Here is a 72,089-nt window from a genome sequence, read left to right on the forward strand (position 1 = left end):
ACTTAATCTCCCCATGCCTCAGTCTTCTCATTTTAAAAATAGGAATAATGATAGTTCTTGTGACGACTGAATGAAGTGATGCATGCAAAGTGTCCTACATGTACTAAACTCTCAGTAAGTACAGTGAACTCTTGAACAACAGGGGGTGATGGGCACCAACCCCCAGCACATTCAGCCCTCTGTATCCTGGATTCCTCTGTATCTGTGGATTCAACCAACCATGCATCGTGTACTATGGTAGGATTGATTATTGAAAAAATTCATGTGTAAGTTGACCTGTGCACTTCAAACTGGGGTGGTTGAGAGTCAAATGTATTGCAATTATAATGATAACTAAACCATTTACATGAGACAAAATTTGGATTTATTTTCACCATCTTCTAATCGTATTCGATGTTTATTGTCCATACACTATGTGTCAGACAGACACAATCATCCCCATATCCTCACTGTCAAATATGGTCTTCAAGGAATGCTAATATAACATAGGAAACACAAGTAATTCTCATAATGGAAACATCATACCAAAAATATACTCACAATTACTTTTTCTTTTTTCATTTTTCTTAATTTCCTGAGAGTGAGAAGTGGCACTGTGAGTTCTGAGAAGGCAAAAATACCCAATCCTCTTTAAAATTACAGCAACTTACAAGTGAAAGAGTGTACTATTAATAATTAAGCTGAGAAATCAGAAGTAAATCAGGAATCCCAGACAAATCTGAACATATAGAACCCTACACAGAATTTATGAGCACAGACTTCGGTATCAGAAAGACTTGAGTTAATTGTGAGTCATTCATTGTGGGGGGTGGGGAGAGGTCTTTGAGCCAGAGAGCTCTGTCTCCTTTTACACTGTTTAGTGGTCTGTTTAATCCTTTTTTTTTGTTTTTGCACCTTTTCAAAAAGATCTCTTCCATGCAGTCTATCCTGTTATGTTGTTCATATCATGTATTTTGGGTTTCCCTGGTGGTTCAGTGGTAAGGAACCTGCCTGCCAATGCAGGAGACAGGGGTTCGATCCCTGGGTTGGGAAGATCCCCTGGAGGAGGGAATGACAACCCACTTTAGTATTCTTGCCTGGAAAATTTCATGGGCAAAAGGGCCTGGCAGACTACAGTCCATGGGGTCTCAAGAGTTGGAGATGACTTAGCAACTAAGCAACAACAACAACAAAGCATGTATTTAAGAACACAGGCTTTGGAGTCCAAATAAATATGGAGTCTAATCTTGCTCTAGCACTTATTGCTTGTATGACCTTGAACAATTTATTCAATCCCTCTGAATTTTAGCTTCCCCATCTGTAAAATGGGTATAATGATTGTATCTGTATATATAGTTTTAAAGATTGTAGAGAGTAAGCATGGAAGACCGTCCAAGTGGGAATGTGTGAGACAATTCTGATTAGAGTACAGAGTGTATCCTGGTGTGTGAGTGAGGAAGAGGATTCGCTAGGTTAGGTGGGTCCAGGTTGTGAAAGGCTTTCAAAGTCAGGCAGAAGTGTTTGACCTCAGTATATTAGTAACATTAGTGCTAATCTCTTTTTGAGGCTTTGCTCAGTTTTCACTTCCTCAGTGGGGACTTCCCTGACAATCTCAGTGGTGAACAAAGAAGACAAAAATCCTTGCCCTCATTGAGTTTTCAGTCTGGGGTGAGGGGATAAAGAAAATGATCAAAAAACTAGATAATATTGAAGATTGCCATAAGTGTCATGAAGAAAATGAACAGGATGCTAATGGGGATTAATGGTAGCACGTGGAGGCGGGGCGGACTGTGAGCTACTTTATATAGAATGATCAGGAAAGTCCTTTCTGAGGAGGTGAGACTTCAGCTGAGATCTAAAGGCTGAAAAAGAGCCACATGAAGAGAAGGGGAGGAGCATTCCTGGGAGAGTAAATAGCATATGCAAAAACCCAGAGGCAGGAAGGAAAACTTGAGAAGAGGTCATCTTGACAGGAGAGTAGGGAGCTATGAAGACAATAAAAGAGGGTGATGTGATAGAAAGTGACAGGGGTGTGGGGAGAAGGGGCAGGTCCTTTAAATAAGGGGTCAAGGAAGGCCTCTCTGAGAATGTGAATTAAGACCTAATTGGAGACAAGGAATCAGCCATGCAAAGATCGGGGGAAAGACATTTCCAGACTGAAAGAATGGCCACTGCAAGGACTCCTAGGTACAGCATGCCTGGTCTGTTGAAGAGAAAGCAAAGAGGCCACTGTGGCTGGAGTAGAGTCATTCGGGGGGTAGGGAGTGGGAAGAGATGAAGTTGGAGACATAGGAAGGAACCAGATCATACAGAGCCTTGCAAGCCATGGTGAAGCCATTGGATTTTACTCTAAGTGAGATGGAAAGCATTATAGGGGTGTGGAGGGGGAGGTCTTTGTACCAGAGAGTTTTCCATGCAGTAATGCCTTTTTACACTGTTCATTGGCTTCAAGGGTAAACTAACTTACTCTGAGCTATTGTTGGTTGAGCACATCCTGTCTTGCAAACTGAACAGGAATCCCCTAGAGTTGAGTACCAGGTATTTGGAAATGAAGTATGCAGCACGGTGACAGAACCTCAGTGTGTGTGTATAGGGGGAGAGGGTTGTGTCTTGATGATCCTGGTGAAGTGATGAAGCCCCAAGCTAGAAATATAAGTACAGAAGACAAGATGCATTTTTAGCTTAATCCATATTTTAGATGTTTTAGGAGTAATGCTAGGACAAATTGGCGGAAGTACTTATTAAGTTATTGTGTGTTTGGCTTGTGAGGACTAGAGTAAATTATGTTGGGACAGAATCTTGGGAGCACCTTTATTTAACAGTTTAGAAAAGTAGTACCTTCTTTGTTGGACTTTCTGGGCCTAACCTTCATTTTTAGGCACAGCTACTTTCAGATTCTGATTGGGTAAGACTTTCCTGGCTTCCTATTGATAGTGATGTCTCAGAAACAAGTATCTCCTTTTGCTAAAGTGAATTTTTTTTTTGGCTGCACTAGGTCTTTGTTGCTTGGCATGGGCTTTCTCTAGTTGTAGCGAGCAGGGGCTACTCTTCGTGGTGGTGCACGGGCTTCTCACCACAGTGGCTTCTCTTGTTGTGGAGCACAGGCTCTAGGTGCATGGGCTTCAGTAGTTGGAGCACACAGGCTCAGTAGTTGTGGCTTGTGGGCTTAGTTGCTCCAAAGCATGTGGAATCTTCCTGGACCAGGGATTGAACCCATGTCCACTGCATTGGCAGGCGGATTCTAATCCACTGTCCATCAGGGAAGTCCCTGAAGTGAGCTTTTAAGCAGTACATGCTCTTTTCCAGAAAGGCCTCAAAATGTAATAGTAATAATAACAGTAATAGTTAACACTTTAAAGTGCTTCTTATTGTGCTTTATCTTAGTTATTTCATTTAAGCCTCACAACAATCTTGTGGAAGAGGAAATCATACTATTAATATTATTATTTTATGAAAAGAAAACAGATTCAATGAGGTTAAGTTATTTGCTTAAAACCACACAGCTAGCAAGTGATATAGCTGGGATTTGAACCCAGGTCTACTTGACCCCAGAGCACAGGGATAGCCTTAAAACACAGGATAACCTTGCAGAGTAGATGCTCAATAATGACAATTGACTTGAACTCAGTTTCTGAAGCCTGGGATAATATGTGATTAACTCCTATTCCAGCCAGACAGGGCTACTCCGAATTTCTACACCATTTTGTGGGGGGCAGAGACTGGTTTCATGGGGTCCATGAATATGTTTGGGGTAAATGGAAGGGAACTGCCATAAATTTTCTAAGTCTTATGAATGATATAAGAAGGGAAATGTGAGATCTGTCCACCACCTACCCCCTCTACTTCATTCAGTAATACATTTAGTTTATGAAAATCTGTGGTATTTTCTTAAAAGTGAGGGAGTCAAGGGGGAGTGCCATAATTTATACTTTGCCAGTCTCTTCAGTGCCTTAATATAGCTCCCCAGTCAGGCAGTGAGGGAGAATTGGATACTCTCTCTGGGAATTGGGACACATGCCAATGGTTTCAGAGAGCTCAGCAGCTTTGCCTGTATACTTAGGTCTGGACTGGCCACTCTAGCATGTGGATCAGATCAGAAACTAGTAAATGCCATTTTGTTTTGACACTGAATTGAAATGTGGGGAAATAAGGTGTCTGTTTTATGAGATTAAAAAGAAAAGAATTCATTGGCAGAGTCTGAGTTTGGTGTACCATTAACAGAGGAATATGTAATTGATCCAGGCTGGGTTTAAAGACATATACAATGGTTTAAAACAAGAATTGTCACAAATCTGACACTAGTTTAGTTGTGTAGAGTTGGAAAGGGACAGAAAATGTATAAGAGCCTAATACTAAGCACTTCATGTTCATATATAGAGAGAGGTGTTTTACATGTAGATAAAAATTCATACTGTAGAATAGTCAAAAAGTCTATTTTTGTCTACAATAATAATGCAGTCAATGATTATTGAGCCTGAGTTATTTGCCAGGCTTTGTGCTGTGCACTTTACCTGCATTGGCTCTTTTAATTCTCACAATGGCTCTATGAAGTATTATTATGTATTTTATATTGTTGTGGAAACTGAAGCTCAGTGTGGTTATGTAACTTGCCCAAGATCACACAGCTAGTAAGTGGCAGAGTCAGAATTCTGAAGAAAATTCCTGGCCTGCAGAAGGCTTTTAATAAGGCTAGAGCCACAACTCTGAGGATGAAGACCTGAACAGTTTATAAAATGAAGTACTGTAGAGGAATATATCCCAAGGGCTCTGTCATATGTGTGTGTGTGTGTGTGTGTATTAAATTCTTTAACAGAGAAAGTGGGTAAATTTCATTGTGCTCCTTAAATGATGATTGCCTAATTGCTTTTAACACTTACAGTCATTTAGTAGTTAAGTGATGTTTGTTAGGAAGTTCTCTTGGCAGTCCCTTTTTGAGAAAGATGATCAAAAGCACATCAAGAATGCCAGTTAATGCCATCATTATTTACTTAGTATAAATTTACAATAACAGGAAAATATGTTCATGGAAATAAAATATCATCTAAAGAATTTAAAGAATTGAAAATGATTCCCATCTTTGTTGTTTGGCCTTACCTTCCTTTAAAAAACAAACAAACCTGTTTATCACTTTGTCATAGGAAACAATGACTGTGTTGATAAAAAAAGAAAGGTAAGCTTAGGTAGGAATAACAAATAACTATCATCTTGGATGAAAAGCCTTTGTAAAAAGTTTTTTTTAATCCTTGAAATGTTCTTTTGAAGAGAGGCATGTGATTTAAGGGTTAATTGAGAAATCAAACACTCAGGAGCTCTATCTATGTCTCCCCACTGCCAAAATAACATGAAAATTGATAGTTAAGCTACTCCAAAATTAGGTCAACTTAGTTGCTTTCACTTTCTCTTTTACGACACTTTGTTCCCACTGAATCAGTTGCTCCTCAGTTGTACCCTGTCATTTCCTTTGTCTTTTTTAATGTTTTGGTTTTTTGCCCATGAGACACGTGGATCTTAGCTCCCTGACCAGGGATTGAACTGGCACCCCCTGCATTGGGAGGTGAAGTCTTAGCCACTGGACCACCAGGGAAGTCCGTATACCTCCTTTCCTAACTTGCTGTCTTTGTTCATGCTGGTCCCTCTTCCTAGAATTCCTTTTTCCTCTATCCTCACATATCCAAATCCCCAGTCATTCTTCCAGACTAGCCCAGGTCCTACATCCTCTATGAAGCTTTCTCTGATCTCTTCACAGAAACACTCTCCTGTCTCTCTTTCCCCACCTCTATTACCTTAACAGTCTCATAGCATTTTGTTTTTATATTTCTTGAGGCTCACTTCACTTTCCACCTTGAAATTTAGTTTTTAATATATTTGTCTTATATATATATTTTTTAAACTAATATTTGATTTCCTTCAAGCTAAGCAGACTACATTTTCACTCAACCTTTCGTGGTCCTCAAAAACCAAACACAGTTGAATATAAAAGTCACTCAGAAACATGCATTCAGATTTGAGTGCCTACCATGTGCCAGACACTAGGTTTGCAGAGCGAATGAAGCATTTACTTCCCTCTAAGTATTCATGAGAGATGAGCATGTTAATAAAGAGTTTTAATATGATCTGGCAAATAATAAGATAGATTCATGAATAGGGAAGTATAGGAGCCCAGAGTTGGAACTTGACTAGGGAGCAGGCCTAGTTCAGAAGATATGTGGTTCAGAAGATATGTGGTATTGGTCAGAAAGTGAGATGTCCAAATTTAAGATTTCAAGGTGAAGGCGTTCTGGAAGATGGCAATATTCATCTGACCATGAGAGCTGAGTAAGCCAATGAATGTGAGTCTAGAATGTGATATGGCTTTTCCATCTGGCCAATGGTGCCAGGAATTGGGGTAGAGAGGATATGAGGGAGCCAGATGCCTGAGTCTTCAGTGACAGAAGGGTGTGTCCAGGAGAAGGGCAAATAGACCAGGGAAAAGTAGAAGATGGTACCCCCAGATGGAATAAACATTATAGGCAGATGACCTCTTCATGAAGCTGCAAGAATGGCCTTTTAAGGCAATGGGGAGGCAGGAGGGAATCAGCACCCTCTCCACTAGAGAATTTGCATGTTTAGAGATCAAGCAGCTTTAATGGGTGACAATTGCATATGAGGCTCATAGTCTTTGTAGAGAGCCAAGTCTTTGTTAGGGCAGGAAGTAGAACACCTTCTGTGAAAACACTGAGGATATACAGGTGCTTACCTATAAGTTGAATAAATATAGATAAAGCTGATAAAAAAGCTACTGGCGGAGGGGAACCTCAATGATATAACCTAGTTCACCTTTATGTTATAGTTGAAAACTCTGAGCCTCAAGGAAAGGAAGTAACTTTTCTGCTTGTATGCTTAGTTGCTTAGTCATGTGCGACTCTTTGCAGCCCCATGGACTGTAGCCCACCAGGCTCTTCTGTCCATGGGGATTCTCCAGACAAGAATACTGGACTGGGTTGCCATGCCCTCCTCCAGGGGATCTTCCCAACCCAGGGATCAAACCCAGGTCTCCTGAATTGCAGGAGGATTCTTTACCATCTGAGCCACCAGGGATGCCCATTTTTCTCCTTGGGCTTCAATAACTAAAGTTCTTTTCTTTTTCAAGCAGTTATTTTGATACATTGATCAGTGTCTTCCTAGATATTTATGTCTGATTCCTTCTCCCAGCCCTAACCCAACAGTGTGGTTTTGACCATTTGGACCTTGAAGTTTCCACTCACACCACCCTGCTAAAACAGCTCTCCCTAAGGTCACCAATGACCATCAGGTCACTAAATTGAACAAAAATTTTCAATCCTTATCATATTCAACCTCTAAGCAGCATTTGATACTGACAATCAATCCTTCATTCTTTTTTGAATTTTTATTTTATTTATTTATTTTTGGCTGACTGGGTCTTTGTTGCTGTGTGCTGGCTTTTCTCTAGTTGCAGTGAGCAGGGGCTACTCTCTAGCTGTGGGCTGCAGGCTTCTCATTGCAGTGGCTTCTCTTGTTGCGAGGCATGGGCTCTAGGGGCCTCGGGCTTCAGTAGCTGCGGCTGACAGGCTCTAGAGCACAGGCTCAATAGTTGTGGCACATGGGCTTAGTTGCTATGTGGAATCTTCCTGAATCAGGGATTGAACCCATGTGTCCTACATTGGCAGGCAGAGTCTTCACCACTGAGCCACCAGGGAAACCCAATCCTTCCTTCTTGAAGTATATTATATTGTTGCCTTCTATAAATGACAGCCTTTTGGTATTAATTGGTCCCTTTTTAAAATTTTTAAAAAATTTTTAATTTAATTTAATTTAATTAATTTATTATTTATTTTGGGTCTCAAGCTTTTTATTTTATTTTTATTTATTTTTATTAGTTGGAGGCTAATTACTTTACAATATTGTAAATCCATGGCCGATTCATGTCAATGTATGGCAAAAACCACTACAATAATTGGTCCCTTTTGCTCTCCTTTGCAAGTTTATTCTCCTCTACTTGGTTATTAAGCACTGAAGTTCAAAAGCATACTATTCTAGATTCTCTTACCATCTCACTCCATAATCTGTGTTGTGTTAGTCACTCAGTTGTGTCCGACTCTTTGTGACCCCATGGACTGTAGCCTGCCAGGTTCCTCTGTCCACGGAATTCTCCAGGCAAGAATGCTAGAGTGGATTGCCATTTCCTTCTCCAGCGGATCTTCCTGACCCAGGAATTGAACCCAGGTCTCCCACATGGCAGGTGGATTCTTTACTGACTGAGCCGCAGTGATTTAATCCATTTCTGTGCCTTAAAATACTATCTTCATGTTGTGAATAGCAAGATTTATATTCTCAACCCAGATTTCTTCTCTGAGTTCTAGACCCCCTGTGTGCAACTCAACATCTCTACTTGGTTATCACAAGAGTATCTCAAATTCAAGTTGCTTGTGACTGAATTCATGATTGTTCCACCCATACTTGCTCTGCCTCCAGTGTTTTGTATAATAGTGAGTGCCAAAGTAATTGACTCCATTGGGCAAGCAAAAAATCTGAATCATCTTCAACATTTCCCTTTCTCTCAACCTTCACATCAAATCCATCAGTATGTCCTATTGATTTTCACCTCCAAAATATCTCTCAAATTAATCCGCTTATCTTCATCTCCATTAATAACATATTTAGTCAAACCATTCTTGACTAAAAGGTTGAGATGGCTTTATGGCATCACTGATGCAAAGGACATGAACTTGGGCAAACTTCGGGAGATGATGAGGGACAGAGAGGCCTGGCATGCTGGTGTCCATGGGATTGCAAAGAGTCAGACATGACTGGATAACAGACATGAGTGGATTAACATACTGAATAAAAACAACAGGCCACTGAGGTAGATATTTTTTGGTAACAGTTTTTTTGAGATCTAATTCATATACCATAAAATCTACCCATTTAAAATACACAATTCAATAGTTTTTTGTATATTTAAACAATGTGCAACCATTACCACTATTTAATTTTAGAACATTTTCATCAACTTTATAAGAACCCCATAACCTTTTGTACTCACTCCCCATTCCTTCGTACCCACCCCATGGTCAGCCCTAGGTAACCACTAATCTATTTTCTTTCTCTATAGATTTGCCTATTCTGGACATTTCATTTAAATGAGTTCATACAATGTGTAGTCTCTCATGACTGGTTTCTTTCACTTAGCATAATATTTCAAGTTTCATTCATGTTGTATCAGTACTTCCTTCCTTCAATGGCTGAATAATATTCCCTTGTATGAATATATCACATTTTGTTTATCAGTTGATGGATATTTGACTTGTTTTCACTTCTTGGCTATTATAAATAGTGCTGCTATGAACGTTTGTGCACTAATTTTTGTGTGAGCCCATGTTTTCATTTTATCTTCAATATATACCTAAGGAATGGGATTGCTGGGTCATATGGTAATTTAATGTTCAACTTTTTTGAGAAACTGCCAGGCTCTTCTAAACCAACTGCATGACTTTATATTCCTAAGAGCAGTATATGTATGGTTTCAGTTTTTCCACATCCTTGCCAACACTTCTTGTTATCTGACATTTTTTAAAAATTAAAGTACAGTTGAGGTACCAATTATATGTTATAGATGTACTATATAGTGATCTACAATTTTAAAGGTTATACACCATTTATAGTTATCATAAAATATTGAGTATATTCCATGTGTTGTATAATATGTCTTTGTAGCTTATTCTAAACACACAAGGGGATTCCCATAAGGATAACAGCTGATCTTTCAATAGAAACTCTTCAGGCCAGAAGGAATGGCAGGACATACTTAAAGTAATGAAAGAGAATAGCCTGATAGGTTGTACCTCTTAATTTCCTATCTCTCTGTTACCCTTCCCCCTTTTCCTCTCCCTACTGGTAGCTGCTGGTTTGTTCTCTATACCTGAGTCTGCTTTCCTTTTTTGTTATATTCACTAGTTTGTTGTACTTTTTAGATTCTACATATAAGGGATATCATATAGTATTTGTCTTTTTCTGTCTGATTTATTTCACTTAGCATAATACCCTCCAGGTCCATCCATGCTGCTGCAAATGACAAAATTACACTCTTTTTTATGGCTGAGTAGTATACCACATCTTCTTTATCCATTCATCTGTTGATGGGTGCTTAGGTTATTCCATATCTTGGAAAAAATTATTGTTGCTATGAACATTGGGGCACATATATCTTTTTGAATTAGTGTTTTCATTTTGGGGGGATACATACCCAGGAGTGGACTTTTTGATTCAAGCCATCCAAGTGGATGTGAAGTAGTACTCATTGATTTTGATTTGTATTTCCTGAATGACTAATTATATAGTCAAGTGCTTATTGGCCATTTGTATGTGTCTATATGGTTCCTCTTCCCATTTAGAAAACCAGGTCATTGATCCTTTTATGATTGAGTTATAAGAGCTCTTTACATATTCTGGATATACATCTTTTATCAGATGTGTGATTTGCAAATATTTTTGTCCCATTCTGGGGGTCATCTTTTCCCTTTATAGTGTCCATCAGAGCATAAATCCTTATAATTTTGATACTCTCCAATTTATCTATTTTTTCTTTGACTGCCTGCGCTTTTGGTGTCATAGCTAAGAAACTCTTGACTAGCCCATGGTCATGAAAGTTGATATCTATGTTTTCTTTGAAGCATTTTAGAGTTTTAGCTCTTAAAATTAAGGTCTATTTTGAGTTAATGTTGATATGTGATATTAAGTAGGAATCCAAACTTATGCTTTTGCATGCAGATGTCTGATTGTCCCAGACCCATTTTCCAAAAAGACTATTCTTTCCCCACTGAATTATCTTGGTACCATTGTCAAAAATCAATTGACCTTGAGTGAGAGAGTCACCGTATCCACTTTCTTGTATTTTCCTGAACCACTCCCATGCCATTTTCCATTCCATTTCCCACATGAAAGTTAGAGTGACCTTTCTGAAGGGTGTATCCAATCCTATCACCTCCTTCTCAACAATACACTTAAAGCCCTTCAGAGGGTTGGTTCTCATTATCTTTAGGATAAAGACCAAAATTCTTAAGATATGATTAAAGACCTTGAATGGCATTCTACTGAGATATACACATTAATTAAATAATCACACACCTAAATGTAAAGCTTCAACTGTGACAAGTACTACAACAAAATGTGTCATGCGAGTTTGTAGTGGTGAGATTTTGCTCAGTCACAGGACTCTTGCATGTACTATTTCTTTACCTGCAGGGAAGATGTCTGTTTTCTTCACTGTTATATCCTCAGTCAAAACTTTAAAAACTAGCTCAAGACTCTAGATTCTAGTTTGATTCTACTTGACGTGAGGAACAGGGGGAATAAACACCAGTTAGCTGGCTTAAAACTCAACTTTCAAAAAACTAAGATCATGGCATCTGGTCCCATCACTTTATGACAAATAGATGGGGAAAAAATGGAAATAGTGACAGACCATTTTCTTGGGCTCCAAAATCACTGTAGATGATGACTGCAGTCATGAAATTAAAAGACACTTGCTCATTGGACGAAAAGCTATGACAATCCTAGACAGCATATTAAAAAACAGAGACATCACTTTGCCAGCAAAGATTCATATAGGCAAAGTGATGGTTTTACCAGTAGTCATGTATGGATGTGAGAGTTGGATCATAAAGAAGGCTGAGCATCGAAGAATCGATACTTTGGAACTGTGGTTGTGGAGAAGACTTTTGAGAGTCCCTTGGACAGCAAGGAAATCAAACGAGTCAATCCTAAAAGAAATCAACCCTGAATATTCATTGGAAGGACTGATGCTAAAGCTGAAGCTCCAATACTTTGGCTACCTGATGCAAAGAGCCAACTCATTGGAAAAGACCCTGATGCTGGGAGAGATTGAGGACATGAGAAGGGGGTGACAGAGGATGAGATGGTTGGATGGCATCACTGACTCAATGGACATGAGTTTGAGCAACCTTCAGGAAACAGTGAAGAACAGGGAAGCCTGGCATGCTGCAGTCCATGGGGTCACAAAGAGTTGGACATGACTGAGCAACTGAATAATAACAACAACAAGCAATATTATGCAAATATAAATGGCTAAGAGTAAGACTGCCCATATCTAACCAGTTAGTGGTAAGCATCTTGGAAAAGAATTACTATTATTAAACCCAAAATCAAAATAAAACTTTATCAGGGGGCCAGTGGCGCAATGGATAACACGTCTGACTACGGGTCAGAAGAATGCAAAATAAAACTTTATCAAAGAAGAAATGATTTCATCAAAACTGCAGGTACTTCAAGTCAAACGTTAGAGACAAATGAACCAGACTTCCAATCAAACAAAGTAATTGGATTGGTTTGTGTTTAAGACTTGCATAAGAGGCATCCCTTTCTTCTAGGACTCAATGAACCTTGCACAGTTAAACATCTCTAGTACATACACTCCAGACTTTGCTGTTTTATAGTTTGACACATTTTATCATGTCAAAACTTAAAAGAGCACAATTGCCTAGATGGTAAGTTTCAGTTGGTTTTAGTAACTGCTGTTATCTACATGTTGAAGAATAAAAATCATAGAGACCAGATACATTTTGCCTGTTGTGTGATATAGACATATTTTTTCTAGTTAGATTAAGGAATGGTGTTTGGGAGGATATTTTTGTTTAGCTTTTGTAGAACTTCTTGGCTATAATCAATACTTGGTTAGGTCTTCTGCCTATAGTTACTAGACATTAGACAGAGAGCTAAAGGTGAACAGCTATGTGGAACATATAGAACACACAAGACAGATTTAGCAGAATGGAGTTTTACTATTTTTAAAACTCATAATGCTCTGCTTCTTGTTTAGTTGAACTTTTTTTTACATGTACATTTTCTAATGAAAAAGTGTTAGAAAATACTCTGATGAGGAAAAAAATTTGCATTATAATTTCTGAGCAGAAATCATTGATTTCAACGGTATTCACTTTAATTTTACCATTTTAGACAGAGCAAGGTAAAAAGAGTAGAAAAAATTCTTGACAACTCAATTATTGATCTTGTGAAACTGAAGAAGGAATTATGATGTTTAAAATGTTTTTTTTGTTTGTTTTTTACTGAAGTCAGCTTCATTATTCCCCATCCCTTCAGTGTGATGCTTTTGAAATAAATGAAAAAAGAAAAACCCACAATTTAAAAATTCCTAAATAACAAACAAACACAATATATAAAATATCTTTAAATTTCAGGTTAGTGTACATCTGGAAACTTAACATTAGGGCACAAATTCCCTCTATTTTGTACAGCAGTTATTTACTACCTTTTTTTTAAGCTGGAAAAGTCCTTAGAGACTTTTTATTAGCAGATCAGGAAATTTGGGTTTGGAGAGCTTAATAAACAAGTTAAAGGTCAAAAAGCTAGTTATAGGCAGACTCTGGATTTGAACCCACGTCTCTTCACTCTCACTTTTGCCTCTTTCAGTAAAGATTCTGTAACAAGAAAGAGTAATAGGTACATATATGTTCTCAAAATATGTAATATGTATTTTTTCTGATTATAAAAGTGATCATAGTAAAAATATTCAAGCAGCAGCCAAATTCAGAAAGTAGAGTGAATTCTGACCTTCTAATCCAAAGTCCAGGTATTTCATATAGATCTAAAGGAAGATAAATTACCTTACTATAGCTTAGAGTTTAAAGCAGGGAAAAGTCTAATTTTTTGAACTTTTGCTTCTTTCTCATACCATAGGAAGGCATTCATTCAAAGTCTGTCATTACTGCAGACCCAAATTTAGAAAGTTATGGCTGTGATATTGCTACTCTTGAAGGAAGACATCACACAGAGCAGTTTTGCAAAATGTTGTGAAATTGAGTGCTATGGAAACAGGACACCACCCGATTCCCCTTTGGAACACATGAGGTAATCATTTGAATTATACCTTTGCAAAGGCATGTTAGAATGCATTTTTAGATCGCTGTTTGAAACAGTGATTAACATGACCCTTTTTTAGGGAAGCTTGATCTGCTTGTCAGCTGCCTGGAAACACAACAGGCTCTAAGAAAGGGTTTATTATACAAGTAATACAACCCAAAAGGCAAGGTGTATGCAGAAAGGAAAAAGAGATTTTGTTCTGTCCTGGTGTGGTCTCAGATATTTATTAATCGAGATGGCATTTGCAGTGGCAAATCCCATTTCCCTTTTCACACCCCCTCTGGCTGGCATATGATGATAGCATTAGAGCTGATGCCACTTGGCTGATCATGCATTGCTGATCACCAGTCAAGGCAACAGGAAGAGATAAAAGAGAAGCCCAAGCAGTCCCCAGAGCACAAATGTGGGGGCAAAATTGCTCATTTGAAATGTTTAAAAATTTCATCCCATTTCTAAACAATACCAAAATGTATTAGTTTCCTTTATTCTTATATGTTGTTAGATGGCATGCAGTCCATTATTCATGAACCACTTGCAAGGCTGCTCCTCCCATCTCTCCATCCCCTCCCACCTCTCTCTTCCAGTCCCCATCCTAAGTACTGTGCTGTCTTATTTAGTAATCTTCCCTTTGTTCTACCCTATGCTTCTAGTTTACATATGTTAGGGTTCTATGAGATTGGTCATGTTAGTGTATCAGGTGCCAGAAAAAAGAGAAAAGAGCTAAAATCCTTATTTATAAATAATATTTGCATTCTGTGGGTTTCTCATAGTTTGACTAAACATTCATTGCTTCATGTTTAGAATTCATTTGACTTCATTTAGAATTCATTTAGGATTCACTGCTTGACATAATAAGGCGCTATATAAAAGAAACGATTAGACATTTTTCCTAATTACCAGTTTTACTCTTTAAAGAGACAGATAAAATATTTATAGGCAAGAGTGTGAGTTTATAGACAGTCAGGTTCTAGACCCACTTCCTAACTGATTGGAGTTTCTGTTAAAGGGTGGTAAAAGTACTAAGTCTCAAGAAAGTTCTGCAAAGATCTCTATAACTGCTATGAGGAATCAAGAAGTTCATGAGAAGAGAAAATCTCTAGTATATAGTACCATCTTGGATAGCCTGCTAGTTTTTATGCAACAATTACATTATGGCCTCTTTTCAATATTGAATTAAATCATAATAAGAAGTAAATCTAAATATAAAAACTGGGACTTAGAAAATACCACCTGCTTTTCTCTTCCTAAAAGCTAGGCATTGTTCTAGGCAATGCAGCAGCAAACAAACTGGACAAAAACCTCTGCTCTCAGGCAGCTTGCATTCCAGTGAAAGAATGTTAATTGAATGGACTAAATAGCGTAAATATAGGTATGTGACTGATATTTCTGATATAATGATGAGAAAACTGGAGGCTGCCTCCATACTAGAACAGTTTATGTATAATTCTCTAAAGACATTTGACTCATCACCCTCATGTAGATTGGACAGCTGATATAAATGATTTGGGATAAGTTTTTGATAAAGCTTGCACATCAGGTTACATAATTCAGATGAGAAAGATGTGGGAGGAATAATTCAGTTGCAAATAGTACGCATTGATACCAGCTTATTTCCTTCCTGTGAATTTTCTCCAATGGCTGACTGCTCTTGAGCAAATGGGATCTGGCTAAAGAATTGGGATTTTCTGGATATGTTAAAGATCAAGTTACACAGTCAAATAATTTGTTTCTAAATCTCTTCCCTTATTTACAGGCTTGAAGAAAAAAAAATTGTATCTTTTGCAGTAAAAGATAGATTACTAGAAAAAAGATAATTTTAATAATCAGGAGATGGAGGTTCTGACTAGAGCCAGTGGTACTTTTCACAAACTGAGTAACTTCATGCTGTTTGTCTTTTCTGTGCCACAATTTTTCCATCTGTAAAATGAGGAGTTTGGCTGATCACCCCTAATAGCACTTCCAACTGATACATTCCATGCTTCTATGACTTGATGAGTTAGAGTCATATAGATGATCCTTCCCAGACGACAGAGTTTAATTTCTTCCTTTAAATTATATTCTTTCTTGGAATCAATTGAAACACTTACTTTAAAGTTAAAAGATGTATAAGCAATCCGGAAGAGCTGTTTTATTGGATTCTCAAAGTTCCAAGTAAAATAGAAATAATCTTTAAAAATAACAATCAAGGGTTTTTTGTATAAAGATGGAGTTCACTTCTGATCACTGTTCCAATCTTATAAATTCTTACATATTTTAACATAGAAGACGTCTTTTGGATGTAATAGAAATAAGTCAGTGATCCAGGGTGCTCAGAATAGTCATATGCTTCCATATCAAATAATTTTGTGAATATTAATACTGAATAATAATCACATTCATAACACCCATCACCCACTGAGTGACATCAGTATCTCTGGCAATGTGCTAAGCTCCTCACATACCTCAAGTCTATATACCTCCTACTTTAAGTTGGTATAACACTAATATTTATTTATTTTTTCTGCGCTAGGTCTTTGTTGCTGCATGCAGGCTTTCTCTAGTTGCAGGAAGCGGGGGCTACTCTCTAGTTCTGGTGCACGGGCTTCTCACTGCAGTGACTTCTCTTGTTGCAGAGCATGGGCTCTAGGTGCTCAGGCCTTAGTGCTTGTAGCATGTGAGCTCTAGAGCACAGGCTCAGTAGTTGTGGAGCATGAGCTTAGTTGCCCTGCAGCATGTGGAATCTTCCCAACCCAGGGGTTGAACCATGTCCCCTGCATTGGCAGGTGGATTCTTTACCACCGAGCCATCAGGGAAGTCCAACACTAAGATTTAGATATCATTGTACCATTATTTGCAAATGAGGAAACAGATATAAAAAAGCTAAGTAATTTGATAAAAGTAGTATACCTACTAGGTCTTCCCAGGTGGCTCAGATGGTAAAGTGTCTGCCTGCAATGCAGAAGACCTGGTTTCGATCCCTGGGTCGGGAAGATCCCCTGAAGAAGGAAATGGAAACCCACTCTAGTACCCTTGCCTGGAAAATCCAATGGACAGAGGAGCCCTGTAGGCTACAGTCCATGGGGTCGCAGAGGGTCGGACACAACTGAGTGACTTCAATTTTCAATATACCTACTAAGTGGCGGCGCCTGGATTCAAACCTAGGACTCTGTGATTATAAAAGTCTAATGCTTTGATGCATATGCTATACTACCTCATTTGATCCCCACAAGAATAATGTGACATAGGTAAGGCATGATAAGCCTTACTTTGTAGATGAGAAAATGACTTGCCTCAAATTACGAAACTGCTAAGGAGTGGAGCAAGGTCCACAACCTGATGTCAAGTATACAATCATATGTAAGCTTCCATTTTGTTCTTTTACATTAGGCCAACAAACATTTGTGAGAAAAATTAAAATATTGTGCCTAGTCATAGTATCAACTATGAGAGTGTTTTAGGTTTTGGAGCAGTGTTGAAAATAGATTTAGGTCATAAAATTAATTTACAGAGGATATTGTGTGTTACAATTATTCTATCAATCAAGACATTTTGAGGGCATCTCTGTGTCCGGCATTCTTCTGGCATCCATGGGAGTACAGAGAAAGGTATAACATGGTGTCTACTTGTCTACTTCGAGGAGTTCATAATTTAGGTAGTATCTTACTCTGCTTGGGCTGCTATAACAAAATACCATAGACTGGGTGGCTTTTGAATTGTGGTGTTGGAGAAGACTCTTGAGAATCCCTTGGACTGCAAGGAGATCCAATCAGTCAATCCTAAAGGAAATCAGTCCTGAATATTCATTGGAAGGACTGATGCTGTGGCTGAAACTCCAATACTTTGGCCACCTGATGTGAAGAGCTGACTTACTGGAAAAAACCCTGATGCTGGGCAAGATTGAAGGCAGGAGGAGAAGGGGACAACAGAAGATGAGATGGTTGGATGGCATCACTGACTCAATGGACATGAGTTTGAACAAGCTCTGGAAGTTGGTGATGGACAGGGAAGCCTGGCATGCTGCAGTCCATGGGGACGCAAAGAGTCAGACACGACTGAGCGACTGAACTGGGTGGCTTAAACAACAGAAATTTATTATTTCTCATGGTTCTCTAGGCTGGGAAGTCTAAGATCAAGGTGCTGGCAGATTTGGCATCTGATGAGGGCCTCTCACTGTGTGCTCAAATTGCCTTTATCTGGTGGGTGTTCCTGAAGCGAGAATTGTCTCTCTTCCTCTTCTTAAAAGGGTCTGACTCCCAGGACCTAATCTAAATCTAATTACCTACCAACCGACCCACTTCTAAATATCATCAAATTGGGAGCTAAGGCTTAAACATGAATTTCGGGGGGGTGGGCACAAACATGTAGCCCAAACCATTCTGTCCCTCCCTCCCAAATTCATGTCCTCCCTACATGTAAAATATGTTCATTTCATCTCAACAGTCCCCAGAATTTTAACTCATTCCAGCATAAACCCTAACATCAAAAGTCCAAAATCTCACCTAAATATCCTTCTGGTAAGATTCACCCAGAGACAAAATTCTTCTCCAGTTATGAACCTGTGAAAGAAGACAAGTTACATGCTGCTAAAACACAGTGATGGGACAGGCACAGATAGACATTCACATTCCAAAAGGAAGGAAAAAAGGGATGCTAGGTCCCAAGCAAGTCCCAAACCTTGTAAGGGAAATTCTATGAGACCTTAACATTTGTAAATTATTTCCTTTAGTCTAACGCTCTGCCCTCTAAGACCACTGGGGTGGCCATGTCACCCCCATGGCTCAACAGAACACTGCCCATACTGAAGGTCCCTGCAGGGACCTTGCTGCTGAGGTACTTGGGAAGGGTGACTATGGCCTGCCAGTCTGGAGAGGTGACCCCACCCTTTGAAACCTAGGAGGAACTGGCCTTGTTCCCCAGCCTCTGGTGGGAATGGCAGCCCTGGTGATATCTGGATCACCTTCAGGGTCATTCTTCCCTTTTCATAAAGGGAACAGGCTCCAGAAGGAGCTGGGGCTGTCTTGGATTATATCGTTCCTCCCCATCTCCACAGCTATGGCCTTAGCCCAGAACTGCGTCACCTCCCTCCCAGACTCACACCTGTGCTGTCAGCTAGAATGGTTTTCCCTCCAGGCCATCCTGTAGGCCACAGAAAGACTCTGCTCCCCAAAGACCAATCTCAGATACATGTTCAAGGACCTACAGTGGCTCCCTAGGCACTTCACAGTTTATCGTTCCTTGAAGTCCAACTCTCCCTTTCCTCTGTTAAAATGGTGTATAATTCCCAGTGTCCAGCCACTTCTTTGAGCCTCATTTCTTCTCTGTGAACACCCATACATGTAAAATATTAGTAAAAACTGTATGCCATTTCTCTTGTTAATTTGCCTTTTCTTAGTTTAATTCATAGACCCCCAAGGAGTTAGCTTAAGAGACTATAGGAAAACTCCTTCCACCTTGACATTGTCTTGTCTTAGTCTCCAATCTGGGACAGACAAATTAACTTCTGAGTTAACTAAGGTAATGCAACTTGGGGCTTAGAGGTAATTATAGATAAAACCCTAGAGTGCAGGTAAGAGGAAAGAATTCACATTAATAACCTATAGAATTTGGCACAGTCTACGTGAGTAAAAACTAGTTAAATTTGATACTAATATTGACTTTTTGGACATCTGTAGTATGTTTTAAGATGACTTGTGTATGTAAATTGGGAATTGAATTCAACACTAATAAAATCAGATTTTTTTCTTGAAATAATCATTTGAAATACTTAAGAGAAATGACCAGATTTATGGTTACAAATAACATTTTCTCCTCCTTTTCTCTCTTTCCTGCTTTTGCACTTCCTTCATTTTTCTTGCCTGCTGAATCCTCATTCTTTCTTCCTTATGTTGACTGTTTGGCCACTTCTTCAAATTTTACTGAGCATCTCCTATTTAGTTTCTACTTTGTCCTTTAGGGGCTTCCCAGGTGGCTCAGTGGTAAAGAATACACCTGCCAGTGCAGGAGATGCTGGTTCGATCCCTGGGTCGGGAAGATGCTCTGGAGGAGGGCATGGCAACCTACTCCAGTATTCTTGCCTGGGAAATCCCATGGCCAGAGGAGCCTGAAGTGCTATGGTCCATGTGGTTGCAAAGAGTCGAACAAGACTGAGCGACTGAGCACTGAACTTGTCCTTTAGAAATAAATATCTTAATTCTCCCATTATATTCTTAGGGAAATAATTACTAGGAAATTAAATCAACATATATGGATATTTGGTTTGGGCAAGCTCACAAAAGGTGTTGCTGTCATTTTGATTTTCTATTGTATCACAAACATTTATAGAAAATACTGTTCAGATTCTGGAATACCCATATCTATCTTCCTGAATTATACATATCTGCGGGTGTATTAAAATACCTCAAGCACTAGAATGAATTTAAATGGCAGGACCTAATTGACAGGGATGATTTACTGAAATTTCTTTAAACTGCCGTTTTTTTTCAGGGGAAAAAGCTTGACTTTACTCTGAACTTTACCCTTGTCTCTTTGAAAAAAAGTTTAGTGAGAAAGACTTGGTGTCAGTTAACAAAAAATGACTGAAGATTTGCATACTTTTACCAATGGAATAAATGAACAAAGTTTGCAATTGAAAAGGCAGTTTACACCTTTTGTTGTTTTGGCCTGTAGAAATCCTATTATACTTCAAGCACCGCTCTAAGGAATGTGCAAACAAGTATTAATTAGATCAATGACATGTCTTTGTAGTTTCTTTTATCAGGATATTTAAAACTGAATATTCGAGCTTTCATTCATATATCACACACTCATCTCACCAGTATATTTATACCCTAGTATGTTTAATTGCTCAAGCTTGTTTTCCAGGTGAAAGTCCTAAATGCATTGAAACCTAGGCTACAGAGTCAGCAGTGTCCTCCAAGGTGTTTGCGATTTAAGGGGCCACTGACTTTAAGCCCTTTAGTATTTGAAATCATTGTATGTTATCTACCACAAATGGTGACTGCATTCAAAGGAATTCATGGAAAGATACTCCACAAAAGCAGTTGATTTTAGTCAGCAGAGTGAAGATGCACAAAAGAGCTTCATAAAATGGGATCACACCTTGTAAAAATGTAACAGTTGGGTTTCCAAAAACATCCACAATCTAAATGGGGGTTTTTCATAGGCGTTGGCAACATATACCTACTTTCTGTCTAACTTGTGTTAGTCTTTTTGATCCAGAGGAAATGTCCTGCATATGTATTGACAGTCCATCCCTGATCATTTTAAACTGTATTTTTACAGGCAAAGCTGAGACAATCAATCTGGTTACACGCTTGATCCCAATTCATACAGATAAGGCATTTTAGGCAAAACTACAGAATATTTTAGTAAGAACTATATGACAAATTATATACTTCAGGGAAATAAATCTCTACCTATCCATCTACCATTCTAATTTTTCCTACTTCATAGGCTTCTTGACAACAAATACAAGTTTTTTCTAGTATGAAACTGTATGCATTATGCATGAAATAGACCAAAGTTGGGTATTTCTCATGTTTTAGTAGTGCTTTTGGATTTCAAATTAACACTTTCCTTTCTGAAGTAGAAAGGAAAATTGTAAGAACTTTTCTAATGGTGATTTCTATTTTTCTCTTCTGTAAAAATCTAGAGTAATAAACCCTACCAATAACTGTAAGCATATTTTCTTGTGCAAAATGAAATGGAAAACTGTGATGTAAAAAAGTAAAGCAACAGAGAACGTATTACATCTTTGAAAGAATTTATAGATCTCACTGGTTAATATCGCATGCTTAAATGTTACATTGAAAAGCTTTCTCAAGAGTAAATACCAAAATAAAATATTGTGCTGTTTGATGAATAAGCTGAACTGAAAAAAAAAGGAAAGATAAAGCATACAAATATATATGTTCAAGTATTGCCTATAGGGTTATTTTCATTAGAATGATTATACACATTCAATCTGAAATAATTAAATTATATTGCAACACAATTACATTGAACCGCTTTATAGTTGTTTTTTTTTTTAACTCTGGGAAAGAAACTGCATTCCCAGCTGTTTCTCAACTCCTGTTATTTAAAGAAGTAAACCTTTTGTTCTTAAAACTTACTTAGTTCCTTCTAATTCTGTTGATGGACATCCATTTCTACTGCCTTATTTTATGTTAATATCTAACAAAGGAATGCTGTTAGCCTCCTGCCAGTAAAGGCCCCGCCTCCTTTGTTGGGAGGGTGGAGAGGAGGGGGGTTTCTTTTTTAGCCTTTTACTTTACAGAAGACGTTAAACTTCCTCTCTCCACATCTAGTCAAGAAGAGAATTTCTGCATGAGCTAAAAATTCCTAGGAAAAGGCTATAGCCCCCAAGTGTGGAAGGTGGTTCTTAGCTGTCAATTCCCTTTTGTTATTCGCTCAAATGGAATTATGAAATGTTCGTGGCTTTGTGGGGCAGAACGCATTTCTCCCGAGCAAATGCAAATGCATTAGGTGTGCCCAGGTAATTTGAAATGCTCATGCTGGCAGCTTTTCTGCTTGAGTAAAGCTGTTTAATTAATGCATTTTCCCCTTCCTTCTGATTAGTTGATTCTGATTTTCTTTGAATAAATTAAACTCTCTGTAATATGCTTCCTATAGCTTCTTGGGCTACCCAAGGCCTGATACCTCCCACCAGGAGGGCAGATGCAAAGAAATGAAATGATTCCTCTGCATATTTCTCACAGAGATTTCTCTCCTATACAAAAGACTCTGATTTTCCTTGTACCATGGCTCGGATGAGTGATGTGTTCAAAGAGGATCTCAGGGTTTCTGTTGATGTTGCTCATTGATACTAGTCCTTCCCACTTGAATCCCGGAAATGGGTGGTGGTTCCGTTTAGTTTTGTTTTATTGAGATTTGGGGAGTAAACATTCAGTGAGGTAGGAAAGAAGTGGCCTAAACACTTTCCCTAATAACAGTGCTCATGTTAACTGTCACTGCTTAGTACTCATGCCAGCTTCTATACTTGGCGTGGGGTTAAAATTTTTTCGCAAGTGTCACGGGTTTCTAAAGGAAACCTTTGATTTGTAAAAAATAATTTATTTGCATCAGAAAGGCAGAGTAGCCATAGAAAGAAGGCTAGGCCTGGATTGGGAAGGACTGTGTTTAAAACCCTAACAGCCACTAACCAGTTTTGGTCAAATCAAGGTCTTGTAAAGGCCCTAATCTCTTAAACGGGAACCTCCCAGCCCCTGTATCCTCAATATCCTTACAGGATACACATATCAGGTGTCTTACTAAGAGTTAATATAAGGTCCCAAACTGCTCTCCCATCTTAGGTTTTTGCTTCTATAATCACAAGAGAAGCCCCTTAAGAGAATGTTCTTGTTTTTCTTGCCCCACTTCATTTGGCCACACTGCAGAGGTAATGCAATCATGTTCTTGAGAAAATTATTAATAAGTGTAATGACAATATTTTGTAGCTCTTTTCTCCTAGATACTTGAGACTTGTCGGCAGTCTTTTTTAGATCAGTTTTTGTGTATTTATGTCTTTAACAGATCCCTTGACTTCATTTTTAACACTTTTGTCAAGGAACATTGAAAGTGAATGCCAAAGAGACCCAGGTTTGACCCCAGGCTCGGGAAGATCCGTTGGAGGAGGGTATGGCAATCCACTCCAGTATTCTTGGCTGGAGAATCCCACGGACAGAGTAACCATTGGGTTGAAAAGATTGGACACAACTGAATTGACTTAGCACACATGTACTGTTACAATCAGATTCTCAATTTTTTATTAATGCTTTTTACCCACCTCCATTGTTCACTTAATAAATCCAGTAACTCTAGCTCAGGGCTAATTGACATACTTTGCAGAAACAGTTATGGCTCACTTTACACTCCAGAAGTGTTGGAGAAGTTCTGTATGATTAAGAATAGGTCAAGAGGGCAACAATATTTTTATACTGACCCTTGTAATTATGTTAAGATCCTTTATGCTATGAATGGCTTTCCTTGAGGCCTCTTATGACTCAAAGTAGTTAATGAATTAAAAGTAGTAGTGTTTAAAGTAGACTAGTTTGATTAAGTAGACAACCCACTCCTTTATGTAATACTTTGAAATGTGTATCCAGCTGTTTTTTTCTTAAATTTTTATTGTGAAATAATTCCAAACTTACAGGCAAGTTGCAAGTATAGTACCAACAGCTCCATATACTTTTCATTTAGATTCCCTAATTATTTAAATCATTTTATCATTCTCTATTTATTATTATTACTATTTTTTTGGTTGCACCATGAGCTTACAGGATCTTAGTTCCCCTGACCAGGGATTGAACCTGCATACATGGCAGTGAAAGCGCTGGGTCCTAACCATTGGATGGCCAGGGAACTCCCTCATTCTCTCTTTTAAAAAAATATGTTTTATTACTTTTTTCCTAACTAATCTTAAGCAAGTTGCAAATATGATATGCCCATCGCTCCCAAACAGTTCAGTGTGTATTTCATAAAAAAGACATAGATACTTTCCTAATAACACTTTCCTATAAAACCAGAAAATTGACATTTAAAAAATACTTCCATCTAACCCACAGACTCTATTTGTTTTTTGAGTGTTTTTTTTGGTGATTTTGTTTTGTTTTTGTTGGAGTATAGTTGCTTTACAAAGCTGTGTTAGTTTCAGGTGTACCACAAACTCCATTTGAATTTCACCAGTGGTACAATAATGTCTTTTATAGCAATCAGTTAGTTAATAAAATATATTTTTTCTTCTGGTCCAGGATCCTGCTCAATCTAGAACATTTTCTCAGTTTTTCCTTGTCTTTCACGGCCTAGACATTTTAATTTTTTTATTTTTTTTTTATTTTTGGCCTAGATATTTTTAGAGTACAGTTCATTTATTTTGTAGACTGTCCCTCAATTTGGGCTGTCTGATGTTTCCTTATGAGTAGATCCACTTATGAATTTTTGGGCAAAAATATAACAGAAGTAGTGTCATGTTTTTCTCAGTTTATCATATCAGGAGGTTCATTAAATTGTCCTATTACTAGTGATGTTACCTTTAATCACTGGTTAAGGTGATAGCTATCAGATTTCTTTACTAAAAAGTTACTATTTTCCCTTTGTTATAAATGAATATTTTGTGGGGAGATACTTTGAGACTATGTAAATATTCTATTCCAATGATGATTTTCTAATTCTACCATTTATTAGTTAGCATTCTACTATAAGGAACAGCTTTCTTTTCTTTCCTATTTATTTAGAAAAATATGGTATAAAAATATGAATTTCTATTTTACAAACAGTTATATGTTGCATCATTATTTTGATGTTCAAATTATCTCAGATTTGGTCAATGAGAACCACTTCAGGGTGGTTCCTATGTCCTTTTGACATGCCCTCGTCATTTTGGGGACACTTTCTTACTTTCTGGCATAATAAGATATCCCAGACTCATCTTGTCTTTTTCCCTTTCCTGGGTCTACAATCAGCCATTTCACTCCATTTATTGGAGAATAATATTTAAAGCACCAAGATCTTGGAACTAGGTATATTCATTGATGCTGAGATGTTAATGTTGCTAGGCTTCCACAGTGGACAGAGATAGGAAATTTTATATATACAATAAGTAGTAGCAGATTTACCATAAAGCAAATTAGAAATAAACACCAGGGCCCATCATATACATGGTCCCCCCCCCAAGGCTATGTGTTCATATGGTCATATACTTTTGCAAAATTTAAAAATAATTAAGACACTGTCTCTCCATTTTGACTTCTCCGTCATACCTGCATTTTTGTAGAGTGGCATTTGAGTGGCTGCAGGTATTCTGGGGGTTGAGCTAAGGGGGGAGTTACAGTGGGAATGTATTTTTTAAAAGCATTTTACTGAGGTCTGATTTTACTGACACACAAAAAGCTATCCATATTTAATGTGTACAACTAGATGAGTTTACAGGTAAGTATACATCCATGAAACCATGACCACAATCTGTGTCTTAAACATATTCATCACCTCCAAAAGTTCCCTCCTCCTTTCTTTTTTGTTTATGATGATGATGATGACCATAAAAACACCTAATATAAGATCTACCTTAACAAGTTTTTTAGTATACAGTATGGTATTTTCAGCTATAGACACTATGCTGAAGTAGTAGGTATCTAGGACGTACTCATTTTATATGACTGCAACTTTGTGGAAGTGAGGCTACTTTTAGTTGGGGTTAATGTAATATGTTTATGCTGTTTGCAGTCACCTGGGATTATAATTATAACTACCTAGAAGGCATAGGAATAGTTTGCATTACTACTCACTATGCCATCTCACCTGGCACCACGGCATGAAAGCGCAGGCTCAGAAGTCATATCATGATTTGAATGTGTAACCCATGATATGAATGATCACTTGGAAGTATGTGATTCATACAGGAGAAATAAGGTTGAAATCTACCCAACTAGAAGCTAATCTGTAGAAAATTCTCCCAGATCTTACAGGTCATGTATGAGAGAAACTTGACAGAATTTTTTTCCTATTTTCATTTTAAAAAACTGTAAATTTACAGTTACATGATATTAATAATGAATATTTGTGTTGATGAACAAAACTTTTCAAAATTATCAATAATAATAAAAACAAAATTTGAACACTCATGCTAGACAGAGGAAAGATTAAATTATCTTTCTATTTTCTTCATGGAAATTTATATTATCAATACAAAATCTTTGTCATGTGAAAAGATGGTCAAAGAGTATGCAGCTTTAAAAGTGGGAAATTGTAGCTATGTCATGCAGTTAATATAAACAGCATGTTATTTTTATGGATTTTGTAATGTTAGTGCTATTTTAGCTTTTACAAATTTATGATTTGTTGTGATTTCTAAATTCTAAGTAAATATTTAATTACTCAGTTTTGTATTGACATTTTTTGGTATTTTTTGTATTGACATTTTTTTTCTTAAAGATAACCCTGCAAGTGCAAGTAAGTGCAAGTGTTAGTTGTTCAGTCATGTCTGACTCCTTGCAAACCCGTGGAACGTAGCCCACCAGGCTCCTTTGTCCATGGGATTCTCCAGGTAAGAATACTGGAGTGGGTTGCCATGCTCTCCTCCAGGGGATCTTCCCGACCCAGGGATCAAACCCAGGTCTCCTGCATTGCAGGCGGATTCTTTACCCTCTGAGCCACCAGGGAACCCCCCAAAATAGCCCTACAAATTGTGTAAACTGTAAGACTCAGGAAACCTAGATGGACATCTGATAACATGGCAGGAGGTAGATATTCAATAGCTATTTCTTGAGGGAGTGAAGGAGTGAATAAAGCATATTTTTAGGCAATCTTCCTGGGTACAGAAGGCATTGAAGGAAATGCCAATCAGTTTGCAGCTGGGTCAGGGTGGTGGCAACTAAAGGGAAAGGGAGTCTTAGCTTGAGATCTCTGGTGGATGGGGAACTGTGCCCATGTAGAAGTTATTGCCTCCTTACCACCTTATTAAGAGGCTGAGGAGATATCTGAATTAGGTGAGAAGTGGGGAATGATTTTGCAGGGGTACACAGTAGGGGGGAATCCATACTCTGGATCCATTCTCTCCTCCTGGCTATTATCTCTACCTTTGGTAATGAGGTTTCTGCCAGGAAAATATGTGTCTGACTCATAGTTTCTTTGTTAATAGGGACATTACCATATGATTTTTTCCAAATAGTGAATTACAATAAAAGGACATCCATTTCTAGTTATTTGCAGTTTCAGTAGAGAAAAATAAAGGCTCCAAATTTTACACTATTCTGAGCTCACAGAGGCAGGAAAGAAACTAGCGATAATATGGAAAATGGACTCATAAATCATTATCTTTTTTTATTTGCAATGAAACCACACCTCTGATAATATTGAGAACAAATAATTTGATTTGGGTTTTGATCTTTTCAAAGTCAGTCATGTTTGCCTCTATTGTTTTCAGGTGGATTGTTTGGAGTATTTAAAGTCCTCCAGGGGAAAACAACAAAAAACTAGGTAAAAGCCTCACATCTTCATTATCAAATCACTTAATTTATTTTTCAAGTATCCATAGATACGAAGTAGTCCACAAACAATCAGCCTTTATCCAGACACAGTGAAGACAAAGAAAATGTTGTTTTCCATAGAAGGTAAAATGGAAGGTTGCAAAGGGTAAGACATGTTTCACTAATTATAATTTTTGGATAAAACGAATCATGAAATCATCATATATGTATTACTTAGCACTAGGTTATCAATCTGGAGAAGGCAATGGCGATCCACTCCAGTACTCTTGCCTGGAAAATCCCATGGACTGTGCCTGGTAGGCTGCAGTCAGTGGGGTCACTAAGAGTCGGACATGACTGAGTGACTTCACTTTTACTTTTCACTTTCATGCACTGGAGAAGGAAATGGCAGCCCACTCCAGTGTTCTTGCCTAGAGAATCTCAGGGACAGGGGAGCCTGCCGTCTATGGGGTTGCACAGAGTCGGACACAACTGAAGTGACTTAGCAGCAGCAGCAGCAGGTTATCAATCACCGTGCATTTTTAAATTATAAAAATGCTTCATTGGGACAATTAGAATAAACACAAGGAACACAGATATCTCCCTTTTACATTTGAAATATGTGTCAATGAAAAGGTGATATAAAAATATCTAGGAGAGTGCTTGCTTCGGCAGCACATATACTAAAATTGGAACAATACAGAAAACATTAGCATGGCCCCTGTGCAAGTATGACATGCAAATTTGTGAAGCGTTCCATATTAAAAAAAAATGTCTCGGAAATTTTGATAAAAAAAAAACCCATCCATAATCCCTGTGACCTATAAGTAATATTTTATTTTTTGTCTATTATTTTTGAAAACTTTTTATTCATATGCATCAGTTTCTAGATCATTGCAATATTATTTTATAGTTTGAAATTTTCACTTGGTATTCTGTATTAAATATACATGCTACCATGTTTCCACAGTCTTCAAAATGATCCTATTAATGACTGTGTAACCTCCCAGTGAGTAAATGTATCCTTATTTATTAAGTCATTCTCCCGTTGTGGTGAGTGGTAGGTAATGTGAGCTCTCAGAATGGTGTGTCCCCTTCTCCTGTGGAAGGAAGAGAGGAGGGTGGGGTAGGAAAAATTAAACATAGTGAGAAAATTATTATATTATGACTCAAATTGATTTCTCCCTATTATAAAAGTAATACATGCTAATTATGGAAAAAGTAAGAAATCCCAGTGTATATTAATAGGAAAATAAAAATCACCTATAATGTGGCTGCTTGGTGGTCGTCCTAATTCCAACAGAAAGAATGGCCAAATCTTGATTATTCAGGAGTGGCTACATTTCAGACCATCACTTTTTCAATAAGCCACAGGAGGGAACAAAAACTAATCTTGTCATTTTTTAGACATATTTCATTTACACCCCAAACAGTGCCCCCCACCCTCACCTCCTGGTGTTTGGGATAGGGTTTGAATATTTTCAGAAATTACAACTACTCCCAAAGCATGAATATTTATTAGCCATTAAGATGAATGGAAAAGGAAAGTAGAAAAAAAAAAGAAAAGAAAAAGGAAACTAGAAAGCCTTAATAATTCTTGGGAGAGAGGGGCATTAATTCTGAAAAACACTGATTTTTTTAAAAAAGGTTAAAACTACTGGATTTATATTTGGAATAAGAGTGCAACTTCCTAAAGGAACTTCATTGAAGGGAACAATCCTCTTTTATTTAAAAAAAATTTTTTTTATTGAAGTATAACTGATTTTAAATGTGTTGGTTTCAGGTGTACAGCAAAGTAATTCAGTTAAATATATATATTTCATATATATAATGCATATATATTCTTTTTTCAGATTCTTTTCCCATACAGGTTATTATATAATATTGAGTAGAGTTCCTTGTGGCGTACAGTAGAACCTTGTTGTTTATCTATTTTATATGCAGTAGTATGTATATGTTGTTCTCAAATTCCTAACTTATCCCTCTCCCCTCCAAATGCCCACTAGCCCCTTTATATAAATAAAGTAATCATAACTTTATTTTCTATGTCTGTGAGTCTGTTTTATAAAAATGTTCATTTTTATCATCTTTTTTAGATTTCACATGAGTGATATCATATGATATTTGTCTCTCTCTCTGACTTATTTAATATAATAATCTCTAGGTCCATCCATGTTGCTGGAAATGGCATTATTTAATTCTTTTTTTATGGCTGAATAATACTCCATTGTATATACATATGCCACACCATTTTTTATACATTCCTCTGTCAATAGACAGATACGTTGTTTCCGTGTCTTGGCTATTGTAAATAGTGCTGCAATGAACATTGGGGTGCATGTATATTTTCAAATTATGATTTTCTCTGAATACATACCAAGGAGTGGGATTGCAGGATCATATGGTAGCTCTATATTTAGGGTTTTTTTTGTTTGTTTTTTTATATTTAGTTTTTTAAGGAGCCTCCATACTGTTCTCTATAGTGGTTATACCAATTCTCCTTCCTACCGAAAGGGTAGAAGGGTTCCCTCTTCTCCACACCCTCTCCTAATGATGATCATTCTGACTGGTGTGAGGTGATACCTCATTGTGGTTTTAATCTGTATTTCTCTAATAATTAGCAATGTTGAGCATCTTTTCATGTGCCTGTTGTCCACCTGTATTTCTTTGGAGAAAGATTTAGAGCTTCTGCCCATTTTTTGATTGGGGGACAACCCTCTTTAAATGGCTGAGTTGCATATACCTTATGAGTAAAACTTACCTTTCAACTTTTCAGTGCAAGTCTCTCCTTGAGGCTGGGCAGAGAATTCTTAAGAACTGTTGGCATTTGGGTGGAACACTGTAAGCTGCTTACTGCAAGGCATTTAGCACTGGCTTCTATTTATTAAAGCTAGAAGTGTCCCTTGTTCTGAAAAAAAAATGCCCTCTCTCCATTTCTACAGGTCCCCTCAGGATTGGTGGGGTCAACTTTGGTTGCAGGCTACAGCTTTGGTTTTTAAAATACTAGACAAGGTTCATGTATCTTGATGGGTAGCTCTAAATTGAGCAAGTTCTAATCTTTCCAACAAATAATCTTGTCTACAGTAGAGAGATCATAGTAAACCACAATCTGATTATGAGCTAAAAATCTAGCATGGATTGGAAAATGTGCAGAGCAAAAACAGATAAATCCATCACTGTGTGAACAAGAAGTGGAGATTTGAAGCTTATTTTATTTAGTGCTGGAAAGACCTGTACCTTACAGTAATACCTTACTATTAACAGTGCTTTGTGCAGAAAGTCCTTCCAACTCTGTTATTTGTTTCAATTCGGGATGCATCCCTGTAAATTAAAGACATTTATTATATCAATTTTGTGGATAGGAAACTGAGCCTCAGAAACCCCAAGGTCATACAGGCAGGAAGAGACAAAGCTGGGACTAGAACCCAGGTCCTCAAATTTCTAGACTGTGCCTGATTTATCACACGACTCTTCATCATACTGGTTCTGGGAAATATGGAGAGAGGGCAGTGGATTGGGCACAATTGCTTCATAAAAGCTATACTATATGGCCAGGAGGATGAGGACTGTTAAGCCAAGACAAGAACAACTTAGGGAGTAAATTCTTTAGGAGCTTTAGCAATGAGAAGTGAATGTTAAGTGAATCTTTCTCATTTTGACTAATGGGGTACTCAATAGCAATGAAACAGAACTGCAAAAACAAAACAAAGCGAAAATAAAACATATGACCAAGTTTGATATTCACAAAGTAGTTCCGGATAGGGAAGAATGTTCAACACTGGGTAAGGTATCAAAAGAAATTGGGGAAACTTCTTAGGTTTCTTTTTTTCCTTAGGTTTCTTACTGAAACCCAGTTGGATGCGTGTAGCTCAAGATCTCATGTCTCCCATCAGTGAGAGAGGTGTCTATTGAGGTTTTCAGCGTCTCTCACAGAACTGCAGCATATGGGAAGTAGGAGTCTCACCTACTGAATTTGACTTCTCTTCCCAGCCCTGTGATGAGTCAAGAGCCTGCAAGTGGCAGTGTGCTGCTGCAGCCCCAGCTCAACACTAGAGTCCAGGGTGAGAGTAGATCTGTGGGGCCGCCATGACACCCTTGGTGGCGGTAAAGAAGGACTTCTAGGCACCTCCACAGAAGTTGGCCTGGGAAGGGAGAAATTGATCCTTTCTCCTGTATTCTCCCCTCCCATCTCACTGTGAGGGAAACTCAACTGGAAAGTTCCGGAAGCTCAGTTTTTTCATTGTATACCTGCCAAGAGAGGCTTCGCCTCAAAATGATGGGAAGAAGCTCATAGCCTATGAATTGCTGTAACCGTGGAGCCAGGTGGAACATTCTTTCCTCTTGCCTCATTATGTAAATCTTAACCTGCAAAGTGGTGTGTGCATTCTTCTACTGTGAGGCATCAGAAGCTTTGATCAGTTTCTCAAAGAGGTCTGAGACTCAAAAAATGTATTTTCAAAAGCACTTAAAGGTTTGTATAGCTAACCACTAAAGAAAAGTAAATAAGAAGTGAGAAAAATAGCAAACACAGGGAAACTACAAAATGGCAGAAATCTCTGGAAGTTCCCACACCTGCTCTTGCCTTTCTTACAGGATAACCAGAAAGGCTTAAGCCTCTGTCTGTTCATGTGCCTTTCCTAGCTCTCCACATTTCTCTAGCAAATTTAGCCTGTCATGTTTAAATTTCATGTTTTTATTTCAAGTTTTGCTGGGGGGCTTCAATATTTTTGCATGAACTTACTCATTAGGTTCTGAAAATGCTATTGTAATTATGAAGCATTTCAAACATTCAAACTATATATAATATACCAGACACTTATGTACTCCCCAGGACAAAATAGACATTAACATTTAAAGACTATGACATTTTGTAAAGAAACAGAATGGCATAAATACATATTTCCCATTTTTGTAACCACCAATTGGGAAATTGGTGAGCATCATTCTCATGTATGTTTCCTGTTATATGCATGTGTCTCCACAAAACAGTAGAGCTCCAAACTGTTTTCCACAGTGGCCACACCAATTTACATTCCTACCAACAGTGTATAAGGGAGAACAGAAAATCTTTTTTTTTTTAAAAAAAAGAGGGATAAAAATGTTTTAATTGTTGAAAGAAAAAAAAAATGTTTTAATTGTTGAGATACACTGGTAAATTGAATGATTTACATTGCAGTACTAAATAGATACACAAGGTAATTATCAAACACTAACCGTCAATGACAAGTCCTTGAAAATAGTGTAGAATTAATGTGATGAGATGCTCTGATCACACACAGAACAGGAGACTTGATAGCTGTGAAGTATTTGTAGTTATTAATCCATAAGCCTTTGGCTTATGTATTAATGTATAAAAGAAAACAGGAAGTTAATCAAAATGTACACACGGCATGCAAACCTCAGCAGCTGAAATATTGCCGTGTAATACGTTGTTCCCAATAAATAAACTTCTCTGACATTTAAATAAAGCTGAGTGCTCGCTTCGGCAGCACATATACTAAAATTGGAATGATACAGAGAAGATTAGCATGGCCCCTGCGCAAGGATGGCACGCAAATTCATGAAGCATTCCATATTTTTATCTGGGAGACTGCGAGTCTCTGTCTGTGCAGGGTATTAATGTGTCAGAGCTGCCTATTCCAGGATTTCTCTAGAGGCTGGCAAGAGTCCTGAAACAGTTGTCATTTCTGTCTTGGCCAGTCTTAAATGGGGTTGGGAAGGTCCAAGCCTTAGGACCTGCTTTCCTTTCTTACTGAAGATTTCCCACCAGAACACCGTGGGCTGTTACTTGCCTTGAGTTGGAAACAGTTTGCATACACACCTGTAAATTTATTCATCCTTTTAATTTATGTAAGGTTTTTGTACACAATTCTCAATTCTTTTAAGAGATGACAACAGACTTTGATTTTCTACTGTCATGTGAGAACATTAGGCCCCAGCAACGCGTAATTGTGAGGAAATAAAAAGTGCTGCAGTAAAAAATAAATAAATAAATAAAGCTGAAAGCCAAATAGTAAAAAAGGGAAAGAGACAGTAATATGGGCTTCCCTGATAACTCAGCTGGTAAAGGATCCACCTGCAATGCAGGAGACAACGGTTCAGTTCCTAGGTTGGGAAGATCTGCTGGAGAAGGGATAGGCTACCCACTCTGTTATTGTTGGGCTTCCCCGTGACTCAGCTGATGGGGTCGCAAAGTGTCGGACATGACTGAGTGACTTTCACTTTCAAGAATCAGTTTAACAATCTTACAGCTAAAAATTAACATGAAGTAGAAATAGTGAAAGATAACAGACAGATATATTACTTTGGGTAATTCATTAATAGTGCCTTATTATTTTAAATTATATTAAATTATAAATTATTTAAATTATATTATTTTAAGTTATAAATAGACAAAGAATTTTGCTATATAAAAACTATCAAAAAAGTATCAGTGAAAAGACATGATCTTCATGAGCTCTGGGGATGGTCAGGTGGGGCACAGCATCCGGCTGAGCAAGAACCCTTCATAAGCTTGTCTTCCACAGAAAGTTCCATATATGAGCGTGTTGTTTCACCAATTCCTTTCTAGAACCACAACATTCAATATGTACCCATGGTTTTAACTATAAACTAAGAATTTGCAGGAAAGGGGGTGGTGACTGTTTAGAATTTTGTTGGAAATATCTGTTCTCATTACAAAATCCCACGAAGGAAAAATTCCATCCAGATTTTCATGAGCAGGCTCTTGATGAATATCAGTCAAGATATTATTTTCTTTTATTTTTTTCACACAATCTTTGTTTGATTGGACACCATATTGATAGCTTCAGATGGCAGACCAACATACACCCACCATAGTTTCTCCTCTTGTCCTCTTCTGTTATTGATTCTTCTGTTACATCTTTAGCTGCTCCTGCAGGGCCTTGGCCCTTGCCCACGCTGGTGGCAGTGGAGCTCCTGCAGCCACCAGAAAGTCTTTATCATGAAGATTTTACTGCTGCTTCTGCTGTCTCTTTAACACCCATGAAGCTGATGACTCAGCAGAATGGAATTTCTCAGTCATTATTGTTTCAAGTATTCTGTTTCTTTCTTTTTTTCTATCATGTGTGTATTACATCTTTTTCTTGTATATCTTGTATATCTTGTTGTCCCACAGTCCTTGTATATCTTATTCCTTTTTTAAATTTTCAGTGTTTGTTCTGTTTGCTTTTCAGTTTTGGAGGTTTCTACCAAGATACCCTTAAGCTCAGAGAGTCTTTCCTTGGCTGTGTCCAGTCTATGAATAAACATATCTGAGGTACTCCATTTCCTCTAGTGTTTTTGATTCTTTGAATTTCTTCTTGGTTCTCTCTCTCTCTTTTTTTTTCCTCTTTTTAAAAATATATATATTTTATTGAAGTATAGTTGACTTACAATGTTTCAGATATACAGCTAGGTGATTCAGTTCCTTGGTTCTCTCTTATGATTTCTATCTCTCTGCTTGCATTCTCTACCTATTCTTGCATGCTGTCTACATTATCCATTGGTGCTCTTAGCATGCTAATCATGTACTTAGTCGCTCAGTTGTGTCTGACTCTTTGTGACTCCATGGACTGTAGCCCGCCAGGCTCCTCTGTCCATGGGGATTCTCCAGGCAAGAATACTGGAGTGAGTTTCCATGCCTTCCTCCAAGGGATCTTCCCAACCCAGGGATCAAACCCAGGTCTCCTGCACTGCAGGTGGATTCTTTACTATCTGAGCCACCAGGGAAGCCTGTTTTAAATTCTTGGTCTGATAATTCCAGCATCCCTGCTGTGTTAGGTTCTTGTGCTTCCTTTGTTTCTTCAAATTGTGTTTTTTGCCTTTTGTGTGCCTTGTGATTTTTTCTTGATTGCCAGGCATTATTTACTGGGTAAAAAGAACTAATATAAACAGACCTTTGGTAATGTGGTGCTGAGGTGTGGGGGAAAAGAGAACCATTCTTTTGTCCTATGATTAGGCCTCAGTCTTTCAGTGAGTCTATGCCTCTGCACTGTGAATTTCACAAGAGATTCTCATATTTTTCTGTCATCTTATGTGGAACAGAATGGCTAGCATGGGCTAGAGTTCGGTATTTCCCTTCTCCCACCTGGAAGGCTAGAGCCAGCTAGAATGTCTCTTCCCCAGGTCAGTTAGGCTCTGATAATAGCCCACCAGATTAGGTTCTCATTAACTAGCTTCTTTTGACAACAGGCCTTATTAAGAATAGATTACTGTGGAAACAACTCAAATGCCCATTGAATGATGAATGGATAAATGAAATGTCTATTCTATGGAGTATTATACAGTAATAAAAAGTTATGAAGTATTGATTCATACTACAATATGGACAATTATACTAAGTGAAAGAAAGCAGTCATAGGAGGTCACAGATTGAATAAATCCAATAATAAAAATATTCTGTCCAGAATAAGCAAATTCACAGAAACAGAAAGGAGATTAATGTCAGCCTATTCCTAGGGAATTGCAGGGGGAAATGGGGAGTGACTGTTCATTAGTACTGTGTTTCATTTTAGGGTGATGAATATGTTCTAGACTTGATTGAATTTGATTGCACAACTTTATGAATATTCAACAAAACATTAGATTATAAACTTTAAATATATGAATTATATGGTATGTGAACTATATCTCAGTAAAACTGTTTCCAAAAGTGCAAAATATAAATTGTGATTTTTGGGGATTACTTTGTGACCAGTGTTTCGAGCTATGGTAAAACCAGACCACTGATGCAATTTGGCCAATTGCATGGACTTCCCTGGTGGCTCAGATGGTAAAGAATGTTTCTGCAATGTGGGAGACCTGGATTTGATCCCTGCGTTGGGAAGATCCGCTGGAGAAGGGAATGGCTACCCACTCCAGTATTCTTGCCTGGAGAATCCCATGGACAGAGGAACCTGGCAGACTATAGTCCATGGGGTCACAAAGAGTCAGACACTAATGAGCAACTAACGCTTTCACTTTTTTTTTCTCTTTTTTTAAATTAAAAAAAATATTTATTTATTTATTTATTTATTTTACTTTACAATATTGTATTGGTTTTGCCCTACATTGACTTGAATCCTCCATGGGTGTACATGTGTTCCCCATCCTGAACCCCCCTCCTACCTCCCTCTCCATCCCATCACTCTGGGTCACCCCAGTGCACCAGCCCCAAGCATCCTGTCTCATGCATCAAACCTGGACTGGCGATTCGTTTCACATATGACAATATACATGTTTCAATGCCATTCTCCCATATCATCCCACCCTTGCCCTCTCCTACAGAGTCCAAAAGACCGTTCAGTACATCTGTGTTTCTTTTGCTATCTTGCATACAGGGTTATCATTTCTAAATTCCTCTTTCTAAATTCCACATATATGCATTAGTATACTGTATTGGTGTTTTCCTTTCTGGCTTACTTCACTCTGTATAATAGGCTCCAGTTTCATCCACCTCATTAGAACTGATTCAAATGTATTCTTTTTAATGGCTGAGTAATATTCCATTGTATATATGTACCACAGCTTTCTTATCCATTCATCTGCTGATGGACATGTAGGTTGCTTCCATGTCCTGGCTATTATAAACAGTACTGCGATGAACATTGGGATACACGTGTCTCTTTCAACTCTGGTTTCCTCAGTAACACTTTCATTTTTAACTTCACTTCTTGGCCTTTAAATTAGTTTGGGCATATAAAAGAGTTGGAGAAATACTGGATTTGGTGACCACTCCAGAATTTTGATGTAGAAGAGGCTCTGGGAAGGGATCTTATTGGAAGGGGCTAGGACATTGATTTTGAGGCAATGGTTACATGGCATGCAAATTTTTTCATAAATTTTCTTTTTCTTGTGGTGGCACTGAAGGGATGCTGGCTTTTAGAGATTATATGAAGATTAGACCTCTCTCTGCTCCCGGCTGCTGTTTGATTTCACCATCACCTGACCTGGGAGTTGGAATGTAAACTTTGTCTGATTAGTTCACCACTATATCTCTTGTACTTGCCATGTTAACAGGTTCACAATAAATGCTTATTGAATGAATAAATGATGCTATCATTTCTTAGAAGTGATATGAAATGAATGATGGAGTTGTGGGGGCTCCAATAAATTGTTCATCCTATTTTTGAAAAAAAATTGAGCAAAAAATGAAGCGCCAGTTAAAGACTCTAATGTCACCTTTATTACTGTTAACTAATGGCTGTTAGAGGACATGGCTTGTATCTGAAGGCATGTAGAACTATGAATGCTGAACCACAGAACTAGATATACTTACTGTGCTAGATTGTTGTAGTTATGGCCCCAATTTGTTCACACCTTCCTAGGCTGTCCCTTCTTGCACTTACTCCAGGCTTAACTATGGGACTTTCTTTGGCCAATAAACATTAGAAAATATGACACAGGCAGATACTTGGAAAAAATTCTTGCATATTGAAGCTTTCCCCTTGTACTTCTGGGAAACCTATCAACATGAGACAATCTCATGTTAGACTCCTGAAGGGTGAGAGTGGACAGAGGCCCCAGCTGTACCAGTTATCTCAGCTGTAGCAGATGAGACCCACACATGCGAATGAAGCTATAGTAGACCAGTTAGCCCCAACTGAGCCAACCTAGGTCAGAAGATCCTGTCCAGCTAACCAATAGAATCATGAAGAATAATCTTTATGGTTTTAAGTACTAGTGTGGGTTGAACTGTGTTTCCTAAAAAGATATATTGAAGTCCAAACTCCTGGTGACCTTATTTGGAAGTAAGATATTGCAAATATAATTAAGATGTAAGATATAATGAGGTCATACTGGACTAGGATGGGCTCTTAGTACAATATGACTGGTGTCTTTATAAGAAGAGGAGAAGAAACACAGAGATAGACACAAACAGAGAATGCGTGTGACTATGGAGACAGAAATTGGAGTGATGTTTCTACAAGACAAAGAATGCTAAGTATTGCTGATTGTCACCAGAAGCTAGGCAGGTGACAGATTCTCCCCTAGAGCCTTCAAGACAATGTGGGCTTGCTGACACTTGATTTTAGACTTCTAACCACCAGGCCTGTGAGAGGATAAATTTCTGTTGTTTTAAGCTACCCAGTTTGTGATACTGTATTACAACAGCCCTAGAAAACTAGTATAGCCACTAAATTTGGGGTTAGTTTGTTACATGGTAAAAGTTAACAGATATACTTACCTGATCATTTATGGCTGCAAAGGACCAGATCCAATGTTCCTGCCCAGAGAAAATTTACAGTATGAAAGAGCATTCTGTTAGAAAGTTTGATCTAAAAAAGAAAGAAGAGGCTTCTGGGCCTAGCATACCTTATTTATTCTCCCCAGATTCATTAAAGACATGTCACTCCATCTATCCTGTAGTTTGGTTTGTGAAGAGGTGGAAGAGTCTAGGAATGCCCTACTAATTGAACCTTTGAAAGGAAACATCAGAAACTGGGAAGAAACATCCCCCTTACCAGTTATCTTACACTGAACAGATGAAAAACTAGATTTGGTACTTTTAAAACTTATAAAGAAAACCAAGATTTATCTAGGAAAATTGTGATAATGGGTGAATATCATACTTACAGCTTGATATATAATGTTCTACTCAAAGTGGCTACAACATTTTACTTTTCCGTCAGCTAGTATGGATACACCAAATGTGAGGTCATGAATATTTACCCTTATGTTTTTTCTGAGAGACTTACTTTTAGGTTTCTAATTCAATTTGAGTTAATTTTTGTACATGGTGTGAGGTGGGAGTCTGACTTGATTCTTTTGTATTCATCATCCAGAGGGGGGAAAACCCACATAGAGTTCATCATTTGGGTTCTGGTAGAACACTGAAGTGTGTAAATTGGGTTATTTCCTATAATTCCTGAATATGTTTTAAAATGGCTGAGGACACATAATATTCTCTATAAAATTCACCTGTTAGGCCAAATCTCCAAATAAACTGTTGCTATTGAAAGTGACTTGAGAGTGTGGGAATCTTAACCAGCCATTTGCACAAATTTGTAAGTAATAAAAAACAATAGAATGCTATAACTTTTGTGCAAGTTGGAAATGAATTTGCATTATATATTATTATATATTATAGATATTATAGATCTCACTGTAATCTGTTGGAAGATGATTTTTTAAACCCCATGATTAGGGTTTTATTTACCTTAGATCATAGGTCACATCCCCTTTATTTACTACTAGGGGTTCTATGTGGGAGCTCCCAGAAAGACAGGTTCTGTGAGTAGAAGACTAAGGATTTCTGTGGAGATAAATAAATGTCATAATTAATCCAACGGACCTTTCATAGGTATTTACTATATTTGAATCACTGTGCTGGATTCAGGGACATGCAAAGACAGTGGGAAATTATTTTTATATTCAAGGAGCTGGTAGCCTGATTCAAAATGTGAAACGTGTTTATAATACTATGCATATGTGCATGCTCAGTCACTTCAGTCACGTCCAACTCTTTGTGACCTCGTGGACAGAGCCCGCCAGGCTTCTCTGTCCATGGGATTATCCTGGCAAGGTTATGGGAGTTGGTTGCCATTTCCTCCTTCAGAAGATCTTCCCAACCCGGGGATCAAACTCATGTCTCCTGAAGTTTCTGCATTGCAGGCAAATTCTTTACCGCTGAGTCACCAGAAAAGCCCATAAACTACTACAGTACTAAGATAAAAGTAGTTAAGTGATGTAGGAGAGTTACAAAAAAATTGAAGCCATCTACATATGTTCAATATGTACAATATGAGTATGTTACATCCATATTTTCTCTGAAAAATTCAAATTAACACCTATTTCACCTGTATAATAGTGCTCTTTTCTCTTTAGAAAATGTCATTGTTGGTATAATAAGTATATAGTCACTCATAAAAATTGATGAAAAGACAAATGAATTAGAGTGCTGAACAACCACAATATGATTCCCTGGTGAAGTAAATAAAGTAGCAACAAAATGCAATTGTACAATTTTTTTTTGCATTTCTATACACTAATAATGACCAATTCAGAAAGGAAATTAAGAAAATAATTTCATTTATAATAGTATCAAAAAGCATAAAATTCTGAGGAATAAATTTAACTACAAAACACTGCTGCAAATAACTCAAGAAGACCAAAATAAAGGGAAAGATACTTTGTATTCTCAGACTGGAAGACATTATTAGGATGGCAGTACTACCCAATGTGATCTACAGATTGCATATAATCCCTACCAAAATTCCAATAGTTTTTTGCAGAAAAAAAAAAATCCTAAAATTCTTATGAATTTTCAAGGGACCCTGAATAGCCAGGGTCAAAGAGGAAAAAAACTGGAAAACTAGTACTTTTTGATTTAAAACTTCCTACAAAGCAATAGCAAGCAAAACAGCGTGGAACTGGCATAAGGACAGATATATAGACCAGTGGGCTAGAATATAGAGACCAGAAATTAGCCCTCACCTCATATGGTCAATAGAATTTTGACAAGGGTACCAAGGCCTTCAATGGGGAAAGGACAGTCTTTTCAACAAATGGTGCTGGGAAAACTGGATAGCCACATGCAAAAGAATTTGTACCCTTACCTTACACCATATACAAAAATTAACTCAAAGTGGATCAAAGACCTAAATATGAGAGCTAACACTATAAAACACTTAGAAGAAAACTTAGGGTGTAATTCTTCATGTATTTGGATTTGATGATGGATTCTTAATTATGACACCAAAAGCATGAGCAACAGAAAAAAACTTAGATAAATTGGACTTCAGCAAAATTGAGATCTTTTGTTTATCAAAGAACATTATCAACACAGTGAATACATAACCCTCAAAACAGGAGAAACCATTTGCAAATCATATATCTGATAAAGGAGATGAAAACAACAACAAAAATAAACAACCCAGTTCAAAAATGAGTAAAGAACCTGAATAGATATGCCACCTAATGAAGATACACAAATGGTCAATAAGTACATGAAAAGATGCTCAATACCACTAGTCATTAAGGAAGTGCAAATCAAAACCAAAATGAGATACCACTATCACAAACATTAGGATAACAATTATTAGAAGACTGGAAAATAACACTTGTCAGAGAGATTGTAGAGAAATTAGAACCCTCATGCCCTGCTGGCAGGAGTGTGCAATATTGGCAGCTACTGTAGAAAACTGTTTGGCAGTTCATCAAAATTGTAAGCAGAGAATTTCCATATAATCCAGTAATTCTATTTCTAGGTCTATATCCAAAAGAATTGAAAGCAGGTATTCAAGCTTGTATACCAATGTTCATAGAAGTGTAACTCACAACAGCCAAAAGGTGGATGCAACCTATTTCCATCAACAGATGAATGGGTATAATCTGGCTGATAATATTTGTTGAATGTGGTGGATCTGCTGCTAAATTTGCTCATTGTTTGTTGTCTCTCAGGTTAGATAGTGAAATCCAGGATTGAGCTCATAGCAGAAGTTCAAGAGGTATATATTGGTTGATTCTAACATTAAACTAAAACAATTTAGGATGTTCTGTTGCTTTGTGTTTTCCTCTTCTCTTTGTAATCAGTGTGTAGATAATTAAGAAATTACTGTGAAAGTTAAACTTGTTGTCTGCTCTTCACTTAATGAGAAATATCTTTCCTAAATTTGATCTCAATCATTTGTGTTATTTCTTAAGAGCTCATTTCTGTTGATTCTTGTTTGGGTCAAGCCTGATGAATTTATAGCTTCAAAATGAGGGGTGATTTTAATTAAGATATATACTTTCTGGAAGACCTGATGCGATTTACAGACTTAAACATAAGCAAAATGAGAGAGTTAAGCATTAAACAGAATGGATGTATTTTATAGAAATTAGGCAGAGTAAATGCTGAGAGGAAGTGAATTGTGCTATTTCTAAACAGCAAAGGCAAAAAGAGAAAGAGATTGGATTGTACAGTTTTCCTTATCTGAGAAGAGTCATTTTATAAATTTATAGGCACATATACAGTTTTTCCCCCCTGAGATTAAGGCCAAAAAGGAATTTACTTTGTCCAATCTTTTAGGAACCCCTTTGAATAGCAGTCAACAATATCTTCAGTGAGAGTTTTGTAGGAGGTACAGCAACTCTACTTAAATAAATGGATGGCCTATTGATTACAAGACTGAATGTATAATGTTAAATTGTACAGCAGGGTAGACATTTTTCAAAAGGATTCAAATTATATGATCTAGATAATTTGCTTTCTAATGATCAAACTTCATGAGGGCTAGAGATTAGTAATGATTATTCCAAGCCAGCTTACTAAAGGTGCTGGGGAGTGGTCAATTCAGAATTGAGCACCTGCAGTAAGCGTGACTTTTGTGTTTGATTCGTTCCAGAGTGACACTCATGACATTCCAAATGTGATGGGGACAAAGCCATTATTCTATTGGGAAAGTTTCACAGCACGCTTGTGTTCCACTTGGTGAGAAGACCAACTCATTTCCACAGTGGGGTGGGCTGCAGCAGCATTCACAAGTAGAGGCTGGAGCCTTTCCAGGAAGGAGCTTCAGCGCTTCTCAAACATTTCATACCCTGTGCACTGCTTGAGATCCTAATATTCTGTATCCAGTGGGTAGAAAATCTAGGAAGTATACTGAGTACTTTTCAATGATACTTTAACAAGTGGTTAGAATTTGTGTGACACAACCTATAAATTCAGGCTTTTGAAAAACGTTTGTGCATAAATGCATATTCCCTCCAATTTAAATTGTGACCCTGAGAGAGATTATAGGGATTTTATGTATAGTGTGTGTATAATGAAATGTTATATAATTTTATAATATATGTTATATATTACTATATATTTGATAAGTATACAAAGAAAAGCATACTCAACCATAGGACACACAGGGAAGTCTAGCTTTTACTCTTTCTACCCCTAAAGATATAAGCCCTTAAAATCTAATATTTAGGAAAGTTCTCTTTGTCTCTCTCCCTCTCACCTCTTTCTTTTACAGGGCAAGACTCAACTCCTGAGTACTGATTATCTGGTTAAACTAATAGCTGAATGTCCAATGGCTAGTAAGATGATTTTTTCCTGCCTTGGACTCTTTCCATTTGTTTTTCTCACTTCAGAACAGTCTCCCCACTCCACCCTCTACTGGATTAGCTCCTACTCATCCTCCAGGACCCCACTTAAAATTCTCTTCATCCAGGAAGTCTTCTCTGAGAATTTCCCTGAAACTGAGGTTAACTCTCTCTCTTATACATTCAGACAGCATCCCTTCTTTGAAATGTTTGCTACTGAATTCAGCAATTCCACTTCTGGGTATATACTCAAAGGAAATGAAAACAGGATTGTGAAGTGATATCTGTACTTCCATGATTTTTTGCAGCATTATTCACAATAGCCAAGAAATAGAAACAATCTAACTATCCATTGATGGATAAGTAGATAAGGAGGATGTGATATTATATTATTATTATATTTAATAGAATGCTAGTTAACCATGAGAAAGAAGGAAATCCTGCCATTTACAACCACATGGATGGAACTTGTGGGCATTATGCTAAGTGAGATAATTCAGAGAAAGACAAATACTGAATGACATCACTTCTATGTAAAATCTAAAAAAGCCAAACTCATAAAAACAATGAGTAGAATAGTGGTTGCCAGGGTCTGGGGGGAATTGGGGAGATGTTGTTTCAGGGCACAAACTTGCAACCAGTAGGTGAGTATGTTCGGGAGATCCACGGCACAGCATACTGATCATAGTCAACAATACTGTATTACCAACTTCAAAGTTGCTAAGAGACTAGATCTTAATTGTTCTTATCACAAAAAAGAAATGATAATTATGGCATGACAGAAGTGCTAGCTACCACTGCAGCAGTAATCAAATTGGAATATATAAGTGTGTCAAATTAACATGCTATACACCTTAAATTACACAGTGTTATATGTTAACTATATCGCAATTTAAAAGTACTTTCACTATTGTGAAAAACTTCAAAATTCCAAACCAAGGAAAATAGTATAATGATGCCTCACTTGTAAACGTCTTATAAACTCTCTTATCTATTTCTTATTCAAATTTGTCTTTCCAGTGAGACTTTAAATTCCAAAGAGATGAGGAACTGTGGCTGACTTGTTTATTGCTTTATCCTTAGTGACTGAAACAGTGCTGTATAGACAGTAGACACTTAATAAAAATGAATCAGTCAAAAAAAATGAATCAGTCAATTAATGAGAGTGATAGGTAACAAGGCTTGTTTTATTTTTGTTGTTAAGATCAGAGTGATATAAGCATCTTTAATCCTTATAAGAAAAAGCAAATAAGGAGGAAGAGGTGAAGACACAACATAGGGGGAAAATGGGGTTCCTAAAGAGATAGACGTGGGTCCAAGGACATTAATTCTAGATTTGCATAGCTAATTTCCTGGGCTGTCTCTGCTTGGATTGTAGAGGCATCCAAATTCAGATAATTCAAAACCTACTTTTCATCTTCCCCTTAAAATTTTTCTCCCCTTTCCTATTAATAATTCTACTATCCCTTCAGATAGGGATCAGGAAAACTTAGTTCTAGTCCTGACTCCTCTAATTGCTTCCTGGACAAATCACTTACCTCTTTCAACTTCAGATTTCCTATCTGTAGAGTCAGTGAGCAAGTCTAGATGACATCAAAGGTATCTTCCAACTCTAAGATTAGGAGTCTAAACTTGAACTATATTTGATTCTTTTCCTCATTAAAAACATATCCAACTCACTGGCAGATCCATTCAAATTTTCTTCAGAATCTTGTTATCTCTCTGTTAGGCTAGTGTAATAGAGTTCTGTGCAAAGGACACATTGCTGCAACATTCATCATCATAAACATAATTATGATCCTGCCCTTCAATATCTCCTATATATTTAATCAACAAAGTCCAAACTGCTTAGTCTAGCATTTCTGATGCTCTAAAATGGCCCTAACCAACTCCTTTCAGACTTGCTTCTTACTTCTCTATCAGCCAGACAATCCTGCTGGACTGAATTGTCCATTCTTCCTGTGAAAAACCAATGTGTACCATCTCTCTGCCTTTGTTCCTGCCAGTTCCTCCTCCTAAAGTGAATTTTATTGTATTACTGCATGTGTTAGGCTTATCCATTCTTTTAGATACAGCTCAAGTGCCATTTTCTCCATGAAGGCTCCCTTGATTTTTTTCTAGGCAAAAGTTGTCTGAATACTTTCTAGCCTATTGTCTGAATAGTTTGAATGTATTTTATAATATATTATAAATATTATTATAAATTATATAAATCTATATATTTATATATAATATAAATATAATTTATATAAATATTATTATAAATTATAAATATATTATAATTATAAATACTTTGAATGTATTTTATAATATATATGCTTTGAATGTACTTATTATCTATATAAAATATATATTATATATATATATTAGTTCCTTGAGGGACAAAACCAATGTTTTGATTGTTCTTGTTCATCTCATAGTAATTTGCTCAGTGTCTAGCACATAGCAGACACATGGTATATAATGTTAATTGTGTCAATCTATGTCTAAATTTCAGAAATCTTTTCTAGTTCATAAATTTTTTAGGCACACCAAAACTATATTAGTCATGGTTCTCCAGGAAAATGGAACCAATGGAGAGTGTGAGTGTGTGTGTGTGAGAGAGAGAGGGAGAGAGAAGGAGAGAGAGAGATTGGTTTATTATAAGGAATTGTCTCACGTACTTACGGAAGCTCACAAGTCCCAAGGTCTGCAGCCAACAAGCTGGAGACTGAGGAGAGCCGGTGTGTAGTTTCTGTCTGAAAGTTGGCAGGCTTGAAGCCCAGGAAATCTGATGTTTCAGGTCAAGTTCAAATGCAGGAAAACACACACACACACACACTCACATACACAATGTCCTTGCTCAATGGCAGTCAGGCAGAAGGAATACTCTCTTAGCTTTTTTGTTCTAATCAGGCCTTTAACTGATTGGATAAGGATCACCCACATTAGGGAGGGTTAATCTCATCCAGAAAAATGATTGACTGAGTATTTGAGCACCCCTTGGCCCAGTTAACACATAAAATTAACCATCACAAAAGCCCAGCTTAAATTAATCAATTTTACCTCACTTAAGCCATTGACTACTCTAAAGTGATAGAATGTGCCAGGGTCTTAATAAACTAATAGATACAAATAATGAATGAAATGCTTGGGCATCTCCATGCCAGAGTTCTATGGTTCCATTTTACTTGATGTATGGACCTTCTCAGATTCAATGACAGCAACCAGGGTATTTCCTCTAGTATCAGGGGTAGAATCTAGGCTTTTGTGCTCAACTTCCAATAGAAGTGGTATTTGAATTACATATCTGGAGGTTCTGGTGATCTATAGAGGTACACTCCGAGGGTGGCCACTTTAGAGTGGCATATGTGTATATTGACACTGACCATTGCTTATTGTGCCATGGAAAACGCACCATATTATATGGCCCAGGGTTGCAAGGACTGAGAATGACTTCCTGCTTACCTACATCTTGGTTTTTTATCTATTTAAAGGATTTGCATAAACTGATCATTTTAATGTCAGGATGGCCCTGCCAACACTTTCACATGCCTTCGTAATGATTTCTCCCCACTGAAACAAAACCATCCTGGAAAAAAATCAAGGATCAGAGTCATTAATAGGGTAGCACAATAGGGTCAACTTTGAGGTTGATCCCAACCTCATTATGTTCACCAGACCTGTGAAAGAAATGGGAAAGTGACATGGGTTACATTCGCCAGCCAGAGGAACCGGCTGACTTATACAGACACAGCAATATCGCTAGTTATGACTTCTTTCCCAAGTAAGATAACAGTGGATTATCCTAAATGTGTGGTAGGCAGGCTTGCAAACACCCACTTTCCCTTCCTATAGCCACTCCATGATGGATGGGGAGAGCATTGACAAGGTCTCTGCTGCATTGCAAGCAAGATCGTGGCAGGATGACCAGCCTTGGGTTGCAGAACATTGTATAGTTATCCAGTTTGTTTATTCAGCTATGGCCAGTTCTGAGTCTATAATGTCTGCTTGTAGTGAGGACTTACTAACCTGTTGATTTCGCATCTTTTTTTTTGTTGTTGTTGGGTCCATTCCTAGCTTATTGTTGAAAGCTCAGGTCTCACCAACAGTCAATCTTGTGGTAAATCATTGTCTCGTCAAAAAGTATTCTAATGACCAAGCAACAGTAAAGCCTGCTTTCAAGAGCATACAACTTACAGAGTTAACGAGGACAAATTGAGATTCCCTAAGTATCCAAACTGCTGCAATCATTGTAGTCACTGCGGGAGCCTAGTCTGTAATGTGGCACTTAGGATGTGCTCACAGCCTAAGGGTCTAAATTCAAGTGATTTGGGGCTTGTTATTTGCTTATATGCTACAAAGAGAAGAAAAGGAAGGCAGATTGAGCATATAGCCATCTCATATTTTTAGCATGAAAGTTTCCAAAATCACATTCTACACATTTGACAGGAAACTTGGTTTTAAGCCAGGATCTCAAAGGCCTATGGGGACCAGGCCAAGAACATAAATGAGAAAAGTGGGCTGAGGGAAGACTAGGGTGAAATGGAAATAATGTGTTCCGTCCTCAGAGGCTAGAAATTCCTCAGCTGCAGCCACATGACTGACCTTTGGGAATGCAGGCACAGTGTGGCTACTATCTTACCATTTTTCAAATGATCTAGATTTTTTTTTATGACTTTTAGATGTCAGTCACACATGTTTGGATGCTGGATTGGCCCCAAGATTGTCAGTCTTTGGTTTAGTAGAAAGGGCAATAAACTAGAAATCAGAAGCAACAACAACAAAGTCACTTCAGTCATGTCTGACTCTTTGTGACCCTATGGACTGTAGCCTAGGAGGCTCCTCTGTCCATGGGATTCTCCAGGCCAGAATACCGGAGTGGGTTGCCAGGCCCTCCTCCAGGGGATCTTCCAAACCCAGGAATCGAACCTGCGTTTCTTATGTCTCCTGCATTGACAGGTGGATTCTTAACCACTAATTTCTGGGGAAGGCCCAGAAATTAGAAGACCTGGGTTCAAACTTGATTATCCTCTATAGCTGTGAGATCTTTGACAAGTCACTTAATCTTTCTGGGCTTCTGCTTTGTCCCCTGTAGTGAAAGTCGCTCAGTCGTGTCCGACTCTTTGTGACCCCATGGACTGTAGCTCACCAGGCTCCTCTGTCCATGGGATTTCCCAGGCAAGAATACTGGAACAGGTAGCCATTTCCTTCACCAGGAGATATTCCCAACTCAGGGATTGAACATGCGTCTCTTGTCTCCTGCACTGCAGGCTGATTCTTTACCGTCTGAGCCACCAGGGAAGCCCTTTTTCCTCATCTGTAAGATGGAGGTAAAAATACTTACCACAATTGTGCCACAGAATCATGTGTATGAAAGGACTTTAACACAGGTCACTTGTTAGACAATTGTTTCAGTTGTTGAATGTTGACTTGATACACATCAGGGATGATGGTAAGGTTAACTGTTTTTCAATCAGCTTCAGGAGCCTAAGGAAAAGACTCAAAAGGATTTTTAAAACTTTAAAGTCAAAGTGTTACCAACCCTTTGAGTCAGGCCCCAACAAAGACCCTTCCTCCAGCCTGTTGTCATTCTAACCAATAGAACGAGATGGAGCTCTGTTTAGAAGAAAAGGAAAGCTTTCTTATTATTCTGGTGATCAAAGAACGGAGAGATGGTAGCTCTGTCTAGAGCACATGCTCTCCCTGAAAGGCTGTGGCCGGGGCTGCTTTGTAGGGTTCTCCGCAGTGGGGAGGTGAGGGGGCTGAATTCTCCTGAGTCCAGTGCAGACATGTTGCTCACAGCTCCAGGTTGCAGTGTTGTGCGCAGCGATTCAGAACACGGCTCACTGCCGCCATCTTGAACTGAGGTACTGGGGCAGCCATTCTGCCTCAAGAACTCTGTTCTGAAGTACCTGGTGCCAGGCCTCTGCACGCAGTACTCCTGAGCAAGTGAAACTAGACTGAGCACAAAGGAAAGAAAAAGGTAAGACTTTATTTTACTACCCAGATTCTATTTTTATTTCTTGGGAATTGTTAATGGACTTTGCCAGTGAGAAAAGGACTTTCACATGGGGCAAGATGTTAGCGGTCAGGAGCCACGGCAACACCTAGACTAAAAGCTGCTTGTGCTTTGAAGAGGTTCTGGCAGCAACTAGAATAATTGTTTAACAAGTGACCTATGTTAAAGTCCTTTCACATACAGTATTCATTTCACCCACACAGTTCTATGGCACAATTGTGGTAAGCATTTTCACCTTCATCTTACAGATGAGGAAGCAGAAGCCCAGAAAGATTAAACTCTTCTTAACCTCAAGAGCCATAGGCCAGAAATGGATTCTTGAGCAGAAGTAAGAGTGTGTGGTGGGACAGGGAGAACTGGGCATCTAGCCAGGCCACTCCTCAGCTCTGAGGGAGGGACTTTAGAGTCTCCAGCCATTCGGGAAGGTGGACAATGCGGATTACATGGGATAAGCCTGGGTGTAAATTTTAAAGCATGCTTCCTGCTATATTCACCTGTCATGAAGAAGCTCAGGGAAGCTATAGGTTGCAGATTTCAGTTCAGTGGCTATATGAATAATTCATCAGTCATTTTGTCAGGTTGCAGCAACTATTTTTTCTCTCTCAAATGCTTAGAGCTAGCTGTGAAGAATTAACTGGCAAGAAAGGGAGTATTTGCACGCTTTGCTGTAAGGCTCAGGAGTGGCAGATGGAGAGATGTGTTTTCTTGAACTCATTTTTCTAACTTACCTGCTGTTCCTTGGTTCTGCCCTATTTGACTGCATTTTCTTAGTCATTGATTAAGTAGACTAGATCTGGATGATTTACAGTTAGAATAAGAGGGTCGTGTTGAGTCTCAGAAAATCACATTCCTATCCTTGTAAAACTTGCCTTCTCTTCCTCTATGAAAACACATCTTCTTTAGGGAACTGGTATGATCCTGAAAAGTTGCTTACAATGCTCTATAGTTTCAGCTTGAATGTGTAAAATGTGTACAGATAAAATTATATAAAGTTGAGGATTTAGTTTTAACAAATTTGGTTGTGTGTCTGCTTAAGTGTACGAGGGGGTATGAATGAAACAAGATGGGCCAGGAACTGATAATTATTGAAACTGGATGATGAGTGCATTGGGTTTCATATTTTCTCTTTAATATTATGTAAAAAGGGAAAGAGGTATATATTATTTTGTGTTATATTTAAAATAATAGGCAACAAAGACCTACTGTATAGCACAGGGAACTATGCTCAGTATTCTGTAATAACCTAAATGTGAAATGAATTAGAAAAAGAATAGATACATGTATATATAATATTAATATATTGATATATATGTGTACAGAAAAGTGATTAATATAAATTAATTATATAATTAACATATTTATTTATAAATAAATATTTATATATTTATTATATAATTAATATATATAACTAATAATATATATTAATCACTTTGCTGCACACCTGAAACTAACACAGCATTGTTAATAAATTATATTCTAACATAAAATAAAATTTTTTAAAATAAATTATTTTGCCTGGTGTTATAAGTGATATTTTATTAGTTTACCACCACCCACAATCCATGGAACTTCATTTGTCTTTTTTTTCTTTCATTTGTCTTTATTTTTAAGTTATTAACTGTATACTCATTGTAAAAAAACTAAAAGAATACAGAAAATATAAACAGTAAAAATCCCCATTCACATTTCACTCTACCTGTTTCCCAACCCACATGCCTCCCTAGAAGTAACCACAGCAAAAGTTGGTTGTACATTCTTTCAGAACTTTCTATATGCACACACAGATATATGTTGAAATGAGTGTTTTTTTTTTTTTACAAAAAAAGAATTGCTGTAGTATAAAGGGCAGTTTGATTTTATAGAAGGATCAGTTTCTTCACAAGCAAGACATATCTCCAATCCTATAATGTAAATCAAGTGGAAAAATAGATATCACTTAATAGAATTTTGTGTTCTGGCAAATTTTGCAATAGCTATAAAGAAATTTGTCCTTTTATTAATAGGTAAGCTTTAATGAAAGCAGAGAATACAATGAATGTGTCTGAAATGCTTCCAATGCTCATTACTTTAAAGCATGGCCACCAAAAGCAACTTAAAGCAACTTAAAAAAATGATCAATGACATCTTTTAGTTGAATACATTTTCACATGCACATTTCAGAAGAAAAAGCAAACCCATTTAAGATGAAGAAGTCAGCTTGCACTTTTGGTTAATTTTTAAAGAGTGAAGAGAAAAGGAATCATCTTGTGGCAATGTTTAGTACTATTCACACTGGTGGCAACGTAGGAATTTAGATTCATTAACTCTCACTGAATGATGAGCAGTTGAAACTCTCAATATATTTTGAAAGGATGCTCTGTCTCCTGTTTTATTGTATGTCATCTGTGACTACCTTCCGAGCCTCTCTGTCCTGTTCAGCTTTATGTAAACTTTTTGAATATAGGCTCTGTTTCTCCCAGATGCCTCATATTTACTTTCAGCAATGGCGAGAAACACAGATCTTAAGAGTGACCCTTCTTTGTTTTCTTTCTGATTCACTTTTAAAGCTCATGAAAGGCACTAGGCTGACAGCTCTGGAGGCTCCAGACCTGTTTATCTGTGTGCCATGTGCAGCCTGGCACATCTCTGTTGCATTAACACTAGTCCTCCTTTTGCACCTGCAGGAGCCAGCATGAGGCAAACGCCAGGCTGCTCTATCCTCGGTGCTTCTCCTGAAAGGAAGCAATTAGCCAGGATTCAGGGACAGGCCCTTTCTGTTTTTTATAACACTTATCTACTACAGCCTTCCCCCCATACACATACACACACACTCATTTATTCACAAAGTCCCTAATTGGCTCATATGAACTGGTGCTTGGATATTGTGCTAAAGAGATGCATTTACTGAGGAAGCACTTAGTAAATATTTGCCATGTATACACCCTTGAATACACTAGAATCTGTGTAAGTGGTCCACAAATCCACGTGCAGATTAAATAATAAATATATGTCATATTTATGTGTAAGGCACTAATGAATTCATAGTAATTTTTAATTCACTTAAAAAATTATAGTAACCTATATATAACATAAAATTTATCATTTTAACCATTTTAAATGTACAATTTAGTCTCATTAATTACATTCACTATGTTGTACAACTGTTACCACTATCTGTTTTCAGAATGTTTCTGTCATCCCAGAAACTCTGTACCCATTAAGAAATAGCTCTCCACTCTCTTCTCTCCCAGCCACTGTTAACCTCTTATATATTCGCCTTTATGGATTTGCCTATTCTGGATATTTCATGTAAGTCAAATCATACAATATTTGTCCTTCTGTGCCCGACATTTCAATCAGCATAATGTTTTTAAGATTCATCCGTGTTATAGCATGTAGAACTTCATTCCTTGTTATAGCTGAATAATATTCCATTGTATATATGTGCCACATTTTGTTTATCCATTCCTCTGTTGATAGACATTTGGGCTGTTTCCATCTTTCGGGTATTGTCAGTAATGCTGCTATGAACATCAGCATATGAATATCTAATTCTCTGTTTTCATTTCTCTTGGGTATATACCTCAGAGTGGAACTGCCAGGTCATATGATATTTCCATGTTTTTCAGGTACAACCAAACAGCTTTTCCGTGGTGACTATACCATCTTCCATTCCCACCAACAATGTATAATGGTTCCAACTCCTCTATACCCTCACCAACACTTATTCCCCCCTCCCCCTTTTTTGGTAAGCCATCCTAGTAGATGTGAACTATGTAGTAGCTTTTTGTCCCATATTTTCTTAATCTGCTAGTAATGTGTGTCTGTGTGTGTGTGTGTCTGTGTGGAGGAGGGTCTATGAAATATTTGACATTTAAAAGGTACTCTCAAATTTAAAAATGTGAGGACTGCTAATTTAGATAAAGCATTTTTAGAGATTCTCCACATTGCATATTTTAGAAATATTTCATATAATCCTCACAGTAAAATTGGGAAGTAGGTACTGTTGTCCCCATATAGAGAAATTGAAGCTCTGAGAAGTTAAACAATTTGAGAAACAGTTGTCAAACCCAGTTTGACCAGTTCCAATTCCCAATGAAATTTTTCTAGTTTATCCAAACTTTATCCAAAGTTTATCCAAACTTTCTGGATATGGACTGCTAGAGCTTGGAGGAAAGTGAGATGAAGGCTTCTTTTTTCAGTTTTCATGTGTCTATTCTCCATGCCATGACCTACTTGTTTACAGTGGCTTTTCACCTCCCTGTATCTCTATACCAAATTCTCTTTTATTTTGATTGAGGATTTCCCATGATAAATAAGAAATAGTCAGAAATATAGAATACTGAAAAATAGAGACAAGAAAAAAAATCTGAATCCTAATTCCATGATATAGTTGTATAACATGATGTAGTTGTATGATATATATACATATATATACACACATACACATTTACATGTATACATGTGAGAGTGTAAGAGAAATAGAGAGAAAGAGAGAATTGTAGAAGTCTTTATTTTCTTATTTGAGACTCTTACTGGTAAGGGTAAGCTTAAGTGGCAAATAATACAGATAATTCCCTTGGAAAACTTTGCGGAGTTTGTTTCTTCTCTCCCTAGTATTCTATATGTGTGTGCGCACTCAGGCGCTTCAGTCGTGTCTGACTCTTTGTGACCCTTTGGACTGTAGCCTGCCAGGCCTCTCTGTCCATGGGATTCTCCAGGCAAGAAGAATACTGGAGTGGGTTGCCATGGTCTCCTCCAGGGGATCTTTCTGACCCAGGGATGGAACTCATGTCTGTTTAAGTCTCCTGCATTGGCGGGCGGGTTCTTTACCACTAGCGTCACCTGGGAAGCCCCCTACTACTCCATAGTAGCATGATAATAATGGCTTCATTGGGAGAAGGGCTCAGAAAGAGGCTGCTCATTCTAAGACCCCAGTCTCCGGTTTGCCCAGTGTGGTTTGAGTAGGAGAGGAAGTTTGAAATCTGGGCTCACTGCCCCAGGGGAGCTTGCAATGAAGGAATGAAAAGACAGGAAAACAGACAATACAATGGGGAGGCCTAAGTGCTGCTGCCCTGGGGCTACAGACAGACAATGGGGAGGGTGGGGTAGGTAGTTTAGTGGGAATTCTCCTTAGGTGATCAGATCTATAGCCCAGCACAGAGGTCTAAAGCAAAAGAAAGCAACCATTGTGGCAACTATTTACCAGTAATTCTGAATACCTATCAGGACCCTGAGTGTAACATAGTAGTCATAGTAATAAAATAATAACTAGCATTTATTGAATGCTTCCTATGCAAAGGTCAGTGCATTGAATATTTTTTAATAGACTTTAGTTTTTAGAGAAACAATGTTCACAGTAAATTGAGGGGAATGGACAGACTTTCCATCTACTCCCTGTCCCCACATAGGCACATCATCCCCCATTATCAACATCTTCCCCTAGACTAGGACATTTGTTACATTGATGAACATGTACCGACACATTACAACCATCCAAAGTCCATAGTTTACATTATTGTTCAAGCTTGGTGCTGTACATTCTATGAGTTTTGACAAGAGTATAATCACATGTATCCATCATTATAGTATCATGTAGAATACTTTTATTGCCCCAAAAGTTCTTTGTGCTCTGCCTAACCATTTTATATATATTAACTCATTTAATTGTCACAAAAACCTTATAAGGCAGGGACAATTATTTTTTATTTTTTTCATTTATTTTTATTAGTTGGAGGCTAATAGCTTTACAATATTGTAGTGGTTTTTGTCATACATTGACATGAATCAGCCATGGATTTACATGTATTCTCCATCCCGATCCCCCCTCCCACCTCCCTCCCCACCCGATTCCTCTGGGTCTTCCCAGTGCACCAGGCCCAAGCACTTGTCTCATGCATCCAACCTGGGCTGGTGATCTGTTTCACACTAGATAATATACATGTTTCGATGCTGTTCTCTCGAAACATCCCACCCTCGCCTTCTCCCACAGAGTCCAAAAGTCTGTTCTGTACATCTGTGTCTCTTTTTCTGTTTAAGGCAGGGACAATTATTATGACCATTTTACAGCTGGGAAAACAGAGGTACAGAGGCACAGAGATTTCAAGAAACTTGCTCAACCAAGTATTCTGACTCCAAAACCCAGCCTAGCTACTTTCATTTCTGCCTATCAATCCACAAATCTTTGTCTATCCTCTTATAGCTTATGTTATCGCAATCATGCTAGGTTTATAACCTGCTTATTTCACTTAACAATATTAATAACATTTTTACCTTTTCTCCTTGGAGTGTTTAATACAGCTAAGCTTTTCAAACTTAAGGAAAAAAATGTTAGAAAATATGTAAAACAAATAAAATTGAAATTCTTTAATCTTGACTTTTAAGCACAACTTCAAGTACTGTTTTACTGTATTTCATTTTAAGGTATTTTCCTTTGATCGCTTATCAAATTTTTTGCTTGGTGGACATTATGTTGTTGTTGTTTAGTTAAAATCCATGTAAGTCATGTTTTCATGTAACCTCTGAACCAAACTGCATGTTGTAAAATTTTTTGAGAACTTGTCTACAATAACAGTCACAGATTTTCAAGAGAGTGTGGAATTTATGATTTGGTTCACTTGTTATGCTGGGTTCTGAATAAATTAGAGCCTGTTTGAGCCTTGAAAGTCCCATTCACTTTGCACCTTCACTTCTCTGTTCAACTGCAAGCTCCATAAGACATTGGCCATGTTGGCTTTGCTTGCCACTTTATCCCCTCCAAACAGTGTGTGTGTGTGTGTGTGTGTGTGTGTGTGTGTTAGTTGCTCAGTCATGTTCGACTCTTGCGACTCCATGGACTGTAGCCTGCCAGGTTCCTCTGTCCATGGAATTCTCCACACAAGAATACTGGAGAGGGTAGCCATTCCCTTTTCCAGGGGATCTTCATGACCCAGGGATCAAACTGGTGTTTCCTGCGTTGCAGACAGATTCTGTACCATCTAAGCCACCAGGAAAACCCTCACCAAACAGTACCTGGTACTTAATAAATATCTGGTCTCCCAGCTTTCCGTCTTATGCCTCCCCAAATCCAGATTTATGCACACCAGTAAGGGTGTTGTCTGCGAGATTTAAATCAGATCATGTGTTATCCTTGTGAGCCACAGCAGAGTTTTAATTTTACTCTGATTATAAGACCTTGGGAAAAGTAGGTGAGAAAGGAACGCAGAAGCATGAGTGGCAGAGTTGGCTTTGGTCGGGAAAGGCATTTCCTCAGTCATACCTAGAGGAAGAAATGTTTGCTTTGTAGGTTAGTAAAGAGGAGAAGGGGTCGTTTTTGTTTGATGGCTTCTATTTTCTCAATGAACTAAGTGGCAAGGTTGTAGCTAACGAGGGTAGAAGGTAGAAATAGACTTGAAATAGTTGTCTTAGAAAATAGGAGAGATTTCTAAAGAAATATAGTAGGATTTCTGTGCAAGGATTCATTCACGAATTCTTTGAGGATTCATTTGAGGTATGAAATCAGGAATTTAAAAGGAATCTAGTGTGCCCACATGTAGGATTCTCTGTCCTTATAGTTGTTTTTCCTTACTGACCTCCCTCAAAAGGATTTTCTCTTTGTGTGAAGCCCAAGGCAAGGATCACCTGGTGTCCAGGAACCCACTTCAGGGGGCCCAAGAATTCCCTGAACTTATATGCAAAATTTGTGCATATGTGCATTTTCTAGAGAATAGGTCCTTAGCTCTCATTAGATTTTCAAAGGAGTCTTTGAACCCCAAAAGATTAAGAACCACTGTTGAAATACCCTAATAGTACAGCCCTTCAGGACTGCCTCACAGGCGCCCTCATTGTCTCACTAATTGCCTTATAAGGAGGCCCATTAGGTAACTCACAGCTAAACCCCTAATATGAACTTCAACTCCCCACCTCTCAACTGCAGCCACTCACCACAGTGACTCATAGGGAGAGGGGACACTGCGTTTGCTTAAAAATGTGACATCCATCATCACCAGAAATATTCCTACCTTCATTTAAGCAGTCTCCCCTATCAACAGACAGTGATGTCGCTTTCCAGTGTTGGATATACTAGGTCAAAGAGTGTGTGCATTTAAAAAACTCCGAAGAGTTGTCACCAATCTATGTTTCCATCAGTGGTATGTGAACTTTCTTCTTTAACCACACTAGGAATTGTTGAGCCTTTTACTTATTGCCAGTCTGATAGCTGAAATTAGTGCATTGGTACCTTAACTTGTTTTATTTATTTTTTTTTTCTTTTTTTTAAATTTTTTTATTAGTTGGAGGCTAATTACTTCACAACATTTCAGTGGGTTTTGTCATACATTGATATGAATCAGCCATAGATTTACACTTATTCCCCATCCCGATCCCCCCTCCCATCTCCCTCTCCACCCGATTCCTCTGGGTCTTCCCAGTGCACCAGGCCGGAGCACTTGTCTCACCTCATTGCTGCGCCTTAACTTGTTTTAAATATGTCACCGTAACTTCAGGATCTTGGATAGGCAGCGGACCCTTAAGAAATTTTATGCAAATTGTTTATGTTTCTGTGCATTTTTCACTTACCAGGGGAGGGATGGGATGATGTTTCATAACCTTCTTCAGATTCTCCAAGGGAGTCTAGGTCTCAAAAATGTACAAACAAAGCTGGGAAGTTTTTATAGCAAATCATTAAAGAAAAGTAGACAAAAGAAACAAAAAGGTAAAAAATGACCAACAGGAAAATTACAAAATAACAGCAATTTGAATGAGATGTCCACAGTCCCCATCTATAGCTCTTAACAACCCTTCTTACCTGGCATCCCAAATTCTTGAGCCTGTCCCATTTTCCTTCTCTTGGGATGCTCCTGCTCTCTGGCACACAGAGACTATTTCTGTGTTTTAAATAATACCTTAAAATTTTTTTAAAAAATGCATTTCTTACTAAAATCTTGGTTTAAAGATGGACTTTCTGGGAAGTTACCCCATGTTTGCCAGTGGCTCAAAAGATTAGAAGGTTGCATTCAAATCCACTTGATTTTCTCTGTGTTCACTTTAAAACTAAGTACATATGAAGTTTAAATAAAGCATGTTTACAGGGTAGACTTTTCAATTTCTTCCATTTTGTAGGATTTTCTTTCTCCATAGATTCTATTTCAGTTCAAATGAAGCAACTGAATTATGTTTCCCAGAATTTTTCTAGTTTGTGGAAAAGTCTTTTAACCTTAAGAAACGTCATTAAAGAATGCTGCCATACTGATTCATGTCAATGTATGGCGAAAACCACCACAATATTGTAAAGTAATTAGCCTCCAATTAAAATTAATTAATTAATTAAAAAATAAAAAATAAAACAGTGCTCAAAAAAAAAGAGAATGCTGCCATAATTGAAGTTATTTTTTCAGTATCCCAGTTCTACCACCAAATGCTGTTCTGTGTTCAGAAAGGGTAGTTCCATGTCCTTGTCACCTGCAAGGACAATGTCTCCTGTCATTGTGGAGGAAGTACTTGGTTTGCCTTTTGTTTACTATTGCCTTTCTGATTTTGTCTCTGTACATAATGAGGTAGGTGATAGGATTCTGGACTTACAACGCCTATATGGGCTAAGGAAATTGAGGTAGAGGATTTGTCAGGAAATCAGTGATAAACTGGGGCTAGAAACTTAATCTTCTGATACCCATTATCTTTCTGTGAGGGAGTGTTGTGTAATAATGAGAATGCCTATCTAATGATAGGTCTTGGTTCTACAACTTCCTAGCTATAGGGCTTGTTGTAAGGTATGTAGCCTCCATGGGCCTCTGTTTTCTCATCTATAAAATGGAGATAATAATGCTTACTTTGCAGGGTGGTTGTAAGGATTAAAGGAGATAATATCTGCAAAATGCCTGGCACATAGTAGATAAAAAGATTGTTCCATTCACCCATCTCTCCACACTACAGGGAAAATTTCAATAAGCAAAGAAAGAAAGAGGCATGAACATGTTTTCATTTTGGTAGGGAAATGATAGAATCTGAGATTCTTTGGAGCTGGAAGAGCACTTAGAGATCAAATAGTTTACTAACTTGTTTACAAAAAGAGGAAATAGGCCCAGAGATGGCTATGACATGCCCTGGCTCTCAAGCTAACACAGAAGACCTGGTAAAGACACTTGCACTTAAGAAAGGAATACGATTTTTAAGGAACGTTTGTTTCAAAGGTTGTCTTAAACATTAACTCTTTCAAAGTAAAAATGCATTTTGTGCTAAAATAAGAATCCCCATGCTTAAAACTCATGGGATAATGAATGTAAAAACCAGCTACATTTAAGATAGTACCAAAGTAAAATACAACAAGGTGGGCTTCTTTTTTAATTAAAGGGTAATATATATTTTGAAAATACAATGGAGCACAGATAATGAATAAATACATTAGTACATGTAGCGATTACAATGGATACCACACTGCTAACTTCCCTCACAACTGATGAAATAAAAGGACTATCAAAATATTTGGGGGAATGTCAGATAAAATTTCACTTAAATTATTTCTTCTAGAATTTTTCCATATTCTAGATTAGTTTTGTTTGTCTACCATAAGAACAAAAATAAACTTAATACATAGATAAATGCTTGTCTTCCTAACACTACAAAAGAAACATTTGTTCCCCCAGATAACTCTTAAGTAAACTGCTGTCAAAACAATTAGTGTTATTTTTCTATTATCCTCCTATTTGAGAGTAAATAACCAGTTCATGAATATGTTAATTATCTAGTAGGTGGAGAAGATAAGGAGGGCCCAATATCTCCAGAAGCAACTGATAAATCATCAATTGCATACAAAAACACAAGAGAACTGGCTCTAAGCTGGATAGAGTATGTCTGCATTTCACCTAGCCAGACTGTGATACTTTAAAGAGAACCAGAAGAGAAGTGACAGTGTTTTGACCGAATTAACCACAAATAAACCTTCATTTCTGCAAGGCTGCTGCAATGAGAGTCTCCCAGTTAACCAAACATTATATAGCTTTATTTTACTGCCAACAAAGTTCTTTTATTTTCACACTGTTTAGAATATGCATTTTACAATTTTGTAATGGTCATTTTAAAGAATTGGGGCAGTGAAGCTAAACCATAGGATATGTTCCATTAAAAAAAAAAAGCAGTTTATGGTATTAGTGCTGCACAGATATTTTTTCTATAACATCATGTTTTAAAAATAAATGATTGTGCTTCTTTTAAGCTTAATTTACCTTTAGTAATCATACTCAACTTTTGGCAGCTTTGAATGTGCCTTTTGAAATCTCCGGCACAGAATTCTTCACCATCCACAGTGGTTAAATGTTCTGCTGAAAGGGAACACATTTTGAGGGGGGAGCAAAGCTGGGGGTGGGGAGGAAACACAGAAAAGTGCTTTCCCTTCCTATTTTGAAGTGGCAAGATGTATTTTTCCATATTAAATATTTTGAAAAAGTTGAATGCAGCATTGTGCCAGATAATTAAAATGTAAATTTCAGTATCTATGCTTGCTTTGTGATTTTTTAAAAATACATTTAAGTTAGTTGTCTTTTAAAACATGTGGTCAGCTGTTGTATTCACATATGGTCAAATGATCAAAGTCTGAACTCCTCTCTAATTGTCCCCCCGCTGCTCGTCTGCTCTGTCCGTGATCAAGGCCTCAGCAGGTGATGAGAAAGGCATGAGAACAGGCTGGAAGGAGAATGAGGCACCGAGAGGCCCAAGCTGAAAGAAATAAAGACTTCCAGTACATCACCCTGACAGTAAAGAGCGAAGGAAAAGTGACGTCTGGTTAGTAGTGCTTATATATTTTTTTGTTCGCCAATCTGCATACATTTTTTCCCTAGCTGAATGCAAATGGAGTCTAGCCCGCTCCCAGAGACGGAGCCCCACACATCAGCGCCTCCACCGAAGTGTTGCATTTGTTTACTTGCCTCGGGAGGAAGCTGCTAAATCCCACAGTTTATAGTATTTCACATGTTTGTGGAAATCATTGCGATTCTTTTCACTTCTGCTTGTCATTGTTTGCCTAGAGTTCACTTTGCCAGATGGCGCTTTATTGTCACTAGTGGTTACACCTCGCTATTGGATCAGTTCAAGACCAAATGGTGTGAAGAGCTTTCATACTTAGAGGATTTAGTCAAACATTCATTCTCTGCTATTCAGGCCGCTTGAGCACTAATTCATAAACGAGCCGGCTGACCTAGGAATGAAGGGAGGAGAAAAGGGCCCAAGTCTTTTTTCCCTCTAAATTATTAATTTGCCTTCTATTTACAGTCCAAATTGGAATGAATCATAATTAAGCAGGAGTGTCTTGCATAAACACACGTAAGATGCTAAGGCAGGGGTTGCTGGGGGGGAGGGGTGCTGGAAAACAAGATACTGCGTTATGTGCATTCTGCCAGAGCTTAAGGGGGTTTGCCACACAAAAATACAACCCGTTCTTTCCCAAGTCCCGATTCCTGATATTCCGTGCTCCCTTATCTACTAGCCAGTGCTATCAGCACAGGCCCTAAGTGATCAAGTTTTTTTCCTTGAAAGTTTCGGGATATGAAATATTTTCAAAAGCGAATACCTTTCAAATGTGAATAGGTTTTTCAGGGTTGGGGAGGGCCCTTTAAAATTCAAGAGATTCCATTCATCTTATGTAATTTCTAAAGGAGCTTTGGAGAGCCTGGACAAATTCTGGGTGGGTGCAGTTTTCGGCTTTAGGATTTGGGGAGCTTAGGGCCCTGAGATAGGTGGCATCATACCGTTTGTGTGTGTTTTTAACAAATTGATGTGCTGGTTGCCTTTGTGAAGGCAACTTTTGTTACTGAATCTCTTGGCGGCTGCTCCAAGCTCTGGAACTTGTCTTCCTTTCTTCATCAAACCTTTTTAAACAGCTGAGAAGATGGTGTGTGATGCGGTGAAACTAAGATAAGGGCAGCAGGAAAAGGGTTACGCAAACAATGACTCAATAGCTTTGCCTAATTTTGTTTCTTATTAAATATGAGGCCCTGTAGTTGTTGCCCTAGTTTTCTTTTTCCGCGGGACGGGAGTATCGCTTTACCTAACTATTCAAAGTGATCTTGAAAGGACAAAGAAAAGCACCAATGTGAAGAGGGAGGTTCTTCGGCAGAAGGCAGGTGCTGAGGGATTTGGAGGTTATTATAGAAAAACTCCTTGAAGCCCTTGGTGCAATGCCTTGGTGTAGTAAGAAAGGCAAACAGGATAATGGATTGTATCAACAGAGGGAGCGAACCCAAATCAAAAGACGTGATCTTGTTACTGTATGGCCTGATATTGTCCCTCTACAAAGAGCTGGTTGGTGCTAATCAAACACGCTGCACTGCCGGCCTAATCACCTTGTCCTCAGAAGCCTATTGTCCTGGGCAAGGCCCAGTTCACAGAACAGCCTGGAGGATGATAGCCACTTTTCCAAGGAACGAAATGGAATGAGAGGTGTAGGCTTTTCCCTTCATTCCTTTTTTTTTTTTTGCCTTGAGATACAATGCAAAATTATGTAATAATAGTATCCTCGAGGCCAGATCCAAACCTGGAGGAAGGCACAGCGGCGGGGATGGCAGCTCTGCTTGGGAAGGAAGCACAGCTGGAAGGAACAAAGCGTCAACTGGGGGCCCTCTGGGTTTTCCACACAACGCTCATTTCTGGACTGCGGCTCTTTGCTATGCTAAGCGGGCTACCGAGTAATTGGGCCTACCCTTATGGAGGGGAGGAGACAGAAAGCTGGAAGGAGGACACAGTGAGAAAACAGGAACTGTTAAGCTAGGGATTCTGGTGGGGGTGGGGGTGAGCAGGCGAGGACTTTGTTTTCGCAGAGCTCCTGGAGACAAAACTATGAAGGAAGGACAGAGTTAATTTTAAGCTTTAATTTTAATATTAAACCAAAAGTCTTGACATTTTCCCTTTGAAAGTGGGACAGAATACTGACTAAATAGTAAAAGTCTGGAGTTAGAAGGAAGCTTTTGCGCACTCTGGCAACTCACCTTCGGGGGCTTTGGTTTCCTCATCTGAAAAACTGAGAGGAGGATTTTGACTGGAAATCGAAGTCCCCTTTTTCCATTTCTGACATTTTGCAAGATATCGAATGCACTCTTAGGTTGTTCTGATTTCCATCTTTCTGTAAGAGTCTGTGGGTGGGGTGGATGGAGCTAACTGATCCAGCTATAGTGAGGCTCAGGTACAGAATTAGGTGAAACTGTTTCATTCTCTTGTACAGGAGCCTTCTTTTGGTCAACAGACTTAGGAAGAATGAGTGACTGGCTAAAAAGTGCTTGCTCGTTTAGCCATCAGCTTTAAGGGTGGACTCTCTGGGGGCTTCGGGCTGCTACATTTTACAGCTGTTTCAGAGGCTGTCCCCCACTGTTCCTCTCTCCTTGCAAGGTTCAGAAATTCCTGCCTTTGGGTTCATATGGCTGAGACCAATCAGATGCTTTCATCAGCTCACCATTGGATGTTGAGTGATATATTGCCACCAGTTAAAATTTGACCTACTCAATGACCCTCTTGCAAACATTAATTGTGCAGAACATCTTTCTCCTCCAACAAGAGTATCTTCTTGAAAAGGCCACTCATTTACCTAAGAGTTAGTCCAAACCATCCAACTTTGTTACAAAGCTTATCTTATGCTTCTTAGTGCAGGGATTCCTAGAGAAAAGAATCACATAGGTCTAAAATAAGGGCTAGGAAGAGACTGTTTTTCTCAGAGCTTTTGCAAACGATTACTAGAAAGGACCTTCTGAACTTCTATGAGATACTTATTTACCATAACAAAAACACAGCCCTAATCATCAGAGAATAGAAAGATGTATAACTAAGGCTTTACTTTAGCCGTGAAGGATTTTGTATAAAACCTTTGATTTGCCATGGGAAAGGAACGGCAAAATTTAAAGTGTAGAGAAATATCAAAACAGAATAAGCAATGACGGTCTGTTTTTCAAACTGGTTGATGGCTAAAGATAGGTTCTTTTTATTTAAGAAGAAAACATACTGCATTAAACAAGCGTTTCTTATCATGGAACCAATTGTATGCGGTTTTACTCAGATTTTCTACTTGATCTTGTTGTGTGACTTTGGAGGTACTAGGAGGGCATCATCCCGAGGAGATGTGCAAATATCTAAAAGGAGACTTTTTCTTTTTAATGCAAGTACAGAAGCTGCAAAACAAGGGGAAGAAGTGGGTATTGTCTTTGAAATTACCTAAATGAATCCAGCTAACTACGGAGAACATTCTTTCTACTTTATTTGATCCACTTCACCCACCATTTTAGTAATACTATGCTTTTTAGGAAAATGTGTTAAATTGATCTGGAAATCATGACATTGCCTGCTGCATCTGTGCTGTGTTGGTGTGCATATGCCAATACAGCCAGCACAGGTGTTGTTAAAAATTAGCTTTTCCTTCCTGGACATAGAAGGTAGAAAAGCTTCTTTTTCGGGCTCATTTCTTACACCTAGATGGTGGGGAGGAAAGAGCACTGAACTTGGAGTCAGATGGATTTTGGTTTGAATTCCAACTCTACCACTTTGTAACTTCTTGACTGTGGTCAAGTCACTTAATCCTAGAACTTTGTCTATCAAATGAAATGGTCAGAATTCCCTCCTGCTTTCAGAATCTGTGAAAGAAAATGTTACAAACTTGTCTTGGTAATTACATCAACAGTACTTCCTTCCCTGTTCCACCTTTGTTTTTCCAAGTTGGGAGAAGGCCTGGAAACAACCCTGTAGGGGAGGTTTTATTATCCTTATTTCATGAGGAAACTGAGGCCCAGGGAACTGGTTCTCTTAATGTCTCACAGCCGGCAAGTGACCAAGCAAAGACTGAACCTCAAGTTTTCTAACTCCTCATCTAGCCTTTCCACCATGCTTCTAAACAAATTGGGCCTTCACACAGCTAGCTTTCAGTGAGAAATTAGCTTTGTTTTGAAACGCATTTGCTAAAGAGAATTCTTCAAATCCTCTCCTAAATGACATTTAGTGATTAATATAAAATCTCCAACTAGGCAACTTTTACACATTCATCCAAGTCAGAGAAATACAGAACCAAGGTTCCTATGGCAACCTTTAACCTTCTCCTTTGAGGAAGTGCATTACTACAGGGCCCTTCCTCAACCAATCCCCTAACAAGGAAGCTTGACTATAAAGATCCTGGTAACCTGGGCCTCTCCTACTCTGAGAACAAGGCAAATACTTTTGTCCCTTCCATTCTCTCCTTCCCTTTCTCCAAGCTTCCTTTATGGACCACCCCCTCCCCCACCACCCAGCCACAAGCAGTTTTGAATTTTTGTGACAATTTTCTTCTTTTTCAGGGGGAATTATTTCTAAGTTTTTTTTTTTTCCAATGTGGGAAAATAGACTAGGACTAAAGGGAGAGTTTCAGCCTCTTCTTTCAAATTTCGGTGATGGTGAACAAGGTAATCATTCTGGGTACCAGGTTTATTTCTCCTTTGGTATGGAGGCTTACAATTAGGGAGGTAGCGTGGACTGAAATCACGGGTAAGAGATACCAATGTCTTTCCTCAGAGGTGGATTTGGGTCTTGTCTGGCCTCAGGCATGGATGGAAGAACTGGGAGGGTGATGCTGTAGCTCTAGCAAGACTCAGTGATCTCCTAGCTAAAGTGGACCCTCAAAAGCAAACTTACTTCATGATAACTATAAGTCACTTTAGCCCTCAGATATTTTAAGTATGAATCCTATTTTCACTTGCCCTTCTCTCCTTCTCTTCCAATCTAACAACTCTGGAAAAAAATCATGACCCACATTTGTTGTTCATTGTTCAGTTGCTCAGTCGTGTCTGATCTTTGCGATCCCATGGACTGCAGCACACCAGGCTTCCCTGTCCATCACCATCTCCTGGAGCTTGCTCAAACTCATGTCCATTGAGTCGGTGATGCCATCTAACCATCTCATCCTCTGTCGTCCCCTTCCTCCTACCTTCAATCTTTCCCAGCATCAGGGTCTTTTCTAATGAGTCTGCTCTTCACATCAGGTGGCCAAAGTATTGGAGCTTCAGCTTCAGCATCAGTCCTTCTAACAAATGTTGAGGATTAATCTCCTTTAGGATTGACTGGTTTGATCTCCTTGCAATCCAAGAGACTCTCAAGAGTCTTCTCCGACACCACAGTTCAAAAGCATCAATTCTTTGCATTCAGCCTTCTTTACATCCAACTCTCTACTGGAAAAACCATAGCTTTGACTATATGGACCTTTGTGACTCACATTAATTCCTTCCAACTGGTATACTGGTCACTTGGATGTGAAATAAATCACCAGGATTACTACACGTCTGCAAGGAAGTCAGCAGTGACCAAGAGACCTTTCTGCAAACTCTGGAGAACAGTTTTTGGTTAACATAAGCTTATGTTGGTACTATGGAGAAATGAGGGTTTTCTTTGCTATCTATCACCATTGACTCAATCTTCCAACAGTAGCAAAGTGAAATTTAAGGAATCACTTTTTTCTGGTTGACGTACAATTATTTTTTCAGATTTACATAGATATTCTTCAGTTCTGGAAAGGATTTTACTATACTTGCTATTTTCAAAGTGGTCTTTAGCAGTGGGAATTTTAAATCTTTCTATTTAAAAAAATTGTGATAAAATACATATAACGTAAAATTTACCATCTTAACCATTTTTAAGTAACATTAAGTACATTAAAATTGCATGCAACCATTACCATCAATCATGTCCAGAACTCTTTTCATCTTGCAAAACTGAATCTTAGTCCTCATTACAAGAAGACTTCCATTTCCCCAGTGCCTGTCAACCACTATTCAACTTTCTATCTGTATGAATTTGTCAATTTTAGATATTTAATAATAATGAAATCATATAATATTTGTTTTGTGTCTGGCTTATTCCACTCAGGGCTTCCCTGGTAGCTCAGACGAGAAAGAATATGCCTGCAATGCAGGAGACCCCGGTTTGTAATGTATGCAAGGTTCATCCATGTGGTAGTATGTGTTAGAACTTTGGTCCTGTTTAAGGCTGAATAATATTCTATTGTTATCCAGATGTTATCTAGATGGCCAAGCTGGGTTTAGAAAAGGAAGAGATCAAATAGCCAACCTTCAGTGATTTATAGAGAAAAACATTTATCTCTGTTTCATCGACTATGCTAAAGTCTTCGACTGTGTGGATCACGACAAACTGTGGAAAGCTCTTAGAGAGATGGGAATACCAGACCATCTTATCTGCCTCCTGAGAAATCTGTATGTGGGTCAAGAAGCAACAGTTAGAGTCCTGCATGGAAGGATTCTCATCTGTTGGTAGAAAGTATTTTGTTGTGAGGACAGTATAAAAGGCACTGGTTCATTCAACCCTCTCTTTGAGAAAAGAAAAAGGTTAGTCCAGAGAGAAAAAGAGCACATAGTAGGGCATCCAGTAAATTAAAGACAGAGCCTCCACAAGAACTGGGCCTCCTGACCTCAGCTGGCTGCTATTTTCACTCTATTTGGCATGACCAGTTTAGAACAATGATAGCATTCTTTCCTAGTATGTATGTTGGGAACATAAAAAAAAAATTAGTCTATTCCTGGGAAAGTACTTTGATAAAGAGCATGATTTGTATTAGGACTTGCACATTGAGATGGTTGTGAGTTTTTTCCCCTTGATCTACACCACTAACCAGCCACATCAGGATATTCTAGCTTAGGAATGCATTATTTGATTAATGAGATAATAATTTCACAGCCCTTTGAGCTGCTCAGAACAAAGGCACTGGATAAATTTAAAGCATTATCCTTATGGCATTATCTAAGGATAGACATTTTGCTAAATATTTTCATTTCAGTGTTAATCTTCAGATGTCTGCAAACATTCAGTTGCCTTTGCAGTATGATGCTCTTAAATAAACCTGGGAAAACACTTGGATATCATAGCATATACTTGACCCTACTGAGTATTTCAAGATAACTGAAAATAGTTGGAAATGATGGTATCATGGCAACAAAATGAAACTTTAAACATTTTGAAACATATCTTTCATAGAAAACATTCTGTATTGGGTTTAATTTTTTTTCCATCTTGAATTGACATGACTTGCTTTTTACAATATTAATTTTTATTAGCTAGTCTCATCTAGGATCTGCACAACTGAGATCTGAATGGTCATTTGTCACTCATCAAACAGAAGGAAAACATTAAGCATTCTTCATTACAACATAATATATTTCTGGATCGTCCTCATTTTTAAGAAAAGTCTGATTTTTTTTAGGTCACTTCCACACCTTGAAATTCCATACTGTCATATAAGAGCCATCAAAGTGACAGGAAAGCAAATGAATAAAAGGGAAAAGCAAATCTTTTTGCTCTACCTTGGAGATAGAGAAGTTCTCTACCTCTGTGGCTTACGCACCAGTGTCCTGGAGATTGGAAGTAACTACAGAACAGAGGATACTCATACTTGAGGTTTGAAAGGCAGGAAAGAAATCAGCATTTACTTAGCTGCTATTAGGTTCCAGGTAGTGGGCTTGCATGCAGGCTTGCTCAGTCATGTCCGACCCTTTTGCAACCCCATGGACTGTAGCCCGCCAGGCTCCTCTGTCCATGGGACATCCCAGGCAAGAACACTGGAGTGGGTAGCCATTTCCTTCTCCAGGGGATCTTCCTAACTCAGGGATTGAACCCATGTCTCTTGCATTGGCAGGCGGATTCTTTGTCACTGAACTCCCTGGGAATCCCTGTACTGGGCTTGGTCCATTCGTAAATATTATTTCATTTTCAGCCTCATGACAATGCTGTGAAGTTGGTAACAGCCTTCTTTTTTACACTTGAGGAACCAGGGGCTCAGCTTATGTAATTTGCTGCAGTAAATTGACTGAGTCAGAATTTGAACACAGGTTTTTTTTTTTTCTGTTCAACTTTACTTCATTGGCACCAACTTCATGAATTCTGTTCACGGAGAGAAATGGACTCTTTGCAATTGTCAATATATCCTCATCATTGTGGTCACGTATACATATTTTAATCCCCGAACACAAATGTCCAGGCTTGGGGGTGGGGAGAGGACTTTCAACGGCAGGAAGGAGACAGACAATGGGAGATAAGAGAGAAGAAGGATAGAGCTTAATGTTTAAGACCCAGATTTAAAGCCCCACCTTATCACTTTTAGCTGTGTGCACTTTGTCAAGACACAACCTTGTTGAGGCTCAGTTTCCTCATCTGAAAAACAGGGCTAAATAGTACTCATCTCATAGGGTGGTTGTGAGCCTTGCTGATAGTGCCAGAAATATGTTCAAGCACAGAGCCTGGCATGCAGGAAACATTCTCTGTGGTCACTTTTATATCCAGAGGACTCTCTCTTCTGATATATCACTGGATATTTCCAGACAGAAGGATAGATTACAGATTGGGAAGGCAGCTGACAGGATTAGCCAATCCAAGTCAGAATACACAATATGAAGAGAGAGCATTTACACCCAGGGCTCCAAACGCCCCTCCTGGGGATCATTGGAGTTTCCAGAGCTGGACTGAAGTACCAGCTGCTCGTTGACAATAATGAAAGCATTTCCCACATGGCAAATTGTTGATATATTTTCTCAGTTATAATTTTTTCTCCCATAAATATTTATTCAACACTTGGTTCCTGCTACTATTTATTCCTTCATCCAAAACATAGTTTTTGAGTGCCTTCTCTATACTTGGTACTATTCTTGGCACTAGGGAAACAGCAGTGAAACAAAAAGGCAGACATAGATCCCTACCCTCATGGAGGTTATATTTTAGTGGAGGGTGGGGCGGGGAGAGATGAAAAAATAAATGGTATATCAGTGATGAGAACTAATGAGAAAAAAGCTGGGCAAGTGGGCAAAGGGCATAGAAAGCGTAGATGGGGTTGGGATATTTGGTGGGGAAGCCAAGGAAAGCCCTGAGAAGGTGACATTTGACCTGAAGTAAGTAAGAGGGAGGATAATTCTAGGCAGAGAAAACAGTTAAGACCAGAGGCTCTGAGGAGGGAGCAATGTTCTAGGAAGCCAAAAAGCCAGAGCAGCTGGCAGAATGAGATTGGTGGATGGGGTGGGAGGGGAGGTGGGAATAGAGAAAGGAGAAGGTAAGACCTTGTAGAGATGATTTTTTATAGATGAAAAAATGAGCAAGGAACTAGCAAATGAGTAGAAAAGAGAAATAATATATTAATATTTCTTAAAAATGTTTCAGGTACTGATGTTACTGTTGCTATTAATATTTTGATACATATAATAAAGCTGAAAGTTTTTGCTGGCAAAGTGGTTATCACTATTTTATGGTGCGCCTCAGAGGTCCCCACGACTTCCAACTCTTTTGCCATCTTGACAAGTTGGACACCCACAGCTAGTAAGTGGTGAAGTTAGAACTAGAATGTGGGCCTCCTGACTTCCAGGCCAGGTTTGATATGTTCTTCCTTCATGCGTGAGGCATGTCCTGCAGAATCACTTAATATCAGAAATGGAAGTGGTTTTGGAGGTCATCTAATCCAACCCTCTCCTTGCAGAGATGGGAAAACTGAATCACAGAGAGCAAAAGTAACCCCACCAAAGGTTAGCCGTTGTATTAGTGATATAGCTCAAATTAAATGTCAGATCTTTGCTCCTTATAGGCAGGCTCTACACCCAGCTGTTGTTTTAGAGGCAGGTATGGCTAGGAGAAAATTCCTACCCTGGCCTGTGGCCAAGGATAATCTAGGGCCTAGGGGGTAGAGATGAGCTGATTTTAGGGTATGAGGTGACTGAGGCCTCTGGGCTGATGGATTGTGGCAATTAAGGCAGGGCCTGGTGTTAAAAGGATCCTGTGTCTTTCAAGGGGTGGGAGAAGGGATAGACCTGGTGAGTTTATATTCTAGAACGTCTTTGAGCATCTTAAGAAGACCACCCATGAAGTTCATATGTTTCCTTGTTGATTTGTGTCTTAGGTGCTGTGCAGATGTGTCTGAAAGCTGTTTAGCTGAGAAAATACCACGCGGTGGCAAATGTTCTTGCTGTGTGGGCTGAGCTTGTTGCTTCTTGCTGCCACCAACCTATTGTTGAGTCTTTTCTTATAGCAAGTTGGTCCAAAGTGGGCACGGGGCAGAAAGGGAGAGAACCTTCTGATAACCATCTGGGGCAGCCTAGCTGTAAAACCAGTGTGTGCAATACAGACTCACTCAATATCAGAACTGGAAGTGGCCTTGGAGGTCATCTAATCCTACTTCCTTCTTGTAGCAACAGGAACACTGAATCACAGAGAGCAAAAATGACCTGCCAAAGGATAGACAGTATACTGAACTTGTCCTGTTTACTGGAAAGTGTAGTTATCATCCAGCTTGCAGAGGCTACCATGACATTTCAGATAAGCAGCAAGCTCCATTCATT

The 72,089-nt window shown here is 38.3% G+C and overlaps 1 long non-coding RNA gene and 2 other non-coding genes across 3 annotated transcripts; all 3 read left to right on the forward strand.

Moving 5' to 3' along the window:
• The first annotated feature begins 28,474 nt into the window (after positions 1 to 28,474).
• On the forward strand, positions 28,475 to 28,581 carry LOC122691023. The gene has a single exon (XR_006340274.1). It is a non-coding gene; the product is annotated as a U6 spliceosomal RNA (small nuclear RNA).
• A 4,707-nt stretch (positions 28,582 to 33,288) lies between these two features.
• LOC122690966 lies at positions 33,289 to 33,395 on the forward strand. The gene has a single exon (XR_006340218.1). It is a non-coding gene; the product is annotated as a U6 spliceosomal RNA (small nuclear RNA).
• Positions 33,388 to 35,486, forward strand: LOC122689505. Its single transcript, XR_006339832.1, has 3 exons — positions 33,388 to 33,526; positions 34,329 to 34,331; positions 35,470 to 35,486. It is a non-coding gene; the product is annotated as an uncharacterized LOC122689505 (long non-coding RNA).
• Positions 35,487 to 72,089: the final 36,603 nt, after the last annotated feature.

The sequence above is a fragment of the Cervus elaphus genome, chromosome X, assembly GCF_910594005.1.
Source record: "Cervus elaphus chromosome X, mCerEla1.1, whole genome shotgun sequence".
Classification (NCBI taxonomy): Eukaryota; Metazoa; Chordata; class Mammalia; order Artiodactyla; family Cervidae; genus Cervus; species Cervus elaphus.